The sequence below is a fragment of the Hesperophylax consimilis genome, chromosome 19 (assembly GCF_061612785.1).
Source record: "Hesperophylax consimilis isolate HC1 chromosome 19, BYU_Hcon_1.0, whole genome shotgun sequence".
Lineage (NCBI taxonomy): Eukaryota > Metazoa > Arthropoda > Insecta > Trichoptera > Limnephilidae > Hesperophylax > Hesperophylax consimilis.
The window spans coordinates 21,929,552-22,001,640 of NC_142854.1; the positions used below are offsets into that span (position 1 = coordinate 21,929,552).

Genomic DNA, 72,089 nt, shown 5'->3' on the forward strand with positions numbered 1-72,089 from the left:
ATGAAAAAACTGTTTGAGGTAGAAATCAGCGATCTTAAGAAAAGCACTAACTTTATTTGCAACCAGTATGATGACCTGATCACACGCTTTAAAGATTTGGAGGAGGGCCTCAAAGGTATAAAATTATTAAAAGAAGAGAATGAAAAAAAAAACACAAGAATCTCATCCCTGGAAAGCCGTCTTGCAGATCTAGAGCAAGTGAAGCTCTCCGACAGCTTGGAAATGGCGGGCGTGGAATTGCGGCCGGGAGAACAAGCCTCGGAAGCAGTACTTCGAGTAGCCAACTCACTGGGACTGCCCTTGCAACCACAAGATATACGCATGGTGACCAGGACTCTAGATCGAAGACAAAACACCCCAGACAAACTCCACATCACCTTCTATAATCAAAATACAAGGGAATCTATGCTCTCAAAAAAAAATGCGGCCAAAACCGTAGACTCAAATTCTCCCATTTTCATCAGCGAGGTGCTCTCACCGTACTTTAAGGAACTTCTGTGGAAAACTAAGTAGACGGCTAAAGAAACCCACTACCAATACGTGTGGTTTAAATCAAATAAATTGCTTGTCCGCAAAGCAACTGGCGATAAAATCTTCCAAATAAAACACGAAAATGACCTAAAAAAAATGGGGAAACAAACTTAGACGACTTATCCACCTAAAGTAAATTAAATACATTGCTAATAATTTAATATGGCCGAATTACTAAATACTATCCACTCAACTAGCACTCACTCACATTATTCAACCAATAATACAAAACTATGCGATTCAATATTTAGCACCCCAGGCACCCTTACTCTATTAAACCAAAACATAAGATCCCTTAACAAAAACTACGACGAACTAGACATACTCTTGTCTTCCTTTAAAATAGACTTCAATATTATTATACTAACAGAATGCTGGATCCCAACCTCTTTTACTGTAAAACACAAAAATAACTACTCCTCATATTTCACAACAAAATACCAAAACCAAAATGATGGAGTTGTCGTTTACATAAAAGATAATCTTAACGTATCTGTCTCAGAATTCACCCTAGAAAACTCAAATTGTTTACAAATAATCGCTGACCCAGATACGTGCATACTCGCTATTTACAGATCACCTTCATCACACAACATTACGCCCTTTCTAACAGTTCTCGACACTCATATAAAAAAAATTACCCACTTCAAAAACATCATCGTAACTGGTGACCTCAACATAAATATACTTCCACAAGGCCATCCCCAGAATATCGAATACCAACTGATGCTCCTGGAACATGGCATAATAAGCGCCATCAACACTCCAACCAGAGTTACCAGAGACTCGGAATCATGCTGAGACCACATAATGATCAAATCCAAAAACAAATTCTGTAGCGTAGTATTTGAATCCACAATCACAGACCACTACACAACAATGATAGGACTGACCACACAGACATTGAACCCAACAATTCAAAACAATATCACAAAATTTGAAACTGACTACGTGAACCTAAAAAAATGCCTAGAAATAAAACGTGGGAACACCTTAAAAAAATTAACAACACTGAAGAAGCCTGGAATTACTTAATAACATACCTACAAACGCTCATCACTCAAAACACCACAAAAACATTCAAATCTTTCACGCACCGCAAAATAATACTAAAAAAATGGATTACTCAAAGCATAATAAATTGCATTAAAAAACGGGATAAACTACACAAACAAGTCACACGCAACCCAAATGATACTTTTCTGAACTCTTTCTATAAAAGGTACAGAAATACATGTTCTCTAATTATACGAAAAGCCAAAGAATTATATTACAGAAACAAACTGATTACTGCTAACTTTGACCCGAAAAGCGTTTGGTCTATTCTGAGGGAAAGTACAAATACACAAAAAAACAAAGATGATGAAATAAAAAAAATACTTATCAATGACGAAGAAGTCGACTTCCACAAAAATCCTACACTTATCCTTAATTACATAAACAGACATTACACAAATATCGGAGCAAGCCTAGCCGAAAATATAAAACAAAAGTCGTCTAGTAACGATAATCAAGAACCTCAAAAAATTCCGACTCAGTGCAAACACAAAAATAGTGTCAGTCTTTTCAAATTACATAGAGTAACTCTGGAAGACACCAAAAAATTAATACATTCCCTAAAGAATAACACAACATCAGGTCCTGACGGAATAGACTCTAAAACAATAATAACACTAAGCGAACAACTACTTACTCCACTAACATACGTTATTAATCTTAGCCTGAAAGAAGGAATTTTTCCGAGCATCCTAAAAAAGGGTCTGGTTATTCCTATTCATAAATCAGGACCTAAAAATAGTGTAAACAACTTCAGACCCATTACACTATTAAACACGTTGTCAAAAATTCTTGAAAAAGCAATAAAAGAACAGCTGCAACATTATCTGGAAAACATGCAAATACTCTCAGTTAACCAACACGGCTTTAGAAAAAATAGGAATACAGAAAACGCAATTGCCACTGTAACCGAGTTTATTACACATAATTTAGATGCCAAAAAAAAAGTAATTTCAATCTATTTGGACTTATCTAAAGCCTTCGATACAATTTCGCACAAACAACTTTTCAAGAAGCTAAAAAACATTGGCATTAATGGAGTAGAATTGGAATTAATGAAAAGTTTCATGTCTGACAGAACACAACAAGTCAAAATTGACAACAAGACAAGTGAACCACTTTTAATCACGTACGGAGTCCCACAGGGGAGTGTACTTGGCCCACTAATATTCCTCATATACATTAACGAATTATGTGACATTGAAATTGATGGTAAAATCGTGACCTTCGCTGACGATACAGTTCTTCTGTGTCAAGCAGCCACATGGAAAGATTTATTCACAACAGCTGAAAAAAGTTTGTCAATTGTCATAAAATGGCTAAACAGAAATACTCTTACCGTTAACACAGTCAAAACAAAATACATCACACATAGTATAACACAAAGAGGTCAACCTCCTTCTAACTTGAACTTGTTTTTGCATGACTGTAAACAAACATCATCCTATTGCCTATGCGAACACATCGAAAGGGTAAAACAAATAAAATACCTAGGAGTTATTATTGATACACACTTACAATGGACTGAACACATTAATTTTATCACTAATAAACTAAAACGAGTTTTGCACCTTTTTTTTGTTATTTGTTTTTGGGGTATTATGCCGTGTTGCGCTAACTCCTTCTTTAGCCAACGTTTCGGACAGCATTGCAGTGTCCATCATCAGGAAAGATGTCTTATTTGAGGTTGTGTTAAAATGTGAGCTTAAGTATGAGGTTGTGATACCGTGTTGCCAGCTCCAACCCTCTGAGCTAACATTAACGTATCATTTTTTTATTTGTGGTTTTCTTCGTTTAGCTCTGGTGTATCCGTCAATTACCGGATACCAAGAACTATTAAGCTTAGCTCCATCGTCTCTATTAATGTTTACGGGATTTTTATGAATTTCAATGGCCTCCGTAATCAGCCGTGCTCTATAAGTTTTCGGTCTCCCCAGGATTTCAGGAACAAATCCAAAGTAATGCCCGGTGTCAATCAAATGCTCGGCAATTGCCGATTTGTCAGGGTGGCCGAGTTTACAAGCTCTGAAGTGTTCCGAAATTCTTTTGGAGATAGTCCGCTCTGTCTGGCCTACATAGACCTTGTCACATCCGGAACAGCTGAGTTTATACACTCCATCTGTTTCCAGAGGAAACTTAGTCTTTGCAGACCTCAGTAAGTCCTGTATCTTTGTTGTTGTTCCGAAGACAGTCTTGATATTTTCCTTTCTCAAAAGCTTGGCAATTTTGTCTGTCACATTGTGCACATAAGGCAGGAAGGCACAGCCTTTCGACTCTTGTTCAACTCTGTCTTCGTTTGGTGCAGATTTGGCTCTTATGATTTGCCTTGTCTGACTTGCTGGGTAGCCGTTACGCTCCAGTGCATCGGTCAGCTTCGTAAGTTCCGCTCCGATTTTATGTTCTTCGCATATTCTGGTCGCTCGGGTCACCAATGTATGGATAAGTCCTCTCTTCTGCGCTGGGTGGTGGTGCGAATCAGCGTGTAAGTACCGATTCGTATGGGTTGGTTTCCTATATACAGTATGCCCTAGGCTACCATCGTGTTTCCGCATCACCTCCACATCTAGAAAGGGCAGGATTTTATCTTCGTTTTCCAGTTCCATTGTGAATTTAATTTTGCTGTGGAGAGAATTAAGATGGTCCAGGAATTCGTTTAGTTTCTCCGTTCCATGAGGCCAAATGGCGAAGACATCGTCGACGTAGCGCCACCATACTTTAGGGACAGCCGAAGCTGTGTCGAGTGCCACTTCTTCAAACTTCTCCATAAAAAAGTTGGCTAGTACTGGCGATAACGGACTGCCCATCGCAACTCCCTCCAATTGCTCAAATAGTTCACCCGTTATAAATATAATTAAATGATACGTATATATTAAATGATACGTTAATGTTAGCTCAGAGGGTTGGAGCTGGCAACACGGTATCACAACCTCATACTTAAGCTCACATTTTAACACAACCTCAAATAAGACATCTGCCCTGATGATGGACACTGCAATGCTGTCCGAAACGTTGGCTAAAGAAGGAGTTAGCGCAACACGGCATAATACCCCAAAAACAAATAACAAAAATACTTTTGGCCGTGAAAATCTTAAATCATATTTGAGTCTTGCACCTAATAAAATCCATCAAAAACATTTTTCCACTAACAATACTCAGATCAATATATTTTGCACTGTGTCAATCCATTGCCACTTATGGAATATTAGCTTGGGGAAGCGCTACAAACATAACAATTGACCCAATTCAAAAAGTTCAGAAGGCAATAATAAAACTCATACTGCAAGTACCATTCTAGACAGACTCAAACAAAATTTTCAAAACTCTAGATGTCATGTCAATAAGACAACTTTACGCCAAAACTGCTCTCCTACATCTCATCCATAATAATCTTCATATTACAAATCAATTTTTCTAATATCTTGGATAATTGAGAAGTTAAGGTGATTGGTCTGTAGTTGTCTGTTTTACATCGAGGTCCTGATTTGTGTATTGGAATGATATTCGCAAGTTTAAATAAATCCGGGAAAATACTCTTACTGATACATGCGTTAAATATATGATGTAGTGGTTTGATTATATGTTGTTTTATGGATTTAATTGTAGCATTACTTAAGTTATCAGGACCATTTGCAGACCTAACGCTTATGTTATCAATATGGTTTGAGATTTCAACTTCTGTAATTTCCATGAATTCAGATAGTTCAGAGGTAGAATTTTTAGTCTCTAAATAGTCTGAGAATACATTCTGAGAGTGTAAGCTAAGAGAAGGGTTATTGTCTATTAGGGTAGATGCAATGTTTGTGAAAAAGTGATTGAAATTGTTTGCAATATCTTCAGCATTCTCTAAGATTATATTATGTTCGGTTACAATTTTTTGGGGAATTTTGTGATCCTTTTGTTTCCTGTTTGAGATCTCATTTATGATGTTCCATGTTTTTCGTGAGTCGTTTTGTGCTTTTTGGAGTTGTTCAGAATAGTACTGTTGGATGATGATCTGGCTTGTAGATAGCACAGATCATCCAGGGAATATAATATTTCCCTATGAAAAATATATTGTGGATTAATAAACTATCTCTGCAGGGAGAAAAATAACAAACCAGTCACCAAAATACAAATGAACAGAAAAACTCACCCAAGAATGGCATTCACAAATGGAGGTCTTCTATTTTTGTCATCAGCTTCGGTTTCAGGCAGCAATCAGCAATCACTTTGCATTTGCACTCGAAAAGGTTATAACCAGCTCACAAGAGAGAAGAATTCTTAATGATAGAGATGAATCAGCACATTCATCGTAACACACAGTGTCGAATTTGTGACATTTTATTTTGTCAAAAAATATATATTTTAATTATTTTTATCTTAAATAGACCTCTTTTGACGAAATATCATGTCTCAGATGAATCTACTGAACAGATGTAACAGGTGACCGCAATTTGGTTATCATTCACCTGCAGAGAAAATACTATGCGAAATTGACAAGAGATGTCGCTTTTTGTCTATTCTATTTTAAAAAAATTAATTAATTAATTATGTTTGTATATTAAAATAATTTTAAATTAAGTTTTAAATCTAATGCTTCTCCATACTCCCCGCCTTGGAAGTTCTCAGAACTTGCAAAGAAGTAAGAGAACAACGTACAAATAAATAAACGTCAAATCATTTCAAGTGACTCTATTCACATATAATATCCAAGAATTACGTCGGAAGGTCACCAAAAAAAAAGCTTTCAACAGAACGAAAAGTATAAACTTAATAAAGTTCAACTGACAAGAGTACAATTAACTGTAACGGAATATCATGGCATAGTCGGAGATAATTTGAACTACCAAAAAAAATAACAAAAAATAAAAACAAAAAATAGAAGTAAGCAAATTATTGAGTCGGAAGGGGATATAACTTGATAACCGGTCGTTTGAAGAACCCAAATCGTGTCTTCACCGTCGCAACGCGAACAATTTTGTCCAATCCGGGATGGACCTCAGTGATTACACCCAAAGGCCAGTTCAATGGAGGGGAATCTTCCTGTCCCACCAGAACAACAGTTCCGATCTCAATCGGATGATCAGGGATAGCCCACTTCTGCCTGACTTGCAAAGTGTGCAGATACTCCACACGCCATTTTTTCCAGAAAGACTGAACCATACTATCCAATAATCGTTTGCGCTGAGCGAAATTAATTTTACTGCCCGTCGGGATAGATGCAGGTAAGTATTGTAATGGTGTAGTCATTAAAAAATGCGCAGGTGTTATGATTTCCGGATCAGGGTCGGAAGATACGGCTGTGAGCGGGCGAGAGTTCATTATGCACTCTATTTGCACCAACACAGTCTGAAGCTCCTCATAAGTGAGAAGCTGAGTTCCGATCACTCGGTATAAGTGAGTTTTCATGCTTTTCACATTAGACTCCCACATACCTCCGAAATGGGGTGCGCGTGGTGGAATCATTTTCCACTCGATACGACGCTTGGCGAGTTCTCGTTTTAACGCGGGCTCATATTCCGATTCAACTAAAAACTTGTAAAGGTCATCCAATTGTGCCTTTGCACCCACAAAATTGGTACCATTATCCGAATACAAGCACGACACAGGGCCACGCCGTGAAATAAAACGGCTGAAAGCAGCCAGGAAAGCATTTGAAGTTAAGTCAGAGACCAACTCAATATGAATAGCCTTAGTCACAAGACATACAAACAGACAAATATATGCCTTCTGCGAATGTTGTCCTCCCCGACGAGCAAGCGTAATACGTAGAGGACCCGCATAATCAACACCGGTATGAACGAAGGCTTTTGCTTCCGTAATACGATATGAAGGTAAATCTGCCATCTTTGGGGTAGGATGTGATGGATTTGAGCGGAAGCAGCAGTTGCATTTCCGCACCCTTGCCCTAATAACCGTCCTAGCATCTAATATCCAATAGCGCTGACGTAATATAGACATAAGAAGTCCTGGACCGGTATGACAGTTCATGACATGAAAGTGATCTATGATAAGATTTACAACACAGTCATGTTTAGGTAGTAATATCGGATGTTTAACCTCAAAAGGTAAGTCCGATTTAGAAAGGCGTCCCCCGATACGTAACAAATTGTCCTCATCAAGAAATAAAGACAAACCCTGAAGCCTTTTGGAGTGGAATTTGCCTTTCTGAAGTGCAGCAATATCATTTGAAAAATGAGCATTTTGCACGGAACGAAGTACAGCCTTTTCAGCAGTCACAAGATTATTGACAATTCCAGAGGAAGGTGATATCTTTTTTATGAATCGGAGAATATAAATGACACTCCTTAGTAGTTTATCCCAAGTGGATATACGCTGGGCCAGTTCACCCAGAACCGATTGTTCACCCAGAACCATTGCAGTGAGCACATTAACTTTGTGTTCAGGCATTTCACCGGTATTGGTGGGGCGAAACGGTTTTACTGGCCATTCCAAAGGTGGGTGGCGAATCCATGATGGGCCGTTCCACCATAAATCATGTGAAACGAGTTGAGAGGGTAGCATGCCACGAGAAAGGCAATCGCTCGGGTTTTCACTACCGGCGACATGGTAAAAATTTTCCGGAGACAAATTTTCCTGGCACTGAGCTACACGATTGCTAACAAACACCGACCAACGATGCGGTGAGGAATGTATCCAGGAGAGCGCAATGGTAGAATCTGAAAACGCGTATGTTCCTGCAATAGAAAGACGCGCACGATAACTCTCTTGAACCGTCCGTATTAATTTTGACATCAAAACTGCGGCACAAAGCTCCAAACGAGCGAGAGTTGTCACTCTCGTGGGAGAAACCTTTGATTTTGCACACAATAACCTCACTGAAATATTTCCAGAGAGATCAGTGGTGTGCAAATAAATCACGCAGCCACAACCATTCATGCTCGCATCGCAGAAGGCGACAACGAGCACTGTACTGTCCTTTAGGACGCCAACATGGCGGGGGATTTTTACTGTCGAAATTAAAGGAAATTCCTGTGTGAGAGCCGAAAACCTTTGAATAACGCTCTCAGGGGGTATATCATCCCAACCAATGTTACACAGCCATAGCTCCTTAATAAGTAATTTCGCATACAGAATGACAGGGGCGACCAAGCCGAGAACATCGAACAAGCGGGCTACTATGGAGAGTATGTTCCGCTTCGTGCACTTCTCCTGAACATAAGAAGACGTAAAGAAGAAGCTGTCATCAGCTGGTTCCCACGAAAGGCCTAACACCTTAGCGGCATTGTTAGAACCAACAGTAAAGTCCACTGGGCTTCGGTGAGAATCTGGAAGATTCTCAAGTACCACTGAAGAATTACTAGTCCATTTTACCAAATCAAAGGCACCGGACTTAAACAACGAGATCAATTCTCGCGACAGACGTACGGCACTGGGTTCATCTACAATAGAATATACCAGGTCGTCCATATACAACTTAGACTCTGCCACATTGGCAGCGTCCGGAAAATGTTGTCTCATATCCTGGGCCAACTGTCGAACAGTGCGCATTGCCAAGTATGGACTAGCTGTTAGTCCGAAAGGGACCCGATTGAATTGAAAGGTTTGTATGGGATCGTTGTCCGCGAATCGAAATAGAATTTTCAAATATTTGCGATGCTTGCTTGGAACCTCAATCTGCAAATACATCTGCTTTATGTCTGCAGTAATAGCAATGGGAAAAAGACGAAAGTCTAACAGAAGCAAAAAAAGATCGGCTTGCAAATTCGGACCAGTATAAATCACGTCATTTAATGACAATCCTGTATGTGTCTTAGCGCTCGCGTCAAGTACAATCCGAGGCATAGGTTTATCCGGGCGAGTGACAGCGTGATGCGGAATGTAATATCCGTCATCGGTAATATCCGACCTTGAAACCTTTGCTAAATAACCGTTTTCAATGTACTCATGAATAACTTTATTATAATTCTCCCGCAAAGCCGGTGAATGTTTAAATTTTCGCTCCAAAGCCATAAATCGGCGCTGAGCAGTAGCAAGGGAATTACCCAATTGCTTCGGGTCTTTACAGAAAGGTAAAGCAACAGAATACCTTCCATTGACGGTGCGAGAAATGGATGATATAAATAAATTCTCACATTCCGTCTCTTCCGGACTTAGAAATTGCATGTTGGGTATTTCCTCTAACAGCCAAAATTTTTGTACTAAGTCATTAAGCGCAAGTGCTGAAAATGACGTACTTGTATTAAGCACATTACTAGGGTAGTCACCCATTAACACAAAACCGAAAGCTGTTGCTAATGCCGGAGGTTCGCCGTTACCAGATTCAACCCTGTTCCCTAAATAAATATATGGGAACAGTTGTGCACCTAATACTATATCCACGCATCCAGGAATATTCCACGTTAAGTCAGCGAGAGGTATACCCTTTAAGTAACTCATATCACCCTTGGTTATATAGTGATTAGGTAGCTGATCTGTAATACTGTCAATGACAAGCGCATAAATATTATATTTATTATTCGGGTACACGCGGGACTCAATGTCCAAATAAACGTAACCCAAAATTGGTTTGGATGCTGAACCGATTCCTTTTACAAAGGAATTGTTTAAAGGAATTATTGGTAAGTTGAGGATCTTGCAACAATCAACAGTAATTAAATTGTTCTGTGAACCGTTATCCATTAAGCACCGAACAATAACTTTATTTCCATTTTTACTCTTTGCGAATACTTGCGCGGTTGATAATAGAATCGTATTATGTGTCGCTTTCACAGAAAGGGAACATGAGTTATTTATGTTTAGCGGAGGTTCTTCAAATTGTGTATCACAATTTTCGGATGTCCCTGTAGATGTTCGCGACGTGTGTGCGTGGGTACTTGATGGAGTTTTAGCATTGTTATCAGCACTGCCAAAATGCAACAAAGTGTGATGACGTTTTTTACAAAACTCACAAGTTAAAACCGATTTACACGCGTTTATTGTATGCCCTCCACTAAGGCAATTTACGCAAGCATGTTTTGACTTTATAAATTCAAAACGCGCCTGTGAAGAGCTCATATTTTTAAATTTAACGCAATCTTTAATTGTATGATTAGTTTTATTACAAACAAGACAACAATTTGTGCGCGAAGCCGTAAACCGAGGTACATTCTCGTTGCTAGCAAGGAACGATTTAAAATTTTTATTAGAACGAAATGATGACGTGGTGGACAGTTTTTTACCGGCTTCATTTGAATTGCCTAAACGTTCTAAAATCTTAACCTGATCTTGAACAAACGAGACTAAATCGTCATATGTCGGAATCTCTTTATTCCTGACTGACAGCTCGAAAATCTGTGCGATTTGAAAATCAATTTTTCTAAATGCACAATGAAATAAGATAAAATCAGTTAAATTTTCAATCTCTAATTGTTTTAACGCTGCTACTGATGCAGAAAAATTTTCAATAAAAAAGTCAAGACTGCCAGATGTATTTGTACAATTTTTTGCATCAAGAATATTATTTAAATAATGTGTGCCTAGTGCACGTTTATTTTGAAATTTGTTTACCAAAGCATTCCAGATTATATTGTATGTGTCACCTCCAGGTACAATGCCTGCAGTAACCTTTAAAGCGCCGTGTGTCAATTTACCAATTAAATATTGAACACGCTGGGCGTCGGTTAATTGTCTATTATTATGTACATTAGATTTGAAAGCTTGGTAGAAAGTAGGCCAATTTCCCATTTTACCATCAAATGATGGTAATTCCAAAGGTGGCAATTTAATAATACAATGATCCCGCGAATCGTTGCGTGACGCGTTTTGAAGGTTAAATCGACTTCGTTTGACCTTCAAATAAATATCATCAAATGCATTTAATTGTTGGAAATCCGGTTTAAATGAGTCGTCCAAAGCCAACTGACGGTCGTTAAGTTTGTCAATAACAGTTTCAAACTGAACTCTCAAGTCTTCAATCATATCCGACTTTGTCATGAAGTCTTCATTTTTTCTTGACTCGAAGGTATTTAAATTATTTGATAAATTATACAATTCATTCATCCGCAAAAAAAGATTTTCCTTTTTTGCCGTCAAAAGAGTCAACGTTCTATCCTGAATATCTCCAGAAACTTCTTCAGTAATTCTCGGCATTTTTAATGAGATGACAAAATATTCTTAACCAAAAAAAGTATACAATAATGTTGTAAGTATTGTAAAATAGAATTCTCCAAAAATTACGACAATTCCAATATATTATATGTTTCGAATCTACCAAAGAATACGTAAAAAAACGAAACTAAATTCACTATACCTAAATAATATTAAGTAATTTGAGCTTTAATGAAATTTACCAAAAAATACGCAAATTTCTAATGCTAGAAAAATTATTTATGAATGCTAGAAACTGGTACTGATAGGTACTTCTTAAATCACCAAAAAAATTACGTGAATAGAACATCCATTTATCATGTTTCCAAATCTAAATCACTAAATATTAATCAATTTTCGCTAGCAATATATCCGGCTCGAAGGACCAAACTTATGGATGATGATCTGGCTTGTAGATAGCACAGATCATCCAGGGAATATAATATTTCCCTATGAAAAATATATTGTGGATTAATAAACTATCTCTGCAGGGAGAAAAATAACAAACCAGTCACCAAAATACAAATGAACAGAAAAACTCACCCAAGAATGGCATTCACAAATGGAGGTCTTCTATTTTTGTCATCAGCTTCGGTTTCAGGCAGCAATCAGCAATCACTTTGCATTTGCACTCGAAAAGGTTATAACCAGCTCACAAGAGAGAAGAATTCTTAATGATAGAGATGAATCAGCACATTCATCGTAACACACAGTGTCGAATTTGTGACATTTTATTTTGTCAAAAAATATATATTTTAATTATTTTTATCTTAAATAGACCTCTTTTGACGAAATATCATGTCTCAGATGAATCTACTGAACAGATGTAACAGGTGACCGCAATTTGGTTATCATTCACCTGCAGAGAAAATACTATGCGAAATTGACAAGAGATGTCGCTTTTTGTCTATTCTATTTTTAAAAAATTAATTAATTAATTATGTTTGTATATTAAAATAATTTTAAATTAAGTTTTAAATCTAATGCTTCTCCAACTGTTGTTTGCATTTTTTTATAAGAGTATTAAGGTAATTTCTATATATAATATAATGGTTCCTTTTGCTGTAATTTTGTGTTTCATTGTTGGTTATGCAATGGTTTTCGTAAGTTTTGTAAGATTTGAACAGTTTATTTCTATGATGTATTGATATTATTAGACCACGTGTGATCCATGGTTTTATGTGTCTATGTTTACTTTTAGGTGGTTTTCTTTGTTCATAACATTTTTCAATGTGGTTTTGAATAATTTCATAAAAGTTATTTAGAGACATATTAGGGTCGTTATTAGAAAGCACCGAATCCCATGTTTCGGTTGTTAGTGATATGTCTAGTGATAGGTAATTAATTTTTGTTTTTATTTCCTGCTGGTTATTGGGATCGATGTTTCTGGGAGAATTTATAACGCAATGACCGTAGAAGGTGGGATAGTGGTCTGTAATGTCAATTTTTAAGGTAGCAGATCTATTTGGGTATTTTTTTTTGCTTTCAGAAATATGTGATCAAGACATGAATCATTAGGATGATTGGGCCTAGTAGTACTGTTCAGGTAAGATAGGTAACCTTTGGTGTACAGTAAGTTTAAGTATTCGTTTGCAGATGGATTTAGTATTGCGTTTTGTATATTTATATTAATGTCTCCCATTAAAAATGAAAAATCAAATTGATTTGAGCTATGTTCGTCAATAAAAGTTTTAATTTCGTGTATGAACAAGTTTGTGGATAATGAGGGAGAGCGGTATGCTGACAAAATAGAATACTTTTTTCCTTGAGAGGTAAAGGTTGCATGGACAGCATTTGAATATTTGAAATTTGGGCTGACAATGTTAATATTAGATATAGAGTGTACATTATAAAATATGGTAATGCCATCATGAGAGGTGTGTCTAGCTGGAATTGAAAAAGAAATATAGTTTGGTAGGCTGAAAGGGATACATTCGCGCATTTGCGTTTCGGTAAGAGATATAAAATCAATTTGGAAAGATAACGAGTTTAAAAGGATACAGAACTCATCAAAATGTTTCCTAATATTTCTGATGTTCATATTTAGTACATTGAAAGATGTGTCTTCGAAGATTGAGTTTAGGTCTTGATAATTTTTGCATTCATGGTTTTCCGGGATGCTATATACTTCTAAGGAGGCCATTTTTATTGAGTCCGGGAGGTATCCAAAGAAGTTGTAGAAGTGAGGCACGGTTACTGGAGTGGAATGTCGCTCGCATCTTTGACATATATTATTGGTGAATCCTTATTTTTACGGAGAAGGACGTTCCCGTTTTTCGTCCACGCATATTGGTATGCCATTGATTTTGTTGCTCTCGCTAGCCAGAGTAATTGCTTGTTTTGTGGCGTCAGCTTTTCATTTATGTAGATAGGGTTTATCGAGGTGGAGTGATTTATATCTTTGGCGGAGAAATATCCCGCTTTCTTTTTTTGGGAAAGGATCCTGTCTTTCAATTCTTTTGTAGCCATCTTTGTTGTTATACATTTCTTTAGTGAGTTGGTGTAAATGTTTTTTATGGAATTATTATTTAGTAAATCTTCACACCCTATTTTTTTAAAGATGCATTCTATAGGTATTTTAGGATTTTCTTCTTTTTTAGTTTCGATTCCGTTGATTTCGAGCGATGTTTCAAGGCAATTTTGTAGAGATTGATTTACAACAGATTTTAAATTTTTGTTTTCTTTTTCCACTTCCTTAATTTTTTTGTGGAGTTTATTTCTCTCTACTTCATAGTCATCGATTTTTAGTGAAAGAAAGTCAATGGTCTTGGTGAGTTCGCACAGCTGGTTCTTGAGGTTTTTTACATCTTTTAATTCAGCAGAGAATTTTTTTTCTATAATTTCCGACATATCTTTTTTTAAGCTATCGATGTTTTTTTGGTTTTCAATGTTTTGATATGCTATTTGAGACATTATGACTTTTTTCATTACGTCCATTTTTTTTTCTAGGAACTGTATAATTTTATCTTCGCTATCCAGAATGGTTGTCTTGCCTCTGGTGCTGCTCATTGTGGATTTTTAAAAATAAGTTTATTGTTTAATTAGATGCTCTATTTTTTTTTTAATAGGGTTTCAAAAATATCACACGTTACAATGCAGATTAAAATTAAATTAAAAGAACAAAAAAATGCGGTTGAAAAAAAAGCAGCAAAGTTTTTTTTTTTTTTGGAAACTGTGGGGTTTGAACTGACTTCCCGTATTCCACGGAGAGTATTGGCGAAACGTTTATACCACCAGGCTACTGACCGCCTGTGACGTATCGATAAATAATTATAATATTAATTGTGAGGGCACAGGTCCGTTTGTATTTGTTGTAATAAAAGGTTTTGATTGAGTTTGCAAGCCGGTCACTGTCACTTCAAATTGTCACTTTAATCACTTAAAATTGTAATGACTAGGCCGTTTAGACTAAACTAAATTGGATGAATCACTTCACTGGTTTTACAGGTAAACACCAACCGTCGGTTGTTTGATTTTGGTGAGATTTTAACTATGAATTTGAGCGATTTTTGTGGAGCGATTATTTGACGTGCGCACTGTTTTAAATGTTGTTAAGTTTTGTTGTGTTTAATTTATATTTAATAATGTTATATTTAAACGTAATTAGTTTGCCAGCCCCCAGATGTCCTTTGACCGCGGCTGTAATCTGCGCGTGTGTCATGTTCCCCAGGGTCACAACCGGGGGAACGCGGTCTCTCCTGCCGGTACCTTCCGGGGAGAAAGATGAGTTAGTATTGGCACGCTAGATACGCGGCGCGCCGGCGCCTTCGCTTACCTCGGGCAACTCTTCGAATCGGTTGCCACACTGTAGCGGTTGTGGTCCCCGTGGGGACATGGGTCGCTTCACGGGGTTGGACGGCCTCGTCCAGCCTCCATCCTGGGGGGCAGCCGTCTCCATCGGCTGCTGCGGCCTCGGGGGCGCCACGTAGGCCGACGCTGGGCCTATCGGGGGGCGCCTGGGGACAGGACTGAGTCCTGTTGCTCAAGAGGGGCCTGCTACGGGCTCTGTCATCTCGGTGACGTCGGGCGTCGTGGGAGCCGTGGTGGTGGATGGTCTCCGGGTCTTTGGGTCCTCGGGGAGGGGCTGTGATGCGGGGACCGTAAAGCGCACGGTCCCGGTCTTCCTACGAAGCGCTATTTGATGAGCGCCGGGTGGTACCACGACCGGGGAGTCCTCGTGATCAATGGGGAGCATCCGGGTCGGGAACATGGTCATCTGTGAAGATCTGTGACTCCTCTTAAAAAGGGAGCACGTCTCGCGTGCTTGCGGGCGGTTTGTGGGGGCCAGCGTGGATCTGCGTTGAAGTATTTCGAATGCGAGAAATTTGCCTTGATAAAGGCAGTTGGGGGCGCGAGCGCCTGCTCGGTGGGCCGGCGGGATTCCTCCGGCCGGCAAAAATAACGGGGCCTGGCTGAAAACTCAAGCCACAAACCACAAAAAACTCTTTTTCTCTTTCATATATCCTTTTAATCTTTTCTCTTTGTCTCATTTTGAACTTATTCACAAAAACCCTATTCATAGGTTAGTGTCAAAAGCTGGTGAAAGAAGCAGTGAAAATTTGTTTTAGTGACTTATTTGAAAATTAACAAAAAAATGATTTTAAGTAACCCACAGGTACCCAAATATTATAGTTTATTAAAGTGAATAAACAGAATACATTTATTAGGCCACTAGTCTTACCGAGACTGCAGATTAAATGGATTTTTGTTTGTCTGAATCGGTGTTAATAAACTAATCATTTCATTACAGATACCGACTTATTGAGCTTTATTCACCATTTTTTCCAGATGTTATAACTGTGCTGAAGTCACACCCCGGGAAAAAAACAATTTTAGACAAGTATGGCGAATTTTCAAAAATTATTATCATAGAGTATTTCTTAATTTCTGAATGAATTTTTATTAAAATGTTATTTTTTTTAAACCTTAGAGATTATCACAACATTGTAAAAGTGAATTTTTGATATTTTAGATTTATTTGTATTACTTTTGTGTTATCTTTATTCTACCTTACTATTTAAAAAATACCCTCTGACGTCCAATGTTACGCCAAATTAAAAAAAAACCAAAGTACAACAAAATTTCACATAATTTTCTAAGCAATACATATTTTGAATATGTGGAATCAATAATGCTGGTGTGAAAGGGTTAAGAATGCGTTAGAATTTGTCAATAACTTAAGGAATTCGGAAATCCTTAACCACGCTAAGTTTGTGTCCTAAGATGTAAATAATTTATTTCCTGGTATCCCAATAGAATAAAGTAAATCAATTTCTAATTATTTGTTAATTTCTTCATTTTCGCCGAAAGTGCTGATGTCTAATCTGAACTTATTTTTCGATGTAATTTTTAAACAGAACCAAATGCAATTGAGAAAAACTGGAATTTAAATGCATCTTTACAATTTCACCGAAAATAAATAGTCCTTTTTTGAGGAAAATCATGCAGCGGAATTCGACACCTTAATACTCGTCAAAAACTTTATTACTTTATGTATGACGAAAGCTTTCCAGATATTTACAAAAGCACAGGTCTGATGGAAGCCTTCGAGGTATTTACAAATGCACAAGTAAAACAAACATTAATTTAAAAAACTAAATTCTAAATACCATTTAGATATCTGACACTGGAAGTTTCATTTTTAAGTCTCCACTCTTTATTAATTTTATTAACTGCTGCCAACCGTCTGGAGCCAGTGAGACTATGGCATCCCACGATGAAGGTGGAGAAGTACCTACCTGACTATTCAGATCCAGTCGCCAAACACGGCCAAAGCAATTTCAAGCAACTTTCAATTCTGAATGGTTGTCTTACACCACAGGAAAATCGATCCATATCTAGTGGATATGTCAAAAAATCAATGTCAATGTTCGGTAATACTTTTTTTCTTCATTTTAAATATATTTATTAAATAATTAATCAATTTACAGAGTATAATCAATAATGTTGCCAAAAAGATAATTCAAACAATTAGTTTTCGCTGCTTTTACTGCAATATATATTATGAACTATACAGTGACAGTGAATTTCGCTTTACACCAGTGTTTCCCGACATAGCGCCTCAGTGGTATGGCACCACGCTTCAGAGATGAGACACGTAGGAATGCCTACGTGTCTAATCGATGAGTATTCCCCTATATGTGTGTAATGACACACATATAGGGGAATACTCATCGGTCATATAAAAAAAGTGCCTGAGAGGTACGAAATTGAAATATACGCCAAATTGTACTTCAAATAAAATGAAACCCGTTACAATTTCAATAATTATATAAAATCACAGAAACTATGCAGGATGTATCTGTATTTGTAGTTGTTGTATTGCTTAATTATTTTATACCTATGTAATGTATAAGTATAGTGAGAAATCTATAATTAGTTCCTCAGTTAAGTAAATTGCACATGTATAAACCAACCAAGTAACTGTTAATTTTCCTAAAATAAAATATATAATTTCGATTGAAACATGATACATGATTTTTCCTAAGCATGAGTGCGAATTTGTAACATTAAGCTGGAAATGAGTGAACACAAATGATCACAGTAAGAACATGAGAATGGATTTTGCTTAGTATGAGTGCGAATGTGTCTTTTTAAGCTTGACTTTTGTGAACATGAATAGTTACACAAATTAAATGAGGATGGTTTATCCTAAACATGAGTGTTAATGTGGATCATCAAATTTGACTTCCATAAACATGAATAATTACAGTAAGAATTATTTTTTTTAGTATGAGTGCTATTGTTTATAATTATCGTGACTTCTGTGATCATGAATTATCGCAGTAAAAACATGAAAACGGTTAACCTTTAGTGTGAATGCGAGTCACTAAGTTTGTCTTTTGTGAACATTAATAGTTACAGTAAGAATATGAGAATGGTTTAGCTTTAGTACGAATGCGAATGTTTGCCATTAAGCTTGACTTTTGCGAACATGGATAGTTACAGAAAGAACACGAGAAAAGAGACGGGTTTTCCTTAGTATGAGTATGAATGTGTCTTATTATGCTTGACCATGAATAATCACAGTAAGAAAATAAGAAAAAAGTTTCCTTAGAATGAGTAATAACGTGTTGCAATAACTGTGACTTCTGTGAAAATGAATAATAACAGAAGAAAATTACTTTATTAATACTTTATTGTGAATCCTCGTATGAGTGACCACGTATGCCATTATATTTGGCTTGCGTGAACATGAAGAATTACAGTAATAACATGATAACGGTTTTTTGCTTAGTTTGAGTGTGAATGTGAAATTAAGGCTTAAAGAAGAAACTTACACTAAGAATTTGCAAAGAAACTAACATAAAATATCCTAACTTTACTTTGCATGCGAGAAAATTATTATTAACCTTTCCCTCAACTTATTTGGTGGAATGTGGTTTTAGCGCCATAAGCGATATACTCATTAAAAAACTAAATCGTTTGGAAAAAAACTAATAGAGGGGAAAACCGAAATTATCTAAGTTAGATCCGAACATAAAATTTCTTTGTAGCAAGCGTAACTGAATTTAATTTCAGTTGTAATAAATGTATTAGAAAAGGTTTTATTCAATTTCATAAGGGGTTCATATATTTACAAACATATTAGATTATGATTATAAAATTTACCTGTTGTTTCGTAAAAAAGATGCCGGTGGGGCATCTGACTTTTGAAAAGACTACGGTGGGGCATGGCATAAAGAAGGCTGGGAAACACTGGTCTAGAGCTTTCGTGGAAGTCCGCAATATAGAGATGGATAAGATCCGCAACATACAACCCCTATGTATAATAAATGTCCAACAGCCACCACGGAGAAAAATACGATGAACTCCCTTACGGATGAAGTGGGGGAAAATCCGCACCAATAAAATAATCTGTGCGGCTGCGAGAAGAAAATAAATAAAGAGTTTACGGTCCCAGAGTTCTAACGGGGGACCTCTTGTACAGGGAACCGGTAAGGTCATAAATTAACCACTCTCTAGATCGATATCTTCGGGTTTTTTGTATGGCCCCATTTTGTCACCCCCTGTTAACGAACACAGATAAAACGGTCGTATGGTCCAGACAGGTAAATATATTGTGGACCATAAATAAATCTCAAGGCCATTTAAAAAAGTGCAAACATAGACAATATAACTGCACCCGGCTAACATCGTTCATTCTCTAGCCCAAAAAAATTATATTTTAAAAATAAAAATATTAGAATGCAGTTAAAGGAAAATAAAAAAAACCCACAGCTATGCACAGTGTGCATTGCACACATAAAAATACTTTTTATTTTCAAAAAGACAATGGACAGTAATACAAAACAGGGTCAGTACAACCGATGTATTGAGCATTGATTTATCATTGAAGTAGAAGATAATACTAATATATCTAAACAAAACATGAAACAGAACAAGACACAGGAAAATAAAAAGTAACGGTCTCAACTAGGAATCGAACCCAGGAATTCTGTCTTACTGCAACAACTTTATAGGATTTAATTTGACCTTGCACAAAAATACAAGAATATATACACATACATATTCAACAAATTTAAGTGTTAATTATTACTGCCACAGCACTAGAAGTTATTCAAATTCTCCTGCAAGAGTTTCATATAATTTCCACAGCTTTGTCGTCAGCAAACATCATGGAAAATGCTGGTTAAATCTGAATACTTACATGATGCAATTCTGGAGAGGTTTAAATGACCTTGTTTGATGTAATCGTGGCTTTTTTTGAAGTGAAACTTCTTTAGCCGCGTCATGCAATTTCGAGAACCGGAGTAAAACCAACTCATGACCGAAACGAAAATGCGGGACCGATTAAAGTTCATTTGATCTAGTGAAAGTTTTGAAGTAAGATATAAATGTTTTTTAGGTAATCTCGACAACTGGCGTTGGTGGTGTAATGGTCAGCGTAGTTGCATTCCAAGCAGTTGATCCGAGTTCGATTCTCGGCCATCGCATATTAATTTTTTTTTTTGGTTGAATGTTAATTTTATAACTCATTGTTTGTAGTCATTGTTCTTTGAAATTTTTAAATTTTTAATCCATTGTAATTTTAAACATTATTTATTTTTCATATTATTTTTTTCGTCATTTAAATTATATTTTGTACTGGGGTGACATCTATCGGCAGAATATTTTTTAATTTTAAATTATATAGTTTATGGGGGTGACATCTATCGGCAGAATATAAATATATATTTTTTAATCTATTTAATTATATTGATTACGGGGGTGACATCTATCGGCAGAATCTTTTAATGTTTTTTGTTTTTAACGCCTTTTTTTTTTTCAATGGTTGACCATAATATCAATCCACTAAGTAATATTTTAGGCCTGTAGCATACTTGAAAAGTTAAAGAATGATATAAGATTGTTTATGATGTTAACGATAAAAAAATAAAAAAAACATAAAATTACCATAAAAAATGGGCCAACGGCACGCGGTGTTCCCAAGCGGTCACCCATCCAAGTACTGACCGCGCCCAATGTTGCTTAACTTTGGTGATCGGACGAGAACCGATGTGTTCAACATGGTATGGTCGTTGGCAAACGCTAAACAATATTAATTTCTATTCTACCTGCCAATAAATATATGAAAATTAGTATAAAAAAGCCCTAATAATACTGAAAACATTAGCAAGGTGTGTGCGACGTTGATAAAAATAATCATTACATACGCGCTTGAAAAAGATCGTAATTACATCCATAATTTTGAAGGAATTTTTTTTTTCAATGGTTGACCATAATATCAATCCACTAAGTAATATTTTAGGCCTGTAGCATACTTGAAAAGTTAAAGAATTTTATGATATTATTAATGATAGTAAAGATAAAAAAATAAAAAAAAACATGAAATTACCATAAAAAATGGGCCAACGGCACGCGGTGTTCCCAAGCGGTCACCCATCCAAGTACTGACCGCGCCCAATGTTGCTTAACTTCGGTGATCGGACGAGAACCGGTGTGTTCAACATGGTATGGTCGTTGGCAAACGCTAAACAATATTAATTTCTACTCTACCTGCCAATAAATATATGAAAATTAGTATAAAAAAGCCCTAATAATACTGAAAACATTAGCAAGGTGTATGCGACGTTGATAAAAATAATCATTACATACGCGCTTGAAAAAGATCGTAATTACATCCATAACTTTGCAGGAATTTTTTGAAGTGAAACTTCTTTACGCGCGTCATGCAATTTCGAGGACCGGAGTAAAACCGACTCATGACCGTGACGAAAAAACGGGATCATTTCGCTATAGGAGCCTAGCTAATATTATATACCTAGTTTAGGTCACTCTCCGAACTCAGCTTCGCGGTCTAGAGGCAGAGCGCACGACTGTGGTCGTGAAGAACCGAGGTTCGATCCCCGCTTTAACTAATTTTTTTTTTCTTTTTTTATAACTTTTAATTTTTTTTATCACATGCTACTTATAAATATGTCAATAGACAGAAAAAAAGAGAGAATGAAATGAAAAGAGAGAGAGAGAAGAATATTAGAAGTTTCACTTCTGTCTTGCGTAGGCTTGACACACCCATTTTTTTTAGCAGTTTTAGCATCCTAATACGTGGTATAGTATCGCGTCGGAACACGGATAGGTCTGAAAAAGAAAATTAATTAAATTATTAGTCAATGAAGTACATTCAGGAATTAGGAACATTGTATCAAAGAACGAGAGGTTAGTACCTGTATTTAACAACGGGTTCGGGTCATTCTTTCAGTTGGTGGAGATAGACTGGATATTATATGATGACTGGAAGATTAACACTAGAAAGACCGAAGCGGTCATTTTGACCGTTTCTCGATTTAATATGACGATATTTTGCTTAAAAATATTGGTAATGATCTGATTTTTTTTAACTTTTCATGATTCATGATTTAACGACCATAGTGAAAACTGGTGCGTACCTTATTTATTTATCGATATATAATGATTTATACCTACAAAGACCGCCGCGGTCAATGTGACCGTTAGGGCCATTTTAAAATTTCTTCGATTTAAAATCTTCGTAGTCGAGGGGTTAGAATAAGAGGCAGCCGTGGAGGGATATCTACACAACTTGGAGGACGTTTTTCTGCAAGAGTAACAGAACTTCCGGAAATTGGAAATATCCAGGTTGCAGATGATGGCACAGAATGGACGTGTACATCACATACTCAGAGTACTTCCAGCCAGCAACGACGACGTAATTGACAAAATGTACTAAGAGAAGTTGCAGGCCCAACATCTTATGCGAAGCGATATGTTGAAAACAATAAAGTCCTAACTGCTTGGTGATTATTCATCGATGAACCGACCCTTCGACATATAATAATGTGCACTGACACAGAAGCTCGTTGTCAGACAAACAATAATAATTGGAGACTATCTTTGGATGAGCTTGATGCATTCATTGCTGTTGTTTATTCTCGCGGGGCTTATAATGCTAGCCACCTGGATATTGACTTATTATGGTCGACATTATGGGGATCCCCCATATGCAAAGAAACTATGAGTAAGAACAGGTTCAAAGAAATTATGAAATATTTGCATTTTGATTTGCGAACTACGAGATCTTCACTACTGGCAACTGATAAATTTACACTAGAATCGGCAATTTCGAACAAGTTCATTGAAAACTGTAATCTGTGTTACGTTCCTGGTGAAAATTTGACGGGCGATGAACAGCTATAACCTAGCAAAACACGATGTCCGTTTACTCAATATATAGCAAACAAACCTGACTAATTTGGAATAAAGTATTCGATTCTGGTGGACGTAGATACTAAATACCTATGTAATGGATTTCCATATTTAGATAAAACTGGAGAACGTTCAAATGAGTCATTACCAGAATATGTTACAATTTTTTTATTTTTTTTATTGAATATACAAACACAATACAATAAACACATTGTAGATATTTCGAGGCTGATTGCGAAAAAATTAGAATTTTTTCACGAAAAACTGCCCAACTCAATTGAGAAATTATTTCTATAATTAAACTATTACAACCGAATCTCAAAAAGGGACGAAACATCACAACTGACATTTTTTTTACTTTGATGAAGCTAGCAGAGAAATTACGAGCTGAACAAACAAGTATTGTCGGAACGATGAGAAGTGCCAAATACCAGCAGTTTGCAAAACCATTCGTACTCCACGTTATGAATAATTTATTTTGAAGGCTAACAATCGTACTACACTAACCTTTTATCAAGGAAAACCGAAGAAAATGTAATGATATTGAGTACAGTACATCCAGATGATTAATTTTGTGACGGAACACAGAAAATTCCAGAAACGATTGAATTTTACAATTCTACCAAATATGGTGTGGATATAATCGACCAAATGGCTCGTAAACATTCCGTAAGTGCCTGTGCACGTTTTCTACAACATACTTGATCTAGCCGCTATAAATGCATGGATAATTTATAAAAAGATAACAAAAAAATATATATCTCGTCACAATTTTATTCTACAGCTTTTTGAAGAGCTAAGGTCAGCATATACAAATACCAGAGCTGGTCCAGTTGTGTTTGCTCCTAAAGAATTGAACTGGAAAATAAAATTTCTAAAAGACGACAGTGCCAAATTAATAAAAAATGTAAGCAAAATAAAACAACTGACACATGTGATAATTGTAAGAAATCTGTTTGCAGAAAGTTCCTCGGATATTATAAAAAAACAACAGTTTGTACTAAATATGCACCTAATTGTTTAAAGTAAATCATTTTAATTTATAATAATTGTTTTATTTATTTAATATTATGCCAAATATTACACAATGACAATAATAATAAACTCGCATGTTATCAGCGGTCAAAATGACCGTTGTGGTCTTTATAGGTATGGAGCAGTTCCCGGTCTTTCTAGTGTTAAGCGTTGCCAAGCATTCTTTTTTAATCCCAAAAGTACCGTATTTTTGCTTTCAATTGCTAAATGACACCCACAAACAAACGTATTTCTTGCTGCTTCTTGCTAGCACGATTATCGAATCCGTCTGAGCAACCTTTAACACAACACGGCATTAATTTATCACCTTGAAGCAACGCAACATTATTTTTAGATGGGTTAGACGATTTTCAAAATTCAAAATATTTACGCTAAAAACTTCACTGACTAACTTTCGAAATGGCGTCTTGGAAATTACCGTTAATTTTTATCGCAGCATAACAAATGCTTAGCTTCTCTTTCTGTTACACAAGTCGCTATGGTAGAGAGCGAGAGATCAAACTACAATTTTTGCTCTGAGCCAATGAGATCTGAGCTTTCGGCCACAACAGCTTTGTCTATAAGAATTTGGGTATGAATAACTCCTCCCATCAGGGTTACAAGGTCAGACGGGAGTTGTACGCCCCTGGGTAAGGTGAAGCCGGGAACCTCTGGAGTCAGTTGGCGATTATTTTAACGACAGATTGATTGTTTATATTGGAACAAGATTTCACCTGACATGCGTTGTCCTAAGAAAATGAGCTGTAAAAAAGGACACTTAAAGCTTATTTTCGCAGAACAACATTTTTTTAGATGGATTGTTAAGCGGGTTTTGACCCAGGGTACAAATAATAAACAGAGGAATATATGTACCAACCTGATCTTTCTATTCGACGTACAACAACTAGTTGTATAAACTTTGTTCGATAGAACGCGCCAATCTAGGTTATTATCAATCATCTAGAATGTTTATACACAATAATCTCAGGCGTGAAGGTTCGCTACCAAGGTCGCGTGTCAGAATCCTGTTTGTTCAGGGATGGTCTCTCATAGTACATAAAATAAAAAGCGGTGCGTGGTTTGTTAATGTATGTATTGAGAAACAAATTATTTAACTAGTGAGCCCTAGCATGACAGAATCATTTATTATATTATACATTTTGGACTAACCCCAAGACCGACTTGTATCCGTTATCATAATCTACACTGCGAGAGCGAGTCACTACGTCTCCTATTACCGAACATTGTGTTTTCCTTAATGGCGAAGCGACGGAACGTCCCCCCCGGCTCCATCCATCGGCGTGACCCCGTGAAGCGTGGATCGGGAATCCGAAAGGGCAGAAATATATCTCCCGGCCGCATCCACGATCTCCAACTAATAATGCGTGCGTATCCGGGTTCTGAGGATGCTGCAACTTATGCCAGTAGCTTTCTCTTGGCCATCGGCCACGTGCGGTTGGAATTCCAAACATTATACGTCCAAAAGAACGAGATTCCCGCTTGAAGGTTTTGCGTAGCCCGAATTTACAATTGAATATCATTTAATCTTACGCCGGATGGATCATTTATTTATGGATTACCGCTCCAACTTATTTCGCTAGTCGCGTGGTTTTCCCTTACACTATTTCTTCCAAAGAAATCTCCATTACCCACATCGGGAATAGTTGTTTTACTGGTTGCGGAAACGAATTCCGTCGTGCACGAAGCAAACTCGCACTCGACGGTACAAAAAGGGAATGGAATCTATCCATACAAATAATTACTCCAAAATGGAAATCACCGCTACTATCAGCTGTCCAGTCCCCGATCCCACACGTTGACTGCCCAGCTAAAAGTGGTTCCTTATTTTCGGGCAGGCCAAGATGTCGCTCTCGGCCCGCCGCACGAAAAATTTCCAAAGTACCATAGACAATCGTCCAGTTCCTAACTAGATTAGAGAAATGAGGGAGATAGATATGATGATGCAGAACAAATTAATCAATAAAATATAAAAACGAAAGGAATCTAGCCCTGCATCATAACAGGATCTTTCTTGTTGTGAGGGAATATTTCGAAATATAAACATTTTTATTTTTAAAATAATATTTTAGATTAACGAATAGGTTAGATTCCGAATAAGAATTATATTGTCTATGGTCGCGCCTTTTATTGTTTCCTCTATCCTCATCGATGGTGTGCGACGTACATTTGATGCATGCATAAAATTTGTCTAAATATTGACATATCTATGGTAAAATAGAGGACAAATTTGGATCGATTTAGTGAGTAGTTTATTTATGATTGCTTCCCTCTCACCAGTAACTGTTGCACCGTCTTTCTTTAGTAATACCATATAAACTTCATAACAGTTATGTAAAATTTATACCACTTGAGATTATTTCAAGAACCAACACAATTTTAAAGCAAAGTTTTAAAATTGAAGTGCTTCTAATTCTTTGTGACGTTTCTTCAACGCCTTGAAATTGACTACCGTGCTTTGCCGTGCATGTAAGTAGGTTCTAATTATGTTTAAAAAGTAACAATTAAACTCGTAAATTGGTGCTTGTTTATTGTAAGAATATATCGCCAATCACTTGATTGATTAGTTTTGACAGCGTTATAACATACTAAGCTAACCAGCACTTGCCGTGTAAACACGTGACAGATGAGATTAAATGAGATTGTTCATTGTTGATTTACGGCCAATGTCACACATCAAAGCCAAGTAACTAGTAAGTTTATCTAATTACCCCGAGTGAACATCATATACATTTTTTTTTTTTTTTTATATATGTTTATTCAGTTTTTTTTATTTGTAAATTATTTTCTCTTACTTAGATCCTACAAAACTGATCAGTTTAACAGCAATATTATTTTGTGGCACGATTAGCTTTTAGTAAACTCTAATGAAATCCGAATTGCTTAAGAATCATATTGGTTTTTTCACAACAAAAGCGATTTAAACTCTCTGATGAATATTTTATATGATGTAGATAAATTTTGATACAGACGTTACTTATTTTCAGCTGAGAATAATTAGTATCACATTAAAGGACCCTATCACAGTAGAGCCATGGATCTTCCCATCCCAGATAATTTTACCGTCACAACTGAACCATGTTCGCAGGAAGAAGGCTCAGGTGAAAAACAGGCGTTTACTGATATAGAAATCCACCTTCCCTATTTGAAAAAGGAATGTTTGCCGTTTGCCGAAAGTGTTCAGCAAACCAGTAAGTGGCATTATCCATCTGTTTGTGTTTCAGATGGGTGCAGTCACAACCCCTACTTGTGTTTGAATCTCCTTTTTATCGCCTATAATACAGCGCGGTACTTGTGAATTTTTCAAAGTGGCAATCTAAGAAAACGTTTAACGAAATTATGCTCACAAACAGTTTCTAATTCCTGAAGCTCTAATCTGTAACACAAAATCATCTCACTCCCTAAATTCTTTTTTATGCATGTAATAAGTAAATAAACATTTTTTCAATTCAAAACCCAAAATTTCGCTCCCCGGGAAGAGATAGAAATATCTTATCTGCAACCGCTGTTAAGTCACACAATTCAGAATACTCACAACAAGTTAATATATTTACCACAAAATTTTTAATCTTTGTGCAACAAACTACGTCAACATTATAAAATAACTTGTCAAGCTAGTTTAATACCATCAATTATATTTGTAATATTTACTGACGACGTATATCAGGGATATTTGAAATTCTGTAGATTACTTTGTTTTTACGGACATTCCCGCGTATCTCCATGCATAACCTTTCTAGGATTCTTCAGGCATCGTCAAGCTGCGTGTCCGTCTGGAAAACTCATTTTCAAAATACATTGCCCTTGGTATTTTAGTGGAAATATCTCACTGTTGATAACAAGAAAATTGTAGGCCATTAGAAAATAACAATTATTATCTCTAATTGCAACGGAAATTAAAGTTATTTTTTATCTTCTAACTGCATGTTTGACGTCTATTTCTTTATAGAAAAAATAACTTCTTTACTGTATCTCAGATCTATTTCGATATAATAAACCTATGCGATTACGGATTTCCATACAATGGAATTTTGCATCCGCTTATCAACTGTAAGTGTCCTATAATTTGTTATTATTTTATTATTCCAGGTAGCATTAATGTTGTCACTGTACCCATCAAAGCAAAATCAGAACCCCGAGAAAAAGATGGAGGGGCAATCACTTACGCGGAAATAAACATAGACCTGCCAGATATAAAAAAGGAATGCTTAGAGAAGTCTGGAAGTATTCTCGAGACTGCAGGTTAAAACGATTTTCGTTTTTTTAAATTCCATTTTATAATTATCTAGTTATTATAGATACGTACATATTGAGCGTTATCTGCCATCTTTTTAAGACTTGATAACGGACCTGAAGACGCATCCAGAAGAAAAACCTTATTCATGCACACACTGTAACTACTCATGCTCATGCAAATCACATTTAACAGCCCACTTACTGTTCCTACTGCAGCTATTCATGTTCTGTAATGGGAAATTTGTAAATTACATTTGGAAAAAAACCTCATTCATGTGTTCCCATTATAATTAAACCTGCTCATACAAGTCAGCGTTAACAGTGCACTTACGGGGTTAAAACCTTATTCATGATCTTACTGCAAATATTAATGTACTCAAAAGGATTAAAAAGGAGGCGTAAACTTTTAAAGGCATGTTTTAACCATACTGGAGAAAAACTATCCATGTTCCCATTGTAAATTTATATAGTCAAGTTTTTACCCATACTTGACATAAAAACCTTATTTATGTTCCAAATGTATCCTCTCCTGCTCACTAAAGTCACACTTATTATTACGTATATAGCGTGCACCCATACTGGAAATTAATCTTATCCATGTTCTGACTGCAGTTATTCATGTTCAAGAGGAGTCAGATTTTGACCCGCTCATGAGAAAAATCATTAATTTTCCGACTTTAATATCCATGTTTTCAGAAAGAATAATTAAAGCATCATATAGGTACACATATAGCATGAAAACCTTATCCATTTTTCAAGGAAAAATTCTCTGAAAAAAACTGTTTATCGCTTTGTGATGTCGTTTTTATATGTTTCTTTGATATTGTTATTATTATGGATAAAAGTGACTACATAAATAAGACTATGGGCTTTTGAGAAGGGGATAATTTTGAAAACAATCAGAAACACCCTATTAATAAATTTCAAGAGCTGGTAAAAGAAGCGGTGAAACATTTGTAACATAGCGGTTTATATCGTATTAAATAATAAAAATAGTTGAATACGCTACATGCTAGCTGTTCGCTCTTCGATCGCCGCAAGTAGCAGCACCTGCCGGTCACTTAATTCTCGCCATCAGCGTTCCGCGCGGTCCCTCCACACAGCATCCCCAAAGATGACAATAGGCCCCGAGGGAAATTATTTTCTTCAGGGCCTCCTGTGTGGAGTAAATATAAAAAAAAAAAAAAAAAAAAAGAAACGGAACTAATCGCCCACGCCGTCAGCCCTCGCTCGCTGGCCTCGTCCTCTTTCGGAATCCTGACCTCAGCATGTCAACACGCTGCTTCGGGTTGTGGTCCCGCGCCCCAGAAGCAATCCGGATTTAAGGGAATATCCAGACTTACGTCTTGAAAATAACACTACATTCACTCAGCGAAATTAACTCGCACGCACATGTTTCAACGTTTACGTTGCACGTGGACAAAGGCCGCCTAAACTTCGCTCACCGACTAAGAACCATGTAAGCTTGACCATCTTATCCCCTTTCCATGTGCTTTAATTAATTCAGTTCTGATTTTGTAAATTAAATTTAGATTGAAACATTGAACTTAGTAAGGATTATATTTTGTACCCGTAATATTTTCCGTGCCCCGTGAGTATAAGATGTGTTCTATATGATAATCCATTGTATGTTGTAACGTTGCCCTTTGCTATAATATAACGCTGAAACCTGACTCCCATATCTTTACCGAACCCCTTGTATGGTTCGGAATGATAGTAGTAAAAAATGATAGCTGACTCCACCCCTCGAGAGATAATCGATATGTCTTTATAAGAGCTACCCTGAGGTAATGCTCAGGGATAGAGCCCTTGATGCCATCTATGTCGATTGACTTATATTCAAAGTTGGTATTTAACTCGGCAACCGGTCTTACATTCTTAATTTTAAGTATATTACACATTGTAAAGATGATATATTAAATTTGTTAAAATAATTAAAAATAACGAAAAACCAAAACTTTGGTCTTTTATGAATAAGTAAACCAAACCTAATATCTCAGTAGTTTCTAGTTGTAGACATATCCAATAAAGCTTTTCATACGTTGGACTTTATTTTAAGAGTATTTTAATGACTTTCATAATATCTAAACTATCAGTATAATTCCATAGTTTGCTCATAAAATTACGAAGTTCTTTTGCACGATTGAAATAATGCTAAATAAATTCTCAAAATATTTTAGAGTTGGTATTTATAGATAATGTCTAAATAACGACTTCCTACTTTGCTCATTTAATTGATCAAAATTATCGAAACGACGACTTTTTTCCGATTTAATATTTTTGTTTAAAATTATTAATTTAAATTATTATTAATAATAATGAATTAATTATTGTATGCTACTAAGCAAGGAGTCATATCTTTAATTTCACAGTTTAAAAAACTTAGAAAATTTTAATAATATATGAGAGTTGCTATTTCCAGAGAATATCTTTATTTCGTCTACCTACTGTTCTAATTTTATAATCAAAAAAGATTGGATCGAAAAATTATTTCCGATTTAAAATTACATATTATTTCAAAGTTGAATACGAAGATGGTTGATATCTGAAATGAGATGTTACTGCGGCTCTGATTACCAGATACTTATGCGGAACGTTAATTTAGTAACCCGTTCTTCAAAAAGAAATAAAAGAAACCGTGGGTAAGTTTCAAGAGACTAGTGACTTTTTAATTTTCGATAAATAATGCAAGAATGAACCAGTTCCACAAAAAAATATCAACGATTCCAGTGACATAAATGTAGCCGGGAGCTGGTACAGGAATATCGATCATCTCTACGAACGGAAACGTCAGGATTCAGACAAGTCAGACTAATGTATCACAGAATCTCCTTTGCTTCCTTCTCGTTTGTAATTATTGTTCCGTCTCTCTAAAGTAATAATTGTACGAACTACACAATAAATGAAATTGAATTGCTTTTACTTTTTGATGACGCTTGTTCAACGTCTTGGCCGTCATGCTTTACCCTGTATGTAAAGAGGTTCTATTTATACTAACTAAGTAACACTTAAACTCTGAAATTGGTTCTGGTTAATTGTAAGAATATATCGCTTGACGCCTGTTAGATCAGTTTAAACAGCATTCTCGATATAACACGAGAGTATTTGAGAGAGGTTTTGTTACATTCCTTTCTTATTTTTAGCTGAGAATAATTATCATCACATGACAGGACGCTATCACAGCAGTGCCATGAATTCCAACCCAAAGAGTGTTTCCATCAAAACTGAACCATGGTCACAGGAAGAAGGCTCAGGTGAAATGGCCTTTTTTTTATATATTAACTCCACACAGGAGGCCCTGAAGAAAATAATTTCCCTCAGGGCCTATGTCATCTTTGGGGATGCTGTGTGGAGGGTCTTTTTGTGGAGAGGAAGGAGTGAACATGGGTCTTGAAGAGTCCCATGTTGTAGGAGGGAGGAAACACATAGGCCGGCAGTTCGTTCCACAGCCGAGCTGTTGAACTTAAGAACGAATTGTAGAAGCGACCCGTTCTCATGTGACAAATGTCAACCGTGTACAAATGTTGGGCGCGCGTTTGGCGTGTATCCCGACTATGCACCGGTGCCGAAGGGATCAATGACGCTAGTTCCTCAGAGCATCTTCCATTGTAATACCGATAGAACAAGGACAGCATACCTACCTGACGCCTGTGCTAAAAAGATTGCAGTCCGCTCGTTAAGATTGCGGAATCTATCAAACGGACCGCCCGTTTTTGCACAGAGTCAAGGGTTTTTTTCAGGTATTTAGGGGCTCCGGACCAGAGATGGCTACCAAATTCGAGAGTAGGGCGCACTTGCAATTTGTTCAGGGTCAGCAGTTGTGTACTATTAAAGTACCTGCGAGCCCTGTACAGTACGCCCAGCTTCTGAGAGGCCAACTTTACTCTGGCTTCAATGAAGCCCCCGTACCTGAGCTGGTCACTTATAGTTACACCAAGCATATCAATGGAAGGCCTGTTCGGAAGATGGCTTCCGTTGAAGGAGACTAGATTGACATTTGGATCCCTTTTAGACGTAATCAGACAGGATTGGGTGTTTGAACATTAAATTCGGCGAGATTATTTTTACCCCAGGAGGAAATACTCTCGAGATAACCGTCCATTCTCTGCTTCAAAGCCCTCCGAGCCGTTGGAGTTTGTGTGCCCTTTGGGGGCTTGTAAAACAAATAGCTATCATGAACTGTACTGTCATCCGCGTAACAATGAATCGGTGCACATGTCAAAAGGTCTATAAGGATGTTGAAATCCACCTCCCGGATGTGAAGAAGGAATGTTTGCAGTATGCCGAGAGTGTTCAGCCAACTAGTAAGTTGCATTGCATATCACAGAAGTGTTTTCGATGCAAATAATCAGAACAGCTGCTTGTTCTTTACTTCCCCTCTTGTCGTCCATAATTTTAATATTTGTAAAAATATTTAAACTTAGGTACAACATGAAATATTATGTTGTTTAAATTTAAATATTGTATCTTACTTAATAAATAATAAAAAATCTTTAAACACACGGTAAAGAACCAACATATATAAATAAAATAAATTAACGTGAATTTAATTTTTATTTTCCATTTTTGAATATTTGAATTATAGTTTCCCTTCTTTTTTTCACGGTATTTCACGTTTAAGCTAATTCAATATACCGTTGATATTAGACATAGATAAATTAAAATTTTAACAACTTTACGCCGTATACATATTTCAATATCGACATACATAATAAACCTATCCGATTATTAATTTTTGTATGATGGGAATTTCGATGAGCTTACTACTGCAAACTACAAGTAGCTTATCAGCAGGATCTTGATTAAACTATATAAAACAATAATTACAAATAATCATACACATAGCGCTCATGTCTCTACATATATTGAAATAGAATTATTTGCTGATGATGATAAGCTATACAAGCCAATAAAAGTCTAAACGATTGTGTCAATTTACAACATGAACATTTAAACAATATATCCACCTAATGCCAATAAAATCAACTGTATCTAAATGTTTGAAAATGTCATCACATTGTCTTTTCGAGAAATAAAAATAAAATATTATTTAATTATTCTTTTAACAACAACAACATTGCAACAGTCTCAAATATTCGTAATTTCGGAATAACCCTTGATAGTAAACTACAATGTTACCTTCATAAACATCAAATCACAAATTAAGCTGCTTAAATGCTATGCTTCATCATAAGAAACACAAAACTTTTTAATAGCATCGATATTATTAAGCAACTCTACTTTGCCTATGTACGGAGTCATTTGGAGTTTGCATCAGTTGATTGGTTTCCATTTTACAAAATCCACATAAACAAAATCGAAGCAATTAAAAACAAATTCATAAAATATCTTTGTTACAAGTCATTTGTAAGATTTAATAATTATGCAGAGGCAGCTTCATACTTTAAAATTGATTCACTGATTGTACGGAGGCATCATAAGGATGCACTATTCCTGTATAAAGCTCAGAGTTGCTAAACAAGAATCCATTCAATGTACCTGCGCGTTCAACACGCTCTTGTCTCCTTTTCAAGGTTGATCAAAGCAAAACGCACTCTAAGGACGGGTTGTTTCGGAGAATTTGAACAATTCATCAAATTTCAACGTTCATTTTCAAGTTCTGTTAAAGATTTTTTCAAGTTCTGTTTTTATTTCAGTTTTGTCAAGCAACTAGCCTATAATGATATAATAACAGAACTTGAATTGGACTTTCACAGAACCCAAAAATGAACGTTGAAATTTTATGAATTGTTCAAATTCTCCGAAACAACCCGTCCTAAGCAGAATTCTTTCCTGAACAGACTATGCAATAATTACAATAGCGTATTATCCAAGGTTGATATTTTCAGTTGCGAACTTACCAAATACAAGAGGTCCATAAAATAATATTTCTCTGATGGTTTGTGAATAATGTTTATGTCTGTTAAATAACTGTTATACTGTTATTTACAGACTTGGTGGAACACGATAATAGAACGCGTGTTCCAATATAATGATTTATTAACAATTAAGTGCGGATTGTCTACGTCTTATCTCTGAGCTGTCGGTTTGGTAAAGAGAGCGAGCAGATGCATCCGTCATCTTTTATACCCCTATCAGTCATCTCGCTCTTACGCATTCAACAAGCAGGCGTACCACCAAAAACCTTTCTTACATCCTCCCCTACTAAAATTGAATGCCCCTATCTATATATATCATACCCTATTACTACATATTTCATTTACAATTTTATTTTATATATTTCATTTACTAAACAATTAACACAACATATTTTTTTTTTTATAAAATTAACTATCATATGCCGCGTTTCTTTCTGCTTCCCTTCTCTTGTCTCGTCGCCCGTCCACTCCTCCTCCTGGACTGCGAGGGTCCTCATCTTGGCCGAAGTCTTCCCTGCCATGGGTTAGACCTGAAACATGGAGAAACAGTAGTAGAGTCACTTCTATTACGTAACATACCTGAGAGATTAACTTCATCCGTCGACAGTTCCCTAGTGTCAGACGTACCGACTTCCGGCTTATCTCCCTCCTGCCATGAAACATGTAATTTCTTTATCTGGTCTAAATGTCTTTTCCACACCATATTAGACTTGTTAATTTTTATGATATAATTTTTCTACCTTTTTTTTCAACAATAACCCCAGGGACCCATAACCTATTACCCTGAGCTCTGAAATCTCTAGTCATCACTTTCTGACCTATATTCAAATCTGACTTATTTCTACCCTTATATTGTCTTTTCTGATTGACTTGACTCTGAATAACCTTTCTTATTACTTTTTGTTGACGAGTAGAACTTGAAGTATTCGTTCTTTCCTCAACCTTCCTAGGAATCAGAGAGTCAAATACTGTTCTAATTTTTCTTCCCATTAATAATACAGATGGTTCACACCCTGTTGTTGCATGAACGGTATTTCTATAGTCAGTTAAAAAGTTACTTAACTTTTCTTTATAATCTGAAGGAAATCTATTATTTTTACAAATTTTTTTAAGAAAATTTTTACAGGTTTTAACAGCATTCTCAGCTTGCCCATTGCTACTTGGGTGGTTAACTGGACTAGTAATATGTTTCATACCATTTTTCTTACAAAAATTTTCAAAATCCTCAGAACAAAAACACGTACCATTATCACTAACTAAAGTTGCTGGAAAACCAAATTGTGAAAATAATCTATGAAGTACTTCAACATTTTCTTTTGAAGACAGACTGTTCACTTCCAGACACTCGATCCACTTCGAAGAAGAGTCTATCACAATTAAAAAGTTTTTATTATGTAAGCTACCATGATCAATATGCACCCTGAACCATACTTCAGGTTCATAAGGCCATACTGCCAATGAACTCTTTTGTGATTCTGGTTTAATTTCTAAACAATCTCTACAATTTTCTGTTATTTTCTCCAAATCTAGATTAATTTTTGGCCACCAGACAAAGCTTTTCGCAATGCCTTTAGTCTTAAAAACCCCTAAATGAGATCTGTGTAACATCTTTAAAACTTCTTGTCTTAAAGACTCAGGAATAACAACTCTATGTTGATATAAAATACACCCATTTATCAATGACAATTCCAACCTTTTTTCCCAAAAAACTCTAATAAAATTAACATTTTGTGCCTTTTTTACTGATGCTGGCCAACCCTCGATAAGAAATTGTTTTACTTGACTTAAAATTTCGTCCTTTTCGGTCTCACTTCTTATCACGTCTAAAGACAAATTAAACCCGTTATTTTCAAAATAATTAATGTAACCAGACTCTATATTATCTTCACAGCTAACCTTTTCAATTGGACACCTGCTCAGAAAGTCTGAACAATTATTTTTCGACTTTACGTATTCAATCGTAAAATTGAACGATCCTAACATAACTGCATAACGCTGTAATCTTGACGCCGCAATCTTAGGAATTTCTCTATTCTGACCGAAAATTCTGACCAAAGGCTGGTTATCTACAGCTAAAATAAATTCTCTGCCATACAAATATTGATAAAACTTCTTAATCCCAAAAATTATAGCTGTTGCTTCAATATCCAAAATCGAATAATTTTTTTCCGCTTTATTTAAAGTTCTGCTTGCGAACCCTATTGGTCTTTCTACGCCGTTTTTAAATACATGGATTAACGTTGCTCCGATCCCATTCAAACTTCCATCCGTGACAAGTTTCACAGGAATATTCTCGTCGAAATGCGTTAAAATCCTATCCGAAGTTAATATTTTTTTTATTATCGCAAAACTGTTTTCTTGTTCTGTATCCCATTGAAACTTAACATCTTTTTTAAGTAAATCGTATAATGGTGACAATATATCTGCCATGTTCGGAATAAAATTACGATAATAACTAACCATACCTAACAAACTTCTCAATTTATTTAAATCACTAGGCGCTGACGCGTTTAAAATGGCTTCTTTATTCCGCTGACACGGTTGAATCCCTTGCTCACTTATTTTATAACCTAAAAATTCAATAACTTTTAAATTGAATTCACACTTTTCACTATTCACCGTTAAATTACAACTTTTTAACCTATCTAAAACGAGACACACGTTTTTTTCTAAGTCGACTTCATCCTTTCCTATAACAATAATATCATCCAAGTAGAACGTCATGTTCCGTAATCCTGATAAACAATTTGCCATTGCTTTAGCAAAAACTGCTGGCGCTGGTGCTAACCCAAACACTAAACGTTTATATTGAAACAATCCCAAGTGGGTATTTATTGTTGTGAAACGTCTACACTCCTTTTTCAAAACAAACTGATTATATGCGGATTTTAAATCAATTTTAGCAAAAACCTTGCCTCCATTCACTTTGGTTAATAATTCCTCAATTCTAGGTAACGGATACTTGTCAATTAATAACTGATTATTCACTGTAGATTTATAATCACCACATAATCTAATGCTACCATCTTTCTTAATCACAGGTACGATTGGACTCGCGAAATCACTATACTGAACTTGTTCTATAATACCGTTAGAAAGTAAATTACTTAATTCTTTTTCAACTTTATCCTTCAAAGCAAACGGCATTATTCTGTGATTACGAAATATCGGTACAGCATAATCTTTTAAGGTTAAATTCACTTCGTACTTGTTAAACTTTCCTATTTTATCCGTAAAAACTTCTGGAAATTTTTTCACTAATCGCTCTTTTAATGTATTTTGTTTTACACAATTAACGATCCCCGTTATACCCACGTTAAAGAGATTCATGAAATCACGTCCTAAAATCGAAAGTGACGAACTACGCACGACAATAATTTTTAGTCGGTGTTGCAGACCATTATACTCTAGTATCGGTGTGAAAGTACCTACCACACCAATGAGCGTATTGTCAAAACTCCGTAAGCTCACGTTTTCGTGCAATAACTCAATACTGCTGAATTTATTGAGATAACATTCTTCCGGAATTACGCTACAAGATGCTCCAGAATCTACCATAAATTTATTATTTATTCCGTCGAGTGAAACTTCTATATAATATGGCTCAATACTTAGTACATCACCAACCATTCCATCCGATAACAAAATATTCACGTTTTTACGTGTTGTCACCTGTTTACACCGTTTTGCTAAATGACCTTTAGTACCACAAATTTTACATACATAATTTTTGAATCTACATTCTACCGCCGTGTGATTATTATAACCACAAACCGTACAATTACGCTTTGTAACATGATGAATCGGCGAACGAGCCCGATTACAGCTACTGCTTCGCTTGAAACTATATTCATCTCTCTTTTTCACATGCGTATTAGGTGAGACACGACCTCCGCCGACTGTTAAATTAGCTGAAACTCTGTTATCAGCTGATTGAGATTGGGTTGATGCTACAAGTTCAATACACTCTGCTACTTGCACACATTTTTCGAAAGTATATGATTCACTATCGAGAAATAATTTTTCTCTAATCTTACCGAGTTTACAACCTAATACAAAGAAATCTCTTAATTTCTCTGATAAACTATTCCCGAATTTGCAATTGCTAGAAAGAGATTTTAAACGAACAGCAAAATCGCGAACTGATTCGTCATTCCTTTGTTTAGCTGAATAGAACTGTGACCTTTCTTCAAAGAAACATTTTGTCGTACAACAATATTCATTGAGCTTAGATATTAAATCTTTTAAATCAACCTCTGTTACTTTTTTTGGAATACACAAATTTACCAGTAAAGAAAAACAATCATCTTGCAAAGCATTTAGGAAAATAGCTCTTTTTTTAACATCCGATGCGTACTTTTCATCATTCACAAGGAGGTACTGCTCGAGACGGACCTTGAAGTTCTCCCAGTTACCGTCACGCAAACTGAAGGACCCCAATCCTGACTCCATGCTTCCTCTACCCAGAAGGTACCCACAAGACAAGAAAAGAAAAACAGAAAAAAACTTCCCAAAGATTTCTCCGCTCTCCAATCTGCTCCTTGGACCCTCTCAGGAAACCGCTCCTTGACCCTTGTTGCTGGATGGCTCTTCCCAGACCGCTCTGAGACCTGGCAACACCGATCCTTGACCCTGGTGCTGCTGATGGCTGCCCCCAGACCACTCTTGTGGCCCGGAACCCTCCGATCCTTTGACCCTTGGAGATGCTGCCGCTTGACGCCCTGGACCCTTCCGTGCTTCCCCCTTTCGAGAAGCTGGTTGACTCCAGTGGCTTCTTCTTCTTCTTCACTCCTTTCAGTGAAGAAAACAATATTTTCGGTCCGGCATTTTTTACCGACCCGAATAATATGTTGCAATCCGAACTTTTTCGACAATATCGCGTATATTTTTCCTTGCGAAATCTCGCGCGTTGATTCTTTTAATCAATGTTTTAATGATTTCCGTAGGCTGCGCCACTGTTAAATAACTGTTAGACTGTTATTTAACAGACTTGGTGGAACACGATAGTAGAACGCGTGTTCCAATATAATGATTTATTAACAATTAAGTGCGGATTGTCTACGTCTTATCTCTGAGCTGTCGGTTTGGTAAAGAGAGCGAGCAGATGCATCCGTCATCTTTTATACCCCTATCAGTCATCTCGCTCTTACGCATTCAACAAGCCGGCGTACCACCAAAAACCTTTCTTACAATGTCTTTATTGTTTATATCTGTATTGTGATTTGATTTATATCTACATCCTCTCTTCATGGCTATAAATGTATTGCTTTGTAAATTTTTCGTTTTATATAATCTTTTGTTTTGCATAAATTTTTTAAATTCATATTCCTTTCTCACAAATTTAATTTACTTATTACATATTATGCTGTCTCAGTAGAGGTAAAGTCACAAAGAGGAAATCCATAATTGGTTTTATTTTACTATATAATACTTATGTACAAACTTGTTAAACTGTCGATTTCCCGAAAATGAATAAATATTTTGTTGATGTTCTGTTTCAGGTAGCATTAATTTGGAGACTGTACCCATGGAAAAACAAGAACCCCATGAAGAAGACGGTGTGGGAATCCCTTATACGGAAATAGACATAGACCTGCCAGATGTTAAAAAAGAATGCTCAGAGCAATTTGAAAGTATTACCGAGAGTGCAGGTAAAATGGATTTTTTTCGTCTGAATCAGTTTTAATAATCTTATCGTTTCATTATAGATACCGACTTATTGAGCTTTATCTGTCGTCTTTTCCAGATGTGATAGTGGTACCGAAGACACATGCCGAAGTAAAACCTCATTCATGTCTCCATTGTAACTACTCCAGCTCATACAAATCACATTTAACAGTGCACTTACGCACCCATACTGGAGAGACACCTCATTCATGTCTTCATTGTAATTACTCCTGCTCACACAAATCAAATTTATCAGTGCACTTACGCACCCATACTGGAGAAAAACCGTATTCGTGTTCCTATTGTAACTACTCGTGCTCACGCAAGTCACGTTTAACACTGCACAAACGCACCCACACTGGCGAAAAACCTTATTCATGTTCCCATTGTAACTACTCCTGCTCACAAAAATCTTTGTTAAAGAGACACTCATTCACTCATACTGGCGAAAAGCCTTATTCATGTCCCCATTGTAACTACTCCTGCTCACGCAAGTCAGTTTTAACGGTACACTTACGTATCCATACTGGCGAAAAACCTTTTTCATGTTCCCATTGTAACTTATCCTACTCACTCAAATATCGTTTGAAAATGCACTTACGCACCCATACTGGTGAAAAACCTTATTCATGTTCCTTCTGCAGCTATTCATGTACCGAAAGAGGAAATTTAAAACATCATATTCGCACCCATACTGGAACAAATCCTTATTCATGTCCCCATTGTAACCAATCCTGCTTTAGCAAATCACATTTAACAGTGCACTTACGAACCCACACTGGCGATAAACCTTATTCATGTCCTATTGTAAGCACTCCTGCTCACAAAAGTCAGATTTAACGGTGCACTTACGCACACATACTAGCAAAAAACCTTATTCGTGTCTCCATTGTAACTACTCCTTCTCACAAAAATCACTATTAATAAGGCACTTACGCACCCATACTGGAGAAAAACCATATTCATGTCTCCATTGTAACTACTCCTGCTCACAAAAACCACCTTTAAAATTACATTTCCGCACCCATACTGGAGAAATACTTTATTCATGTTCGCATTGTAACCACTCCTGCTCACAGAAGTCTGATTTAACGGTTCACTAACGCACTCATGCTGGCAAAAAACCATATTCATGTCTCCATTGTAACTACTCCTGCTCACAAAGGTCACTCTTAAACAGGCACCTTCGCATCCATACTTGAGAAAAACCTTATTCATGTTTCCATTGTAACTACTCCTGCTCACAAAAATCTCATTTTAAAAGACACGTACTTACTCATACTGCAGAAAAACCTTATTCATGTCTCCATTGTTACTACTCCTGCTCATATAAATCTCTTTTAAAAAGGCACTTACTCACTCATACTACAGAAAAACATCTTTAATGTTCATGTTCCCAAAGGGGATCTTTAAAACATCAGATTCTTACCCATACTTGAGAAAAACCTTATACATTTCCCCATTGTAACCTTTTCTGCTAGCATAAGTCAAATTTAACGGTACACTTACGCACTGGTCTATTTTTTTAATTCCGTATTTGGAATTTAAAAGAAACATCATAAATAATGTTTGTTTTATAATTAAGTACCTATGTAAGTTTTCAAGTTCCTGCTTACAAATCTTAGGGCGGCTTGCACCATAAGTTAAATATGTTTTAAATGTCATTTTAAACACATTATTTGATTTAAGTCGACTTGGCGTCTCGCACCACAAAATTAATGTCGTTAAATTCGTTTAAAGAACTGTCAAAGTTAAATACCCAAAAGGGGCTGTTTAACCTAGTTAAACGTGTTGAGCCCTACTCATAAAGCAGTAATGTTCATTTTTCTAGGTTATCCCTTGGATTTCTGATTGTGGTTAAAATCTATCTGGTTTTAATTTGTATTCACAATGATGAAGAAATTATAAATTCTTTATTATCACTTAAACTTTACTGAGATTTATTCTTATTTACGTTTTGAGTAATTTTCATTTTAAATGAGACGATTCGTCTTCTTACTGCTGTGAGCTTAGTAGTGCGACGCACACGCACACACACATACATTGGTACGTTCCGTCAGCATAATGGACATAAGTTTTGGTTGTCATTATCCTTTGGTCTGAACCCTTCTTTCACAAGTTCATTGGAGTTTTCTTATACTTTTGTCAAGTATCGAAGTTTTATTAGTATCCAAAGAGTCTCCAGGGGACTTGGAAAGAAGGATTCTTATTTTTTTGTGTGTGAAAGAATTGAGCAATTTTTCATACACAAGATTATGTAATTTCTATTTTAGTTGTTCAATGTACTAGTTTTATGGTTAAATATATTTAGTCTAATATATATATATTTAAGTCTTAGTTTCTTAAGAAAATTCTCAAATTGTGTTGTTTCAAACAAAGGGGAGTACATACTGTTTTGGCGTGCTTACCTATTAAGTAATTCCGTCTGGATATTATCACTTTACCTCTGCTACGTAAGAGTGTGTCTTTGTACAGTTTTGTTAGTCATAAGTACAATTTGGTTAGTTATAAGTAATATATGCATAAGTATCTCATTGCTAGCACCAGTGTTATGCTGTAAATTTTGTAGTACAACTGTCGATCTCTTGAATTGTGCTCGAACACCTCGTAACCTGTGTCAATTATCTAAAGCACATAGTTGAACACCAATTATATTTTGTTTGTCCAAGAAATTTCGACTCTTTGCTTACGTGGTAAGTGAAATTTTTGTTAGAATGCCATCTAGGTTACTTCCTTAGTCATATTTCTTGAGCAAGCAATGTTCATTCGAAGAGAATATGCTAGGTATTTTTTATATGTAAACCCTGATTCAACCACGATAGACAGGTTTATCTTCTGATTGTAAAACCTCATCTAAAATTCTTGGCATTAACCCTAGAAAGATAACCATATTTTGTAGTACATAAAAGATAACCATACGCTGCAGAGGCGCATAATATATTTATCATTTTTTTAAATTAAATACCTAGGTAATGTATTTCTTTAGCGGAATTATTTTAATGTGTGGTTAATGAACTAATAATAAAAAACTTTTTTAATGAAATTATTTATTTATTTTAAACATTAAACTTAAATTAAAAAAACCTCTAGAAAAAAACAATAAAATTAACCGTATTCTGTTTACAGGAAAATATTATCACAAATTTATATTTTTTTTATATAAAACTAATTAAATTATTTTAATTTACTAATAAACTATAAAATAATCAGTCGAAACTATAATTATTTTGCTAAAAATTTGGTTTAGAGGCATTCAAAGCAAACACCTTTTTTGTGTTCGCCGCAAACTGTTTTTTTGCATTTGGCGCAAGTCATCATTGACATTCTTTTTTTTTTACTTAAGCAAAAGCTGCAATACCGCCTTTTCTTGGCTGGAGGTTCTTCTTCATTATCACTAGAGCTCTGCACATCTGGATTCGGAAGAATATTGGTGATATTTTCTCGCACACGCTTGAGCAAAGTAGGAGCTTCGAGTCTTTCCGTCATCCACGGTTCAGATAACTGAGTGCTTAACTTTTTCATATATTCCCTTCTATTTAGAGGCTTTTCATGTTTCGTTAGAAAGTTGTGACAGTATATGACATAAGAGTTGACGAATGCCATGTTCAGTATGCCATAAAGCATAGCCATTGGCCACCTATTGGTTTTTCTTGAACATGACATTGAGGAACACATTTGATCGAACGTGTCCACCCCGCCTTTAGTCTGATTATAATACATTATAATATCGGTGGTGGCGTTGATGACACCTTCTTCATCACACGATGATATCAGGTAAACCATCTTAGAGGGCTTCGGCTTGTACGAGACTAGGGTCAAACATCCACCATAGCAGAACATTGACGTGCCTACGGATCGAGACCGTGTATTTTTCAAGTCTTCGGGGATCTCCCGTTTATTGGATCGTATGGTTCCAACGAGGGTTAGTTTGTACGGCTCGTGAAGAAGGGATTTCGCGAGAGGAACCGAAGTGAACCAATTGTCACACGTAATATTCCGGTTTGTGCCATGCAAGGGCCGAGACAACTCCTTTACATAATATTCACCTTGTGGCAAACCATTAGTGTTTGTGGCTCTTCCAATATACGGCATTGCATTTAGCATGTACTTTGTTCCGCTATCACACATCATAGGGATTTTTATCATTTACATGCGGAATGGGCACCGTCCTCGAAACCCCAATAATTGCTCATCAATTGTGACGTGCTCACCCGGTGTATAATTCAGTTTACACTGAGTTATAAATAATTCCCACAGTTTTCTAATGGGAACAAGCGGATCTTCATGACGTAAGGAGGGCCGTATAGATTTGTCATCAAATCTCAGACATCTAATCAAGAAATCGAAACGATCTCTACTCATCACTGCCACGTAACGTGTTCCTGAAAAACTACTATTGAACAGCTCATCGGTAGACAAGTGATTGTCTTTCATCGCCGCACTCAAGGTCAGTATCCCAAACAAAGCTCGGACTTCTGTCATAGACGTATCTTTGAAAGTGGCTTTGGTCATGTTTTCTCGACGTTTTACAGAGATCTCAATATTCGTCCAACGGACGATCTCACCCACTATTTCGTCGGTAACAAAAAAAGTAAAACATAATACTGGGTCATACACATTGCGACACATACGCGTTGGACCTCTGTTTGTGCGAATTATATTTATGGCAGATATCCTACCACGACTTTGTCCTTTTATTGTTGACCAGCAATGTTGGTTTTTACCCCTTAGCACACGGCGATCAGGAACAATTATACGGCGGTCACGACGTGATGTTTCCAAACTTCCAGGCTCTGAAGATACTGGTGGAGTTATAATGTCTTCATTTTGTGTATCATTCAATTCTTCTGGCACCTCATCATCGATGAACTCATCTTCATAGTCACTCTGCATTTCATCTTCACTCACATGATTTTCTGTTTCACTGCCACTCTCCTGATGTCCATCATGCTCGTTCTCTTCTTCTTCAGTTAAAAATCTCAATATTTGATCATCAGATATAATTCTTCGGCTCGTCATTATGAAGGTTAAAAAAACCATGCTAAAACAAACAATAAAATACCTATAATAAACATGTAATGTAAGTATAAACAAATTTATACTTTTACTAAAAGTCACGCAAAAGATAACCATACGCCTTTGGAGCACATTACCTGGTCATAACTTGAAAAATATGGTACTTACCGCGTAAAAACGACCGTCCCGCGACGCTGTGCACCGACGACTGAGCTAATGAAAAAGGACAGCTAGATGCGCGAGCTCATTAGAAAGAGACAGCGTTTTCTTACCGTCGCGGGCGCCTCTGAGGCGTAGGTTATCTTTCTAGGGTTAAGTTATGTAAACCATGCTCTGAAAATTTTTTTACATCAATTTTGTAATTGATTTAGTGAAGATCTCTTAGAGATTTGGTGGATTTTTATTTTGTTAAGTTCTATTGTTTCAAGTTTTTATCTTAGAATGGTAAATTTGTTTTATAAAAACATAGGGAGAGAAAGAGAGTTTATGTAGTTACTTTATTTATTTTCTGTTAAAAATATATATGTGTTTTTGTTTTCTTCTTCAAAGAATAAAGTGGGAGCTTGAGTTCTCCATACTCACTGGTGTCTCAGAGAGATTGTCTCTCGATAAGTGAGTAAGTGTTTGCGAATCTCATATTAGAGATATAAAAGTGAAGGTACAATCCCCATGTAAATATTGATAATAATATCGGTTGTGCAACACCAATCTGCGAATTGGTTTTCTCTTTTCGTTTTCTTGGTTTATAACTTGTTTAGTTTTATGGTTTTCTGTAAAAACTTATTTATTTCTACTAGCTTTGTCTTTTGTGTACATGTGCGGGATAGAAAGGTATTCGCGTGGGTTTTTTTTTGTTTTAGGGTAATTTTACTTCACTTCGCGGCGTAAAATTTCAGGGGGTTGCGGGGAATTGTAACGTCAAAGAATTGTGCAAGTTTGGATTGCCAGGGTAGTGCCCGATTATTGTTTTGTTGAGAGTTTTTTCGGGTGGCTGCCCTGCAATCGGTTGGACGGGCGAGCAAAAATAACGCGGGTAGATTTAGATCGGGACAATACGGGAACAATACGCGAGACGACTTTTCCGCGGTGCGGGTGGTTTTTGGGCGAGAAAGTAGTGATATCGAAAATAATGAAAAAGATCGCGCGGATACCTTGAACTTATCCTTCGGAGACTTTCCGTTTAAATTTACAAAACATAAAACCAACGTTTCGATTCCTGTGTGAGATTGGCCTGTGCTTGTTCGAGTGCTGTGGCTTGAAGAGATGAAATTATAGAATGGTTTGTTTGAAAGTAAAAATGGTTTTATTTGTGAGTGGTTTTGAGGGGCAATTCCTTGGAGACTGCACTGGATTGCCAAGCATGCTGTCGAGGTGACGCAAAGATGAAGCATCATTGTCCCTTTAAACGTTCAATGGATGCTGAATGATTGAGGATGGCCTCGCGCACCCTTTCGCACTCTATCCCACGAATCTCTACCCGGCGCAATCTGCTCACCACTGGCGGACCCTCCAAACACCTTCAAACATGATCAAGGTTCTTCAATGCTTTTATACATTATGTCTCCTTGCCTTAGCCCCATAATAGCCCTGGTGATTGACAAGGGTCCATGCTCATCAGACGGGACATCAGACGGGACATCAGACGTGACAAATTGTCCAGGATTCCAGCTTCAGCGTTCGACCTACCGTGTCCACTGAATACAATAATCACCCAAATAGAAATATGTCGGGAGTCACCAGTGTGGCAGCAATGTGTGTGTGTGTGTGTATTTGTAATTTACGGTGGCTGCCGGAACCGTAAATCGTGTTCAGGAGATGGGAGATTAAAAATGAGTATCTGCAATAATAATTAAATTTATTCGTGAGGATGAATTTACAATTTTACAGAACGTGGAGACGGTGGCAGACAAAGTAGAGATAGTGGCGGTAGAATCGAAGGTTGAAACCGGAATGAAGATTTCTCTTCTGGTGCCCGCTTGCGTCTAGCGGCGGATTAATTTAAGTGAGTGTTGCCACATGTGGGGGAAATAAAGTAGTGCCACAGAAAAATGAAAGAGGTTATCTCAGGTATAGGTAAGTAACTTTTTAATTTCCACTCCGAGAATATGAATAGCTGAGGAGGGAACATGAATAAGGTTTTCAGCCAGTATGGGTGCCTAACTACGCTATTAAATTTGACAATCGTGAGCACGTGTAGTTCAAAAAGGAACACCAATTATATTTTTTTCCAGTATGGTAGCGTAAGTGCCTTCTTAAATTTGATTTGTCTGAACAGGAGAAGTTACAATGAGAACATGAATAAGGTTTTTCTTCAGTATGGGTGAGTAAGTGCCTTGTATAATTTGATTTAAATGAACAGGAAAAGTTACAATGGGAACATGAATAAGGTATTTAAATATTGAAGACAATATTAGTGATTTTTAAACGAAAATCTGAAACAGAAAAATCAGAAAAGGAAACGGTCACATCTGGGACTCGAACCCAGGACCCTTATCTTTCCGGGACAATGCTCTACCAACTGCGCTAATGGGACCCTATCCTCCTCGGTCATCTTGAATAAGGTTTTTCTCCAGTATGGATGCGTAAGTGCCGTGTTTATCTCGATTTGAGTGAAGAGGTGTAGTTACAATGGGATAGAATAAGGTTTTTCTCCAGTATGGTTACGAATGTGAATTTTTAAATGTTCCTTTTGAGAACATGAATAGCTGCAGTAGGAACATGAATAAGGTTTGTCTCCAGTATGGTTTCGAATGTGAATTTTTAAATGTGCCTTTTGAGAACAGGAATAGGTGCAGTAGGAACATGAATAAGGTTTTTCTCCAGTATGGATGCGTAAGTGCCGTGTTTATCTCGATTTGAGTGAAGAGGTGTAGTTACAATGGGAACATGAGTAAGGTTTTTCTTCAGGGTGCATCTTCAGGTCCGTTATCATATCTGAAAAAATAGCAGATAAAACTCAATACTCAATGAGATATCAATAATAAAACGAAAAAATGATTATAAGAAATTAAGACAAAACAAATCAATTAATGAATATATTTGTACAGCGCCCTTGGTGTGATATTTCACGAAAATGGCGCTATAAAAAAAAAACAAATATTATTATTATTCTTACCTGCAGCTCTTACAGAGCGCTCTAAGCATTCCGTTTTAACGTCCAGCAGGTCTATGTCTATCGCCGAATAAGGAATACCTCCACCGTCTTCTTCTCTGGGTCCTGGTTCTACCTTGTTGGACAGTCTCCACATTAATGCTACCTGGAATAACAAAAAAACAATACAGGTTTAGATCACATCAACGAAAAAAATAATAACTTCACTGACTTTTTTGCTATCCACACTTTAATTTCCGACCACTACACAACAGCCCTGTGCTTTAAAGATAAACCGCCCACAACTGCAAAATTAAAGTACGTCCCTCGAACAAACTACAAGAGTTTAATTAAAGACTTGCAATTAGAATACTGGCAAAAAGTATTTGATCAAACTGATACTAACATTGCGATGAATGAATTCATCCGCATCCTTCATACATATATATATCTAAACATACAAGTAACACACTCATACCGAACAGCCAGTTAAAACTTACGCCCTGGATATCTCCCGGCCTTGTCAAATCGATTCACAAAAGAAACCAACACCACAAAAGGGCGCAAAAGTTTCCAGATAATATTTTAGTACAAATTCACTGTAAGAAATACAGGAACTTAAGCAAAACGATTTTTAAAAATACGAAGGAAAATTATCATAAAACGTTCGTTCACGAAAATTCTTATTCTCCAAAACGTATGTGCGAAGCATTTTGTAATATTAGTAAAACAAAAATCAACAGGTCTTCCGAAATTAAATCATTAGATATCGGTAACACAAACTCCTCTAATCCAAAAAATATGGCGAATTTTGCTAATAACTTCTTCACATCGGTGGGAACCACACTTGCCAAGAATATAATTGCACACCTCCTTATTAGCGATAAAAAAACACAAAGGCTCTCAACAAGTCCGTTCTCTATAAAATCTAACTCCAACAGTGAAACGAACAAAGGTGAATCACGGCTAATAATGAATTTTAATATTATTATTTCTTCGATATGGATGACTTTGTGGTAAATGCTATAGACAAAATGCTCAAGACAAAATCGATTTTTCTTAAAGTAAGTAGATGTATGACACATAAGTAAATATTTATGTATTATTTACTCGTAAACTGCATAAATTATTTAAAAATACAAACTAAAATTAAATTTATTGCTACATACATTGAATATACCTTACTATTAAAACGATATACAGATCGTTTTATCAAGAATTTTATCACTAACTATAAATCTCTCCTTTCAGAGGATAGACACCATCCAGCCCTGAAATTCGAAATATCCTCCGCGATTCAATCAAAAATTAAAAACAACAAAGAGCGTAGGCGAAATTTCAGGAAAGCTGATTACACGGAAATTAATAATGACATTGACTGTATTGATTGGAAGTCTGAAATCGCAAATTTATCAGCAGAAGCAGTAATGGCCGGTTTTAATTAAGTGTTCGGCGATTGCCGATTTATCAGGGTGGTACTTTGGATTTGCTCCCGAGGTCCTGGGAAGACCCAAAACTTATAGATCACGCCTGATTATGGAGGCAATTGAAATCTACAAAAATCCATTTAAAATCAATAGAGACGACGGAGCTAAGCTCAACAGCTCTTGGTATCCGGTAATTGACGGCTACACCAAAGCTAAACGCAAATAACATGTCTAAAATTCGCCACAAGATGGCGCCACTTCCGTTGGCATTTCGCACTTGGATGGGTCCCAGGCTATCATAAATACTGTGCTTTCAGAATTCGCCGCAAGATGTCGCCACTTCCGTTGGCATTTCGCACTTGGACGGGCCCAGGCCACAAATAAATAAGCACAAACTCGACAACCAAAATTTACACATCTTCGGATCTACCGGATCTGCCCTGATGATGGACACTGCAACGCTGTCCGAAACGTCGGCTAAAGAAGGAGTTAGCGCAACACGGCATAACACCCCAAAAACAAACAACAAAAATGCTTTTGGCCGTGAGAATCTAAAAACTTACCATACAAAGGTCTTTCTGACTATCGTGAATTTTCCTTCTTACGTGCAACATACAAGAAGTTGTCTAGTGAATCTCGAAAGATATTTTTCGACAACATCGAAAGTTCATTGCAAAACAATATCAAAAGTTTTTGGTCATACATATCCTCATTAAAGTCGTCCGACGGATATCCTGCTGCTATGTCCTTTGACGGCCGTGAATCTAATAATGCACAGGAAATCTGTAATATGTTCTCTGAATTCTTCAAGTCAACATTTGAACCCTCCTCCGTCAATGACACAATAGACATTGATCAACTTGAATCAGTTCACGACTCAGGACTTGCGCAAATTCACACGATTAAACTAACGAAACAAGAAGTGAAATCAAGTTTAAAGTCGCTAGACATAAACAAAGGTGCGGGTCACGATGGAATTCCGGCGTTTTTCCTTAGATCTGCTGCGTCGTCACTGTGTGAGCCGCTTACCATAATATTCAATAAATGTCTGAGTGATGGGGTTTTCCCTGGCAGGTGGAAGCTGGCCTACATCATACCGGTCCACAAGGGTGATTCGCGTCAACGAGTGGAAAACTACGGGCCAATATCCATTCTCTCGGCAATCCCTAAACTGTTGGAAAGACTTGTCCATACTAATATATATCCCCAGCATGCTGCCAAAATTACAGAACAACAACACGGGTTTGTCAAAGGCAAATCTACTGTGAGTAATTTACTTATTTACTCTAATTTTTTGTTTACTAGCATGGATCGAGGCCATCAGGTAGATGCAATTTACTGCGATTTTAAAAAGGCTTTTGACAAGGTTGATCACCTTATTCTTATTAAAAAAATTATGTATAACGGAATTAGGGGAAACTTATTACGTTGGTTCATCTCATATTTAACAAAAAGACAGCAAGCTGTATCGTTACGAGGACATACTTCCGTATGGGAACCAGTTACTTCTGGCGTACCACAGGGATCAATTCTAGAACCGCTTTTATTTATACTTTTTATTAATACAGTTTCTGAATGTTTCATGCATTGTTTATTTCTCTTGTACGCCGATGACATAAAAATATTTGCTATTGTTAGGAATTTAAATGATTGTCTGCTCATCCAACGAGACTTAGTAAGCTTCGAAGCGTTTTGCAATGAAAACAAAATTTACCTATGTTACAATAAATGTAAACAAATAAGCTTCACTAAAAATCATAACGCTATTATACACAATTATTATATAGGCAACTATTCACTAGATCGTGTATACTGTATAAGGGATCTTGGCGTACTTTTTGACTCCAAACTTCATTTCGATGCGCACATTAAAAACATTGTGAATAAAGCTTACTGCATGCTAGGCTTTGTTATCAGAAACAGCCGCGTATTTCGAAAGCCTGAAACCTACCTTCCGCTTTACTATACGCTGGTCCGTTCTCAACTTGAATACTGCACCTCCATATGGACTCCACTTAACGATATCTATAAAGAAAATATTGAAAGTATCCAGAAGAAATTTCTGCGTTACCTCAACCACAGAATGAGCGCACCTAAACGGGGATACACAAATATGCTCTCGAAATATAACGTATCCACTCTTACTAACCGGCGGACTTACCTTGACCTAATGACCTTGTACAAAATCTGTAACAACTTTATCGACTGTCATGGCTTACTCAATCTAATAAACTTTAAAATACCACTCAGAACGACGAGGCTTAACGACTTATTCCATATTAGCCGGACGCGCACAAATGCTGGTGTCAGAGATCCAATCAGAAGAATGTGCGAATTGTATAATAAAAACCAAAACCTGAAGGATTCCGACATATTTTTTGATACATATAGTACTTTTGGTAGGAAATTGAAGTCTGTTTTACTATAAAAAAAGAAGAAAATGTGTACTTACTTCATTCACTATACTCTTTAAATACTTTTTTATGATTTATCTCTAAACTTGTATAAAAAATATTTGTACACTTTTATTTGATACTGAGCATTATCTATATACAAAATAATTTTACCTTATTTACATGTAAAAAATATTTAAAATTGTTATCTACCAGTCAATCAGTGAGAAATAGTTAGGATGCAGGCGAATTCTCAAGTTATTGTTTTACAAAATTATCTTTTAATTACTGTCTGTATCTGTGTTTTCTCCTTCAATAAATAAAAAAAAAAAATTTAAAAAAAATCACAGATTTGACAGGTTCTTACTTACTGCAAAGTAAGAAAAATAATCCTATGTTATATACATAACAACCGTTTGAAAGAAATAAAACTATATTTCACACTTTTCAACACTCTCTTTCGAACGCCGTTTGATAGAAATAAAACTATAGTGAACACTTTTCAACACTCTCTTCCAAACACCGTTTGAATGGAATAAAACTAAATTGCACACTTTTCAACACGCTCTTTCAAACACCGTGACTTTGAACTTAATTGAATTCATTAGTAGGTATTGAATATGTCAACATCACCCAAGTAATGATTTCCCATGGTGTGAAGTGATAAATTAATGATAAACTAATGTTTATAAGACAATACTCGTAGACTTCCCTCAGCTCTTACTAATCTCCGGAATTTGGCTGAATTATTTAAAAAATCTTAACTTCTTTTCAATATTTTACAATAAGCCATATTCTAAAACTTCCGGTAATTGTTTGGTTTCGGTTGCCTCCTTATTGTACCTTTTTAAAATGTCTGCTCAGAAGATTCTCATTTCTGAGCACAAACTGCCTCCTGTTTTATATTATGTTTTAGTTTTAATATTCTTGTTTGTCCTGTCCTGCTGTTATTGTTATTCTAAGTTTTGTCATCACTTTGTATAAACAGTATGTTTAATGTCATATTATTAGATCTGCATTGGGTAAGGCACACTGTAGGAATAATTTTAAGAACATGACCACTAATACTAAATTACCATTTTTAAGTTTGTTATAGTAAAGTGCACTTGAAGTTAAATGACACTAAACTACGCAATATAAATGCCAAATTATTATTTTTATTACAAGGTTTTTAATTTGATTTTTTCAAATAATTTTTTATCCTTTGTGCCCTGCATAAAAAACTTTGTCTTATAAACATTAGTTTGTGATTAAAAAATAATAATATTTGACATTTTGACTTGTACTTCGCCAACAAATGTAGATATAATATGTCTCGACGCCATCTAGTTTGAAATTTAGCACTAACAAAGCCTTTCCTACAAAAATAAAGTTGGTTGTTACAGGTGAACAAAATATAATAAGCAGTAATGTGCTTTATTAAATAAATCCATTTCAAATGGAAATGAATTTATTTCAAATAAATCCATTTCAAATGGAAATGCAAAATGCAAAATGGGTATTTTTCATTTTGCATTTTAAATGCTTTTCTAAAAACCATTTTGCATTTTAAATGCTTTTCTCAAAGCATTTTCCATTCCAACATTCGTCCTACTATCTCCACTCATCTTTTTTTCATAAGCCCCAAATATCAGTCGGTCCTCAACCTCGCTATGAGAGATAATTTACATTTGTCAAGTTGCTCCCTGGTAGGAGCCCTGGCAATTAAGTGATACCATTACAAAAAATACTGATTCAAATACTGAATTTGGGGCCATGACGCTGTAATATTAAATGTTAGATAGCAGTTTCTATGTTTTTACGTTGGCAACATTGGTCAACATGGTTTCATAATCTGTAGTCGTGGTGTTTTTGGATTTACCATCAAGTAATATGTTTGTTCTACATTGATGTCCATTATTAAATGACAAAATTGTTTAAAAATTCCATAATTATTTTAATTGTTTGACCTGAGAAACTATTTTGCATTTTCAATGCATTTTGAAAACAGGTATTTTGCATTTTAAATGCTTTTCTAAAAACCATTTTGCATTTTGCATTTTCAAATGGAAAAGTTTTGACCCATTTCCATTTTGCATTTCAAATGGTTTTGAGTACCCATTTTGCACATCTCTGATAATAAGCAATAATTGTTGATTGAAATACTAGTATATATTGAATTAATTGGCGTGTTGGAAATAAGCCGACGTGGCTCAGTGGTCCTGAGCATCTGACCGGACATCAGAAGGAGCGGGTTCAATTCCCGTCGGCAGCATTTATTTTTGCTCGGGAGATATTTTCAATTTGTATAGATATTTCAGGCGAGTAATTATTATTTGTTAACAAAATTCTTTTCTGGAGTGTCAAATTTGTACATTACATAGATAAAAACGTCTACTATTTTACGCGGAAATTAAGTTACTGTTTTTAAAAGAATACAATTTATTTTTAATTTAATCTACGCGTTTATAGGTGGCTTATTTTATAAACATACGCCTTTTGCAAGTTGTCTTTTGTTTGCACCCAGACATGCGCAATCTAATCTTATATTGTATTTGAATGACTCTATTGAAGGAATAGAGTTTTTTTACGGACAAAACTATTTATTCATATTCATATTGCGTATGTAGGGTCGCAAACAAATAATTGCAAAACGTATATTTAAGTGAAATTTTTAAATTAGCGCCATCTATGAAAAAGCAGATTTAGAACTCTAATTTATTAAGCAATTCACCCTAAAAACGAATTCTTTAAACTAAAAATTCTTTATAAGCTGCTCGCTCATAGAAGGCGTTAATTTAATTATTTTAGGAAATAAAAGCACTTCTTGCTGATTTTGCTTTAAAATATGAAGATGAATTATTTGTTTTGCGTTCGTACGTACGAAATATGAATGAATAGCTTTGATACAATATTGTAATTTTATGCTATTCTTAAATAATTGTTTTTATACTGAAAAACAAATGTTTCATATTCTTACTCCATATGTAACAATAATTCATTTAAATATTACACCGTGCAAAACCGCCAATGTCTGGTTGGCGATTCTCAATTTGGGAGGCGGATTTGGGTACCGCCGCCCCGGGAACCATATATAGGATAATCGACACCTCTGCTATAGGTCATCCCAAACGGTTCGCTACGTTTGGTGACTTAGCAGAGGTGCCAGGGTTCATCGGGTGACGTTTGTGCAGGATGCGCCTGCCCAGCTGTGTGGCGTGTCAGATCTAGAGAGTCTGGTTTGGGGAGACCCTTTGACCTCTCCAACTGGTCTGGTCTAGTGGGAGGGATGTATTCAGACATCCGTCACTCCTGGACACGCTAATCCCTAGATTCCTACCCAACCCTCATATATCTTACCTTTCCAGAACTTCGTTTCCTTAAAAACGACCCTCCACACTGCATCCCAAATGGTAACACAATTTGCAATAGTTACAAATAGGGCTTGTTTTGGTTTAATTTAGACATTTCAACAATTGAATTTGAGAGCCACCTCTGGGCTGGAGCCCCACAATACTTGATAAACCCACTTCTTAGTGCGGCAGTGCGTCACATTGACAATCCACTGTTAACAGACGGATTGGCATCTCTAATGCACAGACGCAATGTGAGCACGCTGAGTCTGTTCTACAGGTATTTTAATGGAGCCTGCTCTAAGCAGCTAGCAGCATTGACCCCCGGTGTACGAGTGCACGTATGCAAAACTCGACGTACACGAGCAAAACACCCGTTCACAGTTAATGTTCATAAGAACGGGCCGCTTTTTGACTATTTTTTGTGAAAGTTACCGGCATCTGTTTTTGCTCCTTCATATAATCCATGCCTCTTCAAGACGCCCATTAATAAAACCCTCCTTGCAGCCCCTATCTTAACCCGCCTCACAACTCTGCCCAAACGGGTGGCGACATACCTTCCTTTACTTAACATTGTACAGTCAGGGGTGCTCTTGTGAGATGTCACATAAAAAATTACCAATATATCTACACGCAAATAGGATACTGGGTAACAGAATACAGAATGTCTTCACAATGAATGATAATACACACTGTAAGCAATAAACAACCACGCATACAATAAAAGTGACAAGCGAAAAAAAACTTTTACTTCACAAAATGTTTAAAAATCACTAAAATTATTTAATTATTAAATATTGACAATATTAGCGATTCCTAATCGAAAATTCAGAAAAAGATAGGTCACATCTAGGACTCGAACCCAGGATCCTTGCCTTGCCGGGGCATTATTCGAAGTATGATACAATTAAATATGACCGAAGAAGATAGGGTCCCATTAACTCAGTTGGTAGAGCACTCTAAGCTAGTCTAGCCGTAACCTCTAGAAACATTTAAGATTTTAGTAATACGTACATCACAAATAATTAAAATGTGAGCGTCAAGCAAACCCTCGTTATCAGGGTATTGTGTCACCTTAACTGTGCCAGAGGTGTTGATTATCCAATGAATAGTTCTCAAGGCTGTGGTACCCATAATACACTCCCAAATTGAAATTGTTTGTCTTAGGATTCTTAGGATTCTTGTTTTTGAGTCTCCATCTTCTATCTTCGTGTCAGCTCTTCCTATATTTCATTTTACTTAACTTAACCTAACTTAATTTTTCGTAATATTTATATTTTTTGTAATACCTGCATCAACTGTAAAGCGCCTCTGAGGTGAAATCTTACAAAAGCGGCGCTATACAAATTATCCAATAAAAATTTAGGCGTATTAGATCTATCAAAAAATTTATATATAAAGATGCAAAAGTCGGTCTTGAATACATGTAGGATAACGAAAGATTTTTTAAATATTTATATTGAGGGATCAGTAGGATTTTTAGGCCCTGTTAGAAGTTCTACCGAGCCGAACCCTCTGATATGAAAATATCTGGAGTCGGTGAATTATTTTCCCATTTGATCTCTGGTGAGTTGTTGTTCTTGTATTTATTTTGCTTATATAATGCACTTGCATAATGTTGATTGACTAGATGATCATTTGTGGAAAAGTGTGTGGAAGGGTTCAGTTTTTCCTATGGGGAAGATTTAACCCGGGCATAAAATCGGAAAAAGTATTGAACCTTCTTACCCACAAATTAGAGACAACAAATCTACCTACCTAGCTTATTGCCGATCGGATAGGAATAACATTCATTTGGTATACTGCTTTCATGTCATTCATTTTGTAAAAATGCGTATGTGTCCGCGTATGTTGATTAAATTCATCGACAGCGAGTCTGTCTGCAAAGTTTCAACGGAAAGTTGAAACCTGAAAACAAAGTATTATATTCGAATAGAGATGTATTTAAAAATATCGCACCTCCGGTGCTAAACTGTCACTTATGCAAGTTTTGTTAAAATTGATCTAAGTATGAGAAAAAATAACTGATGTACCTCTTTACTTGGTGTGTCATCGTCGTTTGTGTATTGCGTATAATTTCCGCGTGAGGGTAGTTATGTCGTTATGGTTTTGGTGCAAATCTAACCTCCACTGGGAGAAACAACGTTTGATTGGTTAGTTGCGCGCGGCACCCCGCACGAATAGCAGACTCCTGGAGCTACAACGCCACTAAGGTAATTGTGATAATTCATTTTTATGATTTTGGTGCAATAACAACACTTAAGTTGGTTGTGACATGAAATAATAAAGATACTTGTGTACGTAGTGACATTGTTTCCCCAACCCTTATGTTTTATGGTATAAAGTTTTCGTTCGATTAACAATTGTGACAATGTTCCTGATTCATGAGGCGAAGAAGACTGGTAAACCATTTGTGGTAAAAGAAATGAATTACGATGATTTCTTTGATTTGAAGTCACTTGAGGAAAACATGAAGTTCAATATAGCAAAAATTTAAACGGAGATGTAATCAAAACTGGTGATATTAAATGCATTAAATTCACAAAGAATTGTGAAAATTACCAATATCGAACAACTTACAAAACTGAAAACTGGGAGGAAGCAAAAGCTATAATTCAACCAAGAGGAAAAAATTTACGCGGAATTAGAGGCAACGCCCAAAGAATAGATGACATTCCCTTCAAGCAAGCATACACTTCAAAAATACCAATTACAGAACGCAAAAAGGGTTATTTACTGCAATTAGTGGAGGCAAATATCATACCAAGATACTATGAAAGTTTCTATAATGATCTCATTTAATTTTTTGTGCTTCTAACATTCTATAAAGTCACATTTCCACTTGCAGGGAAAACAAGTTTATTGAAACCACATCGTTAAAGACTCCCTGATTTTCCTGGGAATGTGACAATAAATTTAAGGTTTTTGTTTTTTTAAGAGTACCCAATTGGTACAAAATTAATGCTAATTAAAATAATAATAATAAGTAAAAGAAATTGTATTTATTTGATACTGTTGTTAATTGCGTAATTATAGTATTAAAATAGGAACCATACGTGACCAATGACTGATTTAATATGAAACGTCGCTGAAAACCGTTCGTAAAATGGTAAGAAGACTGATATTAAAAAGTCTGATTAATAGTAAAGTTCTATATGTAGAATTAAGAAAGTTTGTTATACTGCTTTGATATTTTAATTAATAAAACTTTAGAAAAGTATGATATCGTGTTTTGATTGTTATGACATAATTGCCTGGTAAATTGTTTTCTAGTGCCATAATGTCACTTCTGGGAGGGTTGTAAATTTAAAATGTTTATATTTTTTTATTACAAAGTTGTGAGACGTTTGCTTTTAGTTTGATATGAAGTTTAAAGTTGTAGTTTAAATAATTACCAGTTCATTTTTTAGACAAGAAGAACTATACATTATAATAGGATGTCGAATTTTCAAACGCTTCTCCTGAAAAATTACATTATTTGCATAAGTGACAGTTTAGCACCGGAGGTGCAATATGCAGAACTTCCGCGTTTGCGGAAGCAGAAGCAGAAACGGAGATCCGTCACATCTCTAGTACCACACCTTACAAAACACAATGTAATAATCAGAGATGTGCAAAATGGGTACCCAAAACCATTTGAAATGCAAAATGGAAATGGGTCAAAACTTTTCCATTTGAAAATGCAAAATGGGTTTTAGAAAAGCATTTCAAATGCAAAATTCAAAATACCTATTTTCAAAATGCATTGAAAATGCAAAATGGTTTCTCAGGTCAAACAATTAAAATAATTATAGAATTTTTAAACAATTTTGTCATTTAATAATGGACATCAATGTAGAACAAACATATTACATGATGGTAAATCCAAAAACACCACGACTACCGATTATGAAACCACAAAAAATTTGCGCGGGACTTATGTTGCCAACGTAAAAACATAGAAACTGCTATCTAACATTTAATATTACAGCGTCATGGCCCCATGTTCAGTATTTGAATCAGTATTTTTTGTAATGGTATCACTCAACTGCCAGGGCTCCTACCAGGGAGCAACTTGACAAATGTAAATTATCTCTCATAGCGAGGTTGAGGACCGACTGATATTTGGGGCTTACGAAAAAAAGATGAGTGGAGATAGTAGGAAGAATGTTGCAAAAAAGTATTTAAAATGGAAAATGCATTGAGAAAAGCATTTAAAATGCAAAATGGAAAATACCCATTTTGTATTTTGCATTTCCATTTGAAATGGATTTATTTTAAATAAAGCACATCTCTGGTAATAATGTAAACATTGTGTGTATTACGATACGGTACATAATATGGATTACCGTTATTATTAAATGTATTAGACGTTTGATTAATGATAGCGGTATTTGGATTAAATCAATTAGATAAAAAATAGTTATCGCTAAATAATTAGCGAAAATTGCGACATCTCTTTATCCAACACGTATATTAAAAGTGTTTATTCTTTGTGTAATCAATTACAGTGGAAGTGACATGTATCATGTTATGTATTTATTTATTGACGCATTGTAATACCTGCAATTTTTTTTTAATTTATCATCAGCTCTACACGGGAAGCCTCGAGGAAAATAATTCCCCTCGGGGCCTAAATCATCTTTGAGGATGCTGTTTAGAGTGGTCTTTCAAGAAATAGAGGAGAGGAAGTGAGGCATGGAGCTGGCGGAAAAGGGATGAAAGTAGACTGAATGATGTAGAAATGAGATCCCTGAGGCGCATGTGAGTTAAACCATGTATGATCGTTTGAGAAAGGGCATTTAGAGCAAATGAGCGAAGAGTGTAAGGAGAATATACGATGCAAATGTGAATGGTAGCAGAAGTCTGGGACGCCCGAGGAAGACATGGCACGATCTGATACTTGAGTCGGGCCATGTCAAGAGTCAGAACAATAGAAGAGTATGTATGAGACGATGTATGAATGTGAATGAGGCAAGGAGTGTGTGCCAAGACCGAGTTGTTTGGCGGTCCGCCCTCTCTGCCTACCCCTGCGGGGAAACGACGTGATAGTTAAGTTCTGGGAAGGGTAGTCAGTGTGTCCAGATGCAATAAACATAGGAATTCATAGTCCCATTGTTGTACCAGGCGATGTTCCGAGAGAGTCCTGCTCAAGAGGTCAAATGGTCTCCTTCGACCAGTCTCTCCAGATCCGGCCCGCCACGCAGTATGAGGACAAACCTAACACATTTAATTTTTCAAATATTTCTGGTTTTTACCCTCCTAGGCCATCGATCAAATTATGGAGATAGGGAGGTTGAATTTCCAATTTCTTAAGGTAGTTTTTAGGTAAACATGTTAAATTGTTTGTATCGGAAAATAAATATTCTTCTGTGGAAAAATATTTTTGTACGTGAAAATAAACATTGAAATTTCTAAAAAAGTCATTAATCTTTTTTACTTCTACCATCATGTTGAATCACCTCCCCGAAGTTAGCATACTTTACACCCGACACCCAGTATAATATAGGTATGAATTTTATTCAAATGGCCAAATCAAAATTTTATGCAGGAATGGAGTCAAGACAGAGGCGAAGCAATTTAAAATATGTCTTGATAGAAGAGAGGATATTTGTTTAGAGAAGAAAAACCAAAGAATATGTGATCTAAAGTTCCTCGTTCTAGAAAACAGAAAGTATAATTTGGGGAGATATGCACGTGAATTTTAAAAATATGAGAATGAACTGAACAATGTCCAATCCTAATTCGAATATGTAAAGAAATTTCTGAGGAAAAATGGAAGAATTGTTGTAACCACGATTTTGATATAATAGTCCTTTGATTTGAGGCATAGCAGGCTCCCTTGGATTGACTAGCAATGTACCAATACTTTGACCAAACATTGCGGAATCTATCATCTTTAAATAAATGTAACTTAGGATTAAGAGCAGTAAAGAGTTGGCTGAATAATAACATCTTAACTTTGAATACAATAAAAACTAAATATGTGACATTTAGTATATCATCAAAAAGTCAGCGTTCTGACACTCATAATCTAATTATACATAATTGTCTGCTAAATTGTAATTGCCACCCCTTGGAAAGTGTAGATTCTACCATGTATATAGGTGTAAAGATTGATACATTTTTAAGATGGAATTTTTTTTTTTTTTTTATATATTTACTCCACACAGGAGGCCCTGAAGAAAATAATTTCCCTCGGGGCCTATGTCATCTTTGGGGATGCTGTGTGGAGGGTCTTTTTTTGGAGAGGAAGGAGTGAACATAGGTCTTGAAGAGTCCCATGTTGTAGGAGGGAGGAAACACAGAGGCCGGCAGTTCGTTCCACAGCCGAGCTGTTGAACTTAAGAACGAATCGTAGAAGCGACCCGTTCTCATATGACAAGTGTCAACTGTGTACAAATGTTGGGCGCGCGTTTGGCGTGTATCCCGACTACGCACCGGTGCCGAAGGGATCAATGACGCTAGTTCCTCAGAGCATCTTCCATTGTAATACCGATAGAACAAGGACAGCATACCTACTTGACGCCTGTGCTCTAAAGATTGCAGTCCGTTTGTTAAGATTGGGGAATCTATCAAACGGACCGCCCGTTTCTGCACAGAGTCAAGGGTTTTTTTCAGGTATTTAGGGGCTCCAGACCAGAGATGGCTGCCAAATTCGACAGTAGGGCGCACTTGCGATTTGTACAGGGTGAGCAGTTGTGTACTATTAAAGTATCTGCGGGCCCTGTACAGTACGCCCAGCTTCTGAGAGGCCAACTTTACTCTGGCTTCGATGGAGCCCCCGTACCTGAGCTGGTCACTTATAGTTACACCAAGCATATCAATGGAAGGCCTGTTCGGAAGATTGCTTCCGTTGAAGGAGACTAGATTATCATTTGGATCCCTTTTAGACGTAATCAGACAGGATTGGGTCTTTGAAACATTAAATTCGACGAGATTATTTTTACCCCAGGAGGAAATACTCTCGAGATAACCGTCCATTCTCTGCTTCAAAGCCCTCCGAGCCGTTGGAGTTTGTGTGCCCTTTGGGGGCTTGTCAAACAAAAAGCTATCATGAACTGTACTGTCATCCGCGTAACAATGAATCGGTGCACATGTCAAAAGGTCATTGATGTGCAACAAAAACAAAGTCGGAGACAGAACCGATCCCTGTGGGACGCCAGCATTTATGGAGTGCGAGGAAGAGGTGAAACCGTCAGCAACCGCCTGAATCGACCTATCCCTTAAAAAGTCAGCAATCCACGTACACAGGGATGCGGGAAGTCCGTAAGAATGCAATTTGTTGACAAGTCCTCGGTGCCAGACCCGGTCAAAGGCCTTGGATATGTCTAGTGCGACCGTTTGGGTCTCACCGTGACGTTCCAGGCACCGCCCCCAAACATGCGTCACATACGCGAGAAGATCACCGCACGAGCGCTTCCGCCGGAATCCGTATTGACGGTCGTTGATAATTTTGTTCTTCTCGAGGTATGTGAGCAGTTTGTCGTTGATCACACGTTCCATCACTTTGGACAGAACTGATGTGATCGCTATGGGGCGGTAGTTGGCCGGGTTGGAGCGGTCACCTTTCTTGGGAATAGGGTGAATGACCGCTTTTTTTCAACCAGAGGGCACAGTGCCACACTTCAGGGACATTTTGAAGAGCTTTGTCAAAACTGGAACTATTTCCGCAGCACACCTCTGCAATACCAGGGCAGGTATTCCATCAGGTCCACTAGCTTTGTTAACATCGAGCCCCCGTATGACGTGGAGTACATCCCGATGCCGGATCCTCAGCTTTTTCATATAGAAGCCGCAGTGAGGAACCGACGGCGGAACAGCACCCCCGTCGTCGAGGGTCGAGTTTTCCGCAAACATTTTCCCTAATAAGTTAGCCTTTTCGGTGGCGGTGTTTGCTAGTGAGCCGTCAGGTCTGGTAAGAGGTGGCAAACTGGGTTTGCAAAAATTTCGACCTATTGAGCCCGCAAGCGACCAGAATGCTCTGCTGCCATGCGGGCAGGCAGCCAGCTTTTTGCTGATCTGCAGGTCGTGTTCGAATTTCGACCTATTGATGATTCTCTTGCATTCCTTTGCCGATTTGTTGTATGCTGATCTGCTTTCGGGCGTTCGAGATGTGTTGTAGGCTCGGTAAGCCGCGTTTTTTCGTCGGACTGCTTCGGAGCACTGTCGACTGAACCACGGCTTTGAGCCCACACCAGTTTCTTTAGTAGTCAATTGTATGAAGCCATCCATCGCCGATTTGATGACTTCACCAATCTCCTGGCCACATCTTGAAGGGTCCGAAGTCCGAAAACAAACAGCTGACCACGGAAAAGCGTTGAAATGGGCCCGCATACCGAACCAATCTGCTGACCTATAGTGCAACACTTTTCTCCTCAGCCTCTCATTGGTTGGTCTGAGGCTAACGGGGATTGATGTCGTCACTAGGCAGTGGCCAGATGATCCCAGAGGCGCTGTGACGTCAATCTTATAACCGTATGGCACAGTAGTTAAGAATAGGTCTAATAGATTGGAGCGGTGAGTCTGGACATCAGGAACCCTTGTAGGCTCCTGAACCAATTGCTCTAATCCGTAGCAAATGACAAAGGATTCCGCCTGTCGGCCAGCCGAGTCCGTTGGGCCTGAGAACTTCAACCATGGTTCGTTATGAACGTTGAAGTCCCCCAGAACAATAAACTCGGCCGAAGGGTAGCGGGGCAAGAGATCATCAATAGTATCGCTCAAATATTTGAAGAGCTCGGAAGTGTCTGATTCGCTATGGTTCGGTGAGCGGTATAGACATGCGTAGAATCTTGCCGTACTGGCAAGATTGACGCGCACCCACATTACGTCGAATCTGGAGTTTTCCAGACTCAATAGTCGCACACAGTTGACGTCAGCTCGACTATAGAGGCAGACTCCTCCTTTCAGTCGGAATTTGCTTGCGAGGGTAAAGCCCGGGCAGTCCAGATAGGAGGAGTCTGGCGGCTCGGCTATCTGAGTTTCGGATAGGAAAAGAAGGTTGGGACGTTGGGAAAAAAGATGGTGATGGACGGAATTTAAATTTGTGTGCAGGCCGCGAATGTTGGCAAAATTTACCAACAGTTTTGGCCCGCACCGGGGACGCCTGCTACTCGCCGCTGTAACGATGTTAAAATTGTTGTGTTGTATGTTCATGAATTTTTTTTTTTTTTTATAAGGGTAGGAGGTGAAAGGAAAGGTCTGGAAAGGAAAGGTATGAGGGGTGGGTAGGAATCTGGGGTTCAGGCTGTCCAGGAGTGATGAGCGTTTGGTTCCAGCCCACCCACTGCGGTGCTAGGCGATAGGCTGGGAGAGTCCGGCTGGAGAGGGCATCCAATGCGCCCCAAACGCTGCTGCTGGGTCCCCTCCGGTCACGAACCGGCACAACAGTAGTTTTTTCACTCGCTGATGGGGCAGCCCACCCTTAGTCGTGAGCCTGAGGGTCGGGCCCCTGTACTATCGAGCGGCCCGGACAGCGGTAACCGGTTGTAAAGGGTCTCCCTCAACCAGCATCTCCCAACCGGCCCGCCACGCAGAAGGTGGGCCGACGCACCCGCCACCAAGACCCGGGCAAACCTTAACCCACGAACCCGGGCACCCCTGCTAAGTCACCAAACGTAGCGAACCACTTGGGGTGACCTGTGGCAGAGGTGTTGGTAATCCAATAAATGGTTCCCAGGGCGGCGGTACCCATTCCCGCCTACCAAATTGAGCTATGGAATTGATATGGAATGACCATATCGATATGTTAACAAAAATATCAGGAGACTTACATTTATTTTTAAAGAACTGCGACACATATTGGGCAGAGAGAAATTAAAAACTGTCTAATTTGCCTTAGTCCAATCTCGACTTTCTTATAACATAGTATGCTGGGGATCATGTCTAAAGTCCAATGTTGAACCACTAAATATTACTCAATAATTGATCCTTAAAGTGATGTACAAAAAAAAATTCTGTTATCCATCCAACCTACTTTATAAGGAATGTAATGTTATGTGCATAAAACAGCTATATATCACTCAAATACTTTGTCGATTTTATATCAATATTAAATTTGCTGAAAGAACACAAGAAATGCGGACAACTAGAATTAGCTCTACATTGAACTTTGTGGCGGTACATACTAAAATTTCTTTTGGTCAAAGAAATTATTTATATCAGGCACCACTTATGTTTCATATTCTTCTAAATCATATTAAGTCTACCAATTCCTTAGTTAAATTTAAAAAGTTAATTAAGTTTTATGTATTGACAGACGATTTTGTCTTAATATTTTTTCATCCTTGTCCTTTCTTAAATAATAAGTTTTTATATAAGTCCCATTTGCTAAAAACTGAATGTCACCTTATCTGTCTTTATTATCTACTTTGCTTCTTCTTTTGAATAATGATTAATAATTAGTTGTGGTTCAAATATTGTTACAATATACTGTCAAATTACCCACCTGGTAACACATCTAATACTCATTTTTTCTTTAATTTTGAAATATTTTGTGTTTGTATATAGAATTACTTTATGTTTGTAATACTCTTATGTTTGCTTCACTCAAATGTAAATTGTTAACCTCGATACAGGCTTAGTCCTATTGAGGTTGATTTTTATGTGAAAAAAGGTGTTTTATGTATAGTGAGATGCAATAAATAAATAAATATAAAACAAATCACTATCTTCGTCGTTTATTTGTGCGCTTATTTCTTCTAAACTACGCTACGGATTTTGACAAAGTTTTCACTATCATTTAGAGAATTTCTTCCGGAAGGTTTATGTATATTATATGTGCATATTATTTTTGTAGAAACTAGAAATGTCGTAAAAATATATATTTTCGGGTACTTACATTGCGAACGCTGGCTAAACCTTATGAGATACATCAAAATAATGTACTACGGAATTGTATACCTTAAAAATGTTTACAAAAGTGTCCGTAATGGCATATGTCTATCTCCTAAGGTTAATCAACACCGGGCACACGTGATCTAGTTAAATTAAATAGTATAAAATAAAATTACTATCTGCGTCTGTCTGCTTTTGCGCTTAGTTCTTCTAAACTACGCAACGGATTTACAAAGTTTTCATTGTGGGACTACTTTAACTCATCCCACATATGATAACACTAAAATAATTACTCCGCCGCCTGAAGCCCCGGAGGAGCCAGGCGCGGACGGGAAGACGACTCTCCGTCATTCTAGTTTCAACTTTCGACCAGACCACCACTCTCCGCTACCACCGTCTCTGCGTTCGCATAACTTGTAAAATCATTCTCGCAAATAAATTCAACAAAGATCGCAGACCTTTATCTTTCAATCATCCGAATTCCTTGAACACAGATTTACGGTACCGGCAGCCACCGTAAATTACAATCCACACATCGCTATCATACTGGCGACCCCTCGCTGCCATATCACTATTATTTAGATAATTTCTTCCAAAAGGTTTACATACATAAAACATGTATATTATATTTATGGAAAGCAGAGAAAAATCGATGTTTCAATGATCAAGTCAAAAAAATGTTTTCAGGCGCTTTCATTGTTACGCTGGCTAAACCTTATGAGATTCATCAAAATAATGAACTACGGAATTGTATATCTTAATAAAGCCTACAGAAAAGTAATTTCCAGAGTTGTAAGATAGTATTTTTTACATTAATTAACAGATTCCTTTACTGTACAAACATTTGTTTATGAAAAATCCAAGTGAAGGGCATTCATATCATGATAACACTTTAATATTATTGTAGAAAGCAATCACTTTGTGGTTTGAGATATTTAATAAAATAAAATACTTTTTTGTTTTAAAAACCACGATATTTATTAATTTAAGAACCGACCGGTTTCGCTTTACTTAAGCATCATCAGGGTACAAATTAATACTAAACAAGAAGTACATAATGTGTGCATATATATAACAAAATATAGAGGGAGACAACATGATACAAATATAAGCAACACAAAGACGGTCATAAAATACATTAACATAAGTGCACAAGTAATGGAAAAACAGCCAGATAATTATGTAGACTAATGGGTTATACCAATAAATCGGGAGAAACAAAGCATCAACTGGCATGGTGGTAAGGAGGTTTATTGGAAACAGACCTAATATTGGACTACTTGATATGTCTAATTGATTATTAAGTATCTGACTTTTGGTTTTTACAGCTTTTTTAATTTCTAGTGCCTCTAGATTGTTTAGTCTGTTACCATGCCCGTTTTTATGTAAGATGTTAGCACCGGTGCTATGACAGAATGTATGATCTTTATCGATCAAATGATTTGCGAATTCGGAAAAACCGTTATTATTGAGGCAACGAAGATGCTCCTTTATCCTTATATTAACATTACGTGATGTCTTACCGATATAGAAAGCCGAACAATTATTACAATCTAATTTATAAATCCCCGAATGACTTAATTTATCGTGGATTGATAGATTGATAGATTGAATTCCTAATTGATTTAAAACAGTCAATGCAGGCATCATTTATACCAAAACGTTATCTTGTTTATCAGACAAATCTCTTGGAAATAAAATCTTAATAAGTCAATACTTTGGACAGCGGCTTCTGTTAAAAAACATATATTTTTCACGATGATAATCAGCAGAATATCCGCGTTAATCCTACAAAATTAAAATACGTGTTTAAATAGGTGTTTGTGTATTAGTTTCAGATAACGTTAAACCTCTGAGACAAATTATTAATAATTTGCTTTCAATCTATTGTCTGTTTCGCAGATAAGAATATATCTCTACAAGGCTTTACTTTTGTATTCATTATTTCTAGAATGTGTTCTGTTTCATTTTTTTCTTCTGTAATTTAGTCTCGTTAAAAATTCTCTAATCTGACTACCTCTAACTTATTTTATTCTTTCAAGAAGGAACACAGTAGTTTCACAATTTCACAGGCAGTAAACCTCTTATTATAGGCATAATACAAAGGGACAAAAGTCAAACAGTAAGAACTAAAGACTTCTAGTCACGCTTTAATAATAGAATTTCAATTATTCCACTAGGATCACTTCTCGGACCTCTATTGTATATCAGTAAATTGGCAGATGTTTTATGTATTTTAAATTTGTAATTTCTACTCCAAAAGAAATAATAACCGGAAATTCGACATATTCACGCAAAAAATTCAAATTTTGTAGTTTCGGCTAAACAATGCTAATTTCCGTTTTTTTCGTGTGATTTTCTGAGTTTTAAAAATAATGAAAATGGTAAATATTTATTTTGTCTACGGTTTTGACAAGTTTAAAATGGAACACATCACGTTGAGAAAAACGGCAATTCGCAACTTTTTGCTACAAAATATCAAAAAGTTCACGTAACCCGACTTTTGTTGCAAAATACCACTGCATTTGCTCAATAAAAATACCACTATTCTAGAAAATTCCTCAAAAATATGGCCTCTCATATGCCATCGTTAGAAGTATACAACTCACGAAGAAAAATTTTAATTGCCGATTTTAAAAATCCATAAATCTTCAAATTATTGGTAATCCCGTTAAAAACGAGACTTTTCGTAAATTCGTAATAATATCGGAACATATTTTCATGCACCTGCGTTTGTCTTAATAATATATACCTATATAGTAGTGACCAGAGATGTGCTTTATTTCAAATAAATCCATTTCAAATGGAAATGCAAAATGCAAAATAGGTATTTTCCATTTTGCATTTTAAATGCTTTTCTAAAAACCATTTTGCATTTTAAATGCTTTTCTCAATGCATTTTCCATTTAAAATGCTTTTTCGCAACATTCTTCCTACTATCTCCACTCATCTTTTTTTCATAAGCCCCAAATATCAGTCGGTCCTCAACCTCGCTATGAGAGATAATTTACATTTGTCAAGTTGCTCCCTGGTAGGAGCCCTGGCAATTGAGTGATACCATTACAAAAAGTACTGATTCAAATACTGAACATGGCCATAACGCTGTAGTATTAAATGTTAGATAGCAGTTTCTATGTTTTTACGTTGGCAACATTAGTCCCGTGCAAATTTTTTGTGGTTTCATAATCTGTAGTCGTGGTGTTTTTGGATTTATCATCATGTAATATGTTCTACATTGATGTCCATTGTTAAATGACAAAATTGTTTAAAAACTCTATAATTATTTTAATTGTTTGACCTGAGAAACCATTTTGCATTTTCAATGCATTTTGAAAATAGGTATTTTGCATTTTGCATTTTAAATGCTTTTCTAAAAACCATTTTGCATTTTCAAATGGAAAAGTTTTGACCCATTTCCATTTTGCATTTCAAATGGTTTTGGGTACCCATTTTGCACATCTCTGATAGTGACGAAATATGAAGTTGTTATAAACACTTCGACATCGTAACAACACATTGGTATTTTACTAAAATTTTATCTAGAAACCTATCGGTTCATTCGTTTACTGCCTGCAATTCCGGTTATAACCGGATTACAAATAAATTGAAGACATTTTTAATAAATAATAAATATTTTTTTATCAGTGAGTTTTCTCCGTGTGTGGTTATTAGGGAAAGCCCTGACTGGGTAAGGTATTATCAGCGCCTTGGCGCCTTGACAAGTCAGCGCCTGGAGCAGACCGCTCCTCTCATATATTTCCAACCCTTTATAAAACGTATTGATTATTAGAGGATTGTGAATTATCCCAATGCCAATGGCATATTATGTATTATGCCAATTTAAATGGATTGTTGGCTGAATGATTCTGTGTTTCTCCAATCCGCAGAACCCAAGGTTGCGTGGTTACTCTCAGTGTGTAAAATCAAAATTCGAATATTTTAAATTTAGTTTTATTTTAACAAACTCACGTTACAATAATTTTACAAACAAAAGTAGATCGTACGTTAGAGGGGATTTAGGGCTAAACTGGCGGCTGAGACCACTGGAGAGAGAATGAAATATTTGCCGCGCGAGTTTACAATGATACCAGTCTCACATAAATGTAGGGAAAAGTAAACGTGGTTATTATTTTCGGGAGATATAAACTCCCTATAATAGATATAAAAATAAGTATAATAAATATCATCGCGGTATCTTAGGTACATTCCAAACATAGGTTCTTATTGCACACTCAACAAATCGCAAACAAAGTAAATGAAATTACTTCTCTTCAGGTTTTAAATTTTTTTTACCTACAATTCCCAACGACACGGTGATTTTTCTTGAATGTATCTAAACTGTGCTACATATTTATTATTTATGAAGTTGAAAAATCCTTTTTTACAAACTAGATAAAATTGTCTTTGAAATTTTTATATTTTAAATAAATATTGATATTTCTAAAAAATATTTTATTAATATCAAACAAAAATTCACCGGGACCCTTTTGCTCGGAACGTCCATAATTTTTAAAGAATTCGATATTTAGAAAACACATTCTTTTTGTGTAGGGAATTAGTAAGAAAACTGTTAATTCACTTTTTATGCCGTTTATACAATAAAAAATTATTATTAATTTTTCTATTACATTTTGATTTTTTTTTGGACTTTATCTATGAAATTATGTTTGATTATTTGAGTCGAATGGTGAAGAATAATTTTATTCCAATGACAGACAAATCACATATCCACGCATTATTGAAAAAAAAAACTTGTTTTATGTACGAACGTCCTGGTCATCTCTGTCCTTCAGAGCCTCTAATAGAATATGTACGGATGTCCTGGTCATCTCTGTTCTTCAGAGCCTCTAATAGATAATGTACGGACGTCCCGGTCATCTCTGTCCTTCAGAGCCTCTAATAGATAATGTACGGACGTCCCGGTCATCTCTGTCCTTCAGAGCCTCTAAAAGATAATGCACGGACGTCCCGATCATCTCTGTCCTTCAGAGCCTCTAATAGATAATGTACGGACGTCCCGGTCATCTCTGTCCTTCAGAGCCTCTAAAAGATAATGCACGGACGTCCCGATCATCTCTGTCCTTCAGAGCCTCTAATAGATAATGTACGGACATCCCGGTCATCTATGTCCTTCAGAGCCTCTAATAAATATTCGTGAATGATGCACATCTTAGAAGCTCTCTTGTTTTTAAGTAGAATTTTAAAATAATGTAATTAAAATTCTCCTTAAAAACACATTGAAAAACTACAGTGAATATTTTAAAATGTAAATAAACAAATAACGATAATATTATAATAACTCTCTTCCCCATACACCCATACACACATATCATATTATACAAAATTATTATTACTCTTTACCAGCTTGTTTTGTAAGTGATGAAATATTATCTTTTTTTAATAAACATTTAAAAAAAAATACCAAATGTTTTTTCAAACTGGTTTGCCTGAGGATTGCACATTCCTCTCCAAGAATCCAAGTCGACCGTGCTAACAACTTCGCCAAATGCCGATCGGTTAGGACCGACATTTATTTACTTATATTAACTAATGTCATACTATTTCATACAAATGCGTGATCTCAACCAAAAGTTGACACAATGCAATATCACTGTCGACGAGTATATTTGCCGAGTTTCAGCTCAATCGGACGTCGAAAAGTGGGTTAATTTTCACATCCAAGATTTGCATTAATTCTTTCACGAAAATAAATTACATATTTTATATCCAATACTAGACGCATGACGAGTATTTTTTGTAAATGGATTGATAACCTTACTTCTGTCAATATGTATTATTCGACATCACAAATTTTCGTAATGACAATAATAAAATAAGATAACAACTACTGTAAAGTTTTACGAAGAATCAGAAGGACT

The 72,089-nt window shown here is 36.4% G+C and overlaps 2 non-coding genes across 2 annotated transcripts; both read right to left on the reverse strand.

Annotated features, from left to right (window-relative positions):
* Positions 1–21,062: 21,062 nt before the first annotated feature.
* LOC149414996 (5S ribosomal RNA) lies at positions 21,063–21,181 on the reverse strand. Its single transcript, XR_016303960.1, has one exon. It is a non-coding gene; the product is annotated as a 5S ribosomal RNA (ribosomal RNA).
* A 323-nt stretch (positions 21,182–21,504) lies between these two features.
* Positions 21,505–21,623, reverse strand: LOC149414997 (5S ribosomal RNA). Its single transcript, XR_016303951.1, has one exon. It is a non-coding gene; the product is annotated as a 5S ribosomal RNA (ribosomal RNA).
* Positions 21,624–72,089: the final 50,466 nt, after the last annotated feature.